Source organism: Gossypium hirsutum, chromosome A13 (genome assembly GCF_007990345.1).
Source record: "Gossypium hirsutum isolate 1008001.06 chromosome A13, Gossypium_hirsutum_v2.1, whole genome shotgun sequence".
Taxonomy (NCBI): domain Eukaryota; kingdom Viridiplantae; phylum Streptophyta; class Magnoliopsida; order Malvales; family Malvaceae; genus Gossypium; species Gossypium hirsutum.
This window is the reverse complement of record NC_053436.1, coordinates 104,614,527-104,686,615: the sequence shown is the minus strand read 5'-3', so window position 1 is coordinate 104,686,615 and position 72,089 is coordinate 104,614,527. Positions and strand designations below refer to the sequence as shown.

The 72,089-nt window shown below is 33.6% G+C and overlaps 2 protein-coding genes and 2 long non-coding RNA genes across 9 annotated transcripts; 2 read left to right on the top strand and 2 right to left on the bottom strand.

Annotated features, from left to right (window-relative positions):
* Nucleotides 1-2,891: 2,891 nt before the first annotated feature.
* LOC107893304 (uncharacterized) lies at nt 2,892-4,951 on the bottom strand. 2 transcript variants are annotated; one of them, XM_016818253.2, is made up of 3 exons: nt 4,582-4,948; nt 3,376-4,145; nt 2,892-3,207 (listed from the first exon to the last, which is right to left on the bottom strand). In XM_016818253.2, the coding sequence occupies exons 1-2, from the start codon at nt 4,649-4,651 to the stop codon at nt 3,385-3,387; spliced, it is 831 nt and encodes a 276-aa protein (XP_016673742.1). In that variant the 5' UTR covers nt 4,652-4,948; the 3' UTR covers nt 2,892-3,207; nt 3,376-3,384. The 2 variants fall into 2 exon arrangements, with proteins under 2 accessions (XP_016673742.1, XP_040941494.1); XM_041085560.1 differs by having other exon boundaries at nt 2,892-4,145; nt 4,582-4,951.
* Nucleotides 4,952-13,277: 8,326 nt separating this feature from the next.
* On the top strand, nt 13,278-22,969 carry LOC121212553 (uncharacterized). Of its 3 annotated transcripts, none has more exons than XR_005907851.1 (4): nt 13,278-13,867; nt 14,019-14,081; nt 14,164-14,511; nt 22,681-22,969. It is a non-coding gene; the product is annotated as an uncharacterized lncRNA (long non-coding RNA). The 3 variants fall into 3 exon arrangements; XR_005907852.1 differs by lacking the exon at nt 22,681-22,969 and adding an exon at nt 15,353-16,132; XR_005907850.1 differs by lacking the exon at nt 22,681-22,969 and having other exon boundaries at nt 14,164-14,535.
* Nucleotides 22,970-43,377: 20,408 nt separating this feature from the next.
* Nucleotides 43,378-70,384, top strand: LOC107893231 (calreticulin). Of its 3 annotated transcripts, none has more exons than XM_041085558.1 (14): nt 43,378-43,566; nt 44,381-44,488; nt 44,573-44,765; nt 45,051-45,309; nt 45,410-45,466; nt 45,586-45,633; nt 45,723-45,809; nt 45,892-45,949; nt 46,054-46,121; nt 46,206-46,301; nt 46,385-46,430; nt 69,852-69,883; nt 69,970-70,059; nt 70,143-70,384. In XM_041085558.1, exons 1-14 carry the CDS (start codon nt 43,455-43,457, stop codon nt 70,152-70,154), a joined length of 1,266 nt encoding a protein of 421 aa, XP_040941492.1. In that variant the 5' UTR covers nt 43,378-43,454; the 3' UTR covers nt 70,155-70,384. The 3 variants fall into 3 exon arrangements, with proteins under 3 accessions (XP_040941492.1, XP_016673657.1, XP_016673658.1); XM_016818168.2 differs by lacking the exons at nt 69,852-69,883; nt 69,970-70,059; nt 70,143-70,384 and adding exons at nt 46,520-46,549; nt 46,636-46,725; nt 46,809-47,039 and having other exon boundaries at nt 46,385-46,429; XM_016818169.2 differs by lacking the exons at nt 43,378-43,566; nt 44,381-44,488; nt 44,573-44,765; ... (6 more) ...; nt 46,206-46,301; nt 46,385-46,430 and adding exons at nt 66,639-66,990; nt 67,767-67,874; nt 67,957-68,149; ... (6 more) ...; nt 69,542-69,637; nt 69,716-69,763 and having other exon boundaries at nt 69,854-69,883.
* LOC107893233 (uncharacterized) lies at nt 49,521-50,535 on the bottom strand. The gene is made up of 2 exons (XR_001682770.2): nt 50,234-50,535; nt 49,521-49,952 (listed from the first exon to the last, which is right to left on the bottom strand). It is a non-coding gene; the product is annotated as an uncharacterized lncRNA (long non-coding RNA).
* Nucleotides 70,385-72,089: the final 1,705 nt, after the last annotated feature.

The window sequence follows — 72,089 nt, the reverse complement described above, 5'->3', positions numbered from 1 at the left end:
CCTTCCACGAAACTTTCTCATTCTACCTTTTAATTCTATAACAATAATGTACCCTATGATATATCCCTTCTACCCTTTAATTGCAAGAACTTTGCATAATTTCGCCCAATAAAATTGTGTTTAATTCTTTACAAGCAGGTCCTAAAGACCATTCCGAATAGATATACGGTTGTTTTTCCTAGAATCGTTGGCCCTGAAAAGGCAAGTTTTATTTCTAAAAGGAACACCACTAACAATATCATAATCGCCCAAGAAGTTATTCATCCATGAGAAGCAAACACAAAAGATGGATGGCCATCAAGATAGATTTGTAGAAGCTATTATACATGTTAATTTCATAACAATAAAGTACCCTTTGATATATCCCTTCTACCCTTTAATTGCACAAACTTTGCACAATTTCGCCTAATAAACTTGTGTTCAGTTGTTTACATGCAAGTTATAAAGACCATTTCGAACAGATATAAGGTTGTTTTTCCTAGAATTATTGACCTAGAATAGGCGGGCATTATTGCTGGAAAGATCACTAACAATATCATAGTCATCCAAGAAGTTATTCATTCTATGAGAAGCAAACACAAAAGATAGATGTCTATCAAGATAGATCTGGAGAAGGCCTATGATAAGGTGAGATGGAATTTATAGATGCCTCCCTTCAGGCGACAAGCATTCCAAATTTTCTTCGAAAAGTTATTATGTCGGCCATCACGAATTCAACTATACAGATTCTATGGAATGGAGTGCCTACTCAAAAGTTCAGTCTAGTTAAGAGCATCAGGCATGGGTGTCCTTTGTTACATTACCTGTTTGTGCTTTGCATGGAATGACAAGGTCAGAGCATTTTTTCATCCATTAATTCAGGTCAGTGATCTCAAATTTGGTAGCAATGTTATTAATTTTAGTGCCATCAAAAAAGCTCTCAAAATTATTATTTTTAAGTAAGATTTGAAAGTGAGGCATAATTAATATTATCAAACCAATGAAATTGAAAATAATATATAATTAATTTATCCAATGAAAAACAATATAAGCTTAAAAAATCTCAAATTACAATCAAATAAAACTATCACAAACCCCATATTAGGTCTTAGTTTCCATGCATTAGAGTTATTAACAAGAATCAAATAATATATTGTGGAAAGAATGATATTGAAGAAGCAAAGATGAAACATAACAGTTAGGGTGTCTTTGATACATTTGGAAAATGTATTCATAATTTCCTAGTGTTTGTTGTAGTAAAATGGGTTGAGTCAACAGGAAAACATGTGTTAGTTTGTAAGTCATTTTACTCTTCACTATCATGTTGATAGAAACACATTCATAAAGAAAAAGAAAAACAATCACAATCACCTTCCCACCTTTCTCTCATTTACATTCTCAAGCATTATGGAGATTCTTAGGCTTTTATTTGCCTGAATCTTTTTATTTCTGGTTGCTGAAATAAGAATGAAAACTAGTAAAATACTAATATTTACAGAAAATCACAAAAACCTTTTAAGAGAAATTACTAAAACTTTTAATGCATTTTTTAGAGGCAGATTTCTTTTTTGCTTTTCCTTCTTGTTTTTGTTCTTGTTCTCATTTTTTTTTCTATTTCTGTTTCTGTTTCTTTCTTCTTCTTCTTCTTCTTTTTTGCATTCCTTTAGCCAAGTTTCTATTCTTTTCATCATGTTTCCTTTGCTCCTTCTGAGCCTCCTCTTTCATTTTCAACTCAACAACTCGGTTCTTTTCCATTATACACATATCAAACTATGCACCACAACCACACCGTGTCTCATCTCATCCAAAGTACTAAAATATTGATTGCAATCATGGCATAAGAAGTCGCCATTACCATCTCCCTTGGGTTTCGACACCTGTTTAGTTTCCCAGGGTGGCGCCATTTGCAGTTGTTCGTTTCTTTCTCGAAAAATGTTAAATTTTCCCAAAGAAATGATAGAGAGAAATTGTTTGTTGTGCAAGTAAGGTCAGAGGGAAAAAAGAAAGAATGACAGAAAAAGAGAAGCAGAAAATAATTTAGAGAAAAGATATATTTTTCCTAATATTTCATCCATAATCCTTCAGTACATTCAAGTACTATATTACTGGTACATTTTATAACAAAATTGCATAACAGAATTTAGCCCTTCACTTGCTTGCTGAGTCATGCAAGTCATCGTCTCAAAAACGGCTAAGTGGGTTGAACAGCTACATCATTTCAACTTCAAGCTTCAACATCATTTCAACTTCTAGCTTCAATTTGTTTACCTTTTAGCTTTGACTCCTCAATCTTCAGCTCTCTGTCACTAATTTTTCTCATTCTACCTTTTAATTCCATGATAATAAAGTACCCTTTGAAGTGGTTAGACTTGAATTTAGGTTGATTCGACAAAGTGAATACTTTATTATTCAAGGAATTGAATTGACTATTTTTCAAATTTTGAGTCTTTGAATGATTCAAGCACGAATCTTTTATGAAATCTTATCCAATTACTTAATGCGTAAACATTGAGATTTGATTTTTTTTTTTTTTAGAATTAAAACTAAATTGACATAATATTAAGAGTTAAGAGTTAAAATTATTATTATATCAATTTTAAATGCAGCCATACCGTTTTTCCATTAGCTATTTAATAGTTGATAATAAAAGAAAATTAAACAATTAAGTCACGATTTTGTACTTTTATAGTTGGATAATAAAAAGAACTTACTGCCACTACAATTTACCCAAAATAAAAATGGTGGAGCTACACAAGGCAAGCCATGAAATATTTGTTGTTGAACCATCAAAGAGAAAATAAACAATGGTCACTTGGGCCTTGGCCATGGGTACAACTCACTCACATTTAAGGGGGCCTTTTTTCTCTTCTGTTCGTCCCTATTAAAACTCCTCTCCACACATCTCTCCATTATTTCTCGTAAAATTTGCTAAAGATGACTTCCACAATTAATGAGTGTATGATTACACGTACAAATTAATGATAACAATAAGCATAATGATCTTTACCAACTATGAAATGATATTTAACTTACACCATAGTATACTAATCCAATTTAAAATCTGACTTTAACCCGAAACAAGACTACAACTAACTTGATCCAAACTCATCTTAAATGGTCCAGTTTCTACCTCTAAGCTGCTGTAGTTGACTTTAGGCTCCTTTAGCAGTGAACATATCTGTTTGTATAAGTACAGCATGGATCTCTAACAAGAAATTTCTTCTTTGTCTGTCCAACATAAAAGAACAAGACATCTAATGATTCAAGCATTACTAATGTTAACTTCTATGTCAAAATAAAATCATTGTATCTAACCATCCATCTATGGGAATTGAGCAACTAAAATTCAGGTTATTTGTATATGTTCATCTGAATTAAAAGGTAACATAAACTTACAGATGTGTTTCACCAGAAACTAAAACTTTCTTGCGATTCAGAGTTCTCGTCCGGTGGAGATTCATATTCATCTGAACTTTCTTTAATGTAGGAATCCTTATGATTTTCACTTTCTTGTGATTCGGAGCTCTCATCATGTGGAGATTCATATGCATCTGAGTTTCCATAAACATAGGAATCCCCTGAAACTTCTGATTTTTCATAGACAGGGCTTTCTTCAGCTTGAACAAATTGAAGCAAGTAATGCACTCCATTAACCACATCATAAACCATCAGTCCAATCCTACCACCAACCCAACTCCCCAAATGACTTCCCACCAGATAACCAACTCTCCCGAGGCTTTGCTCACCGATAAAACCACCACCATAGGCACCAAATAATGTGCCTGTACCCCTTAGAAATCCTTCAGCAAGAGTACCGCCATAGTATAAAGCTTCAAAAAAGTCCCAACCAGAGGAAATGATTGGACCTATAATGCGCTTGGCTTGTCGTGTGGCCAACTTTGCCGCTTTTTTCCCTTCTATTTGTGCGCGTTTTGCAGCCTCTTTAGCAGCCATGCCTTGAGACACTGCATCCTCAATCGCTTTCTCAATTGCAAGATTCCTTGCTTTCTCAACATGAGCAGATCTAATGTTATAGAAATAAAGCTTCACACCCTCCTTCACTGCACAAGCTACGGAACCAGAGCCCATATCAAAGCAATTTAACAAAGTAAATTGCCCACTTTGGGATGATGCCTCCTCTCCAACCAGGTGCCTACATTTTTCAGCTACAAGAATAAATAAAATAAATTTTTAAGTCACAAACATATGCCACAAAATGAGCAAAAAAAAAATAAGCATTTAAAAGCATGGAAAGGCGGATAATGACATAATCTCAGTATAAACCTAAAAAGAATACATAAAACCCTAATCAGAAATAGGGTTATTACCCAGTTTATAGAACTACCAAATTAGTCCTAAGAGTTACCGAACAGAAGAAAGAATACCATAACTTGAACCCCACAAAGTCAAGAACGAATCATAAAATAAAGATCAATGTTTTAATATCAACAAACAAATACAATCAATTGAACCGATAAAAGTTCTAATTTTCTAGTACACTATATAAGGCAATAATTTCACGAATATAGGAAGGACTTAAAGCAAAAAAGAAAAAAAGAAACGTGAGTGCAAAACGAGGACCTTTTTGGGTTGTTTTCTTACCTGTGTAACTGAGAACGATGACTCCGACGATGAAGCCCAGAAGCTGAACTCTTTTCCTCTGGAAATCCATTGGAAAAAATAGGGAAAATATTTGGCCTAACCCTAAAAATTTTAAATCCTAGTTTGGGGTTTAAGCAGAGAGGGTGAAATGAGATCAGAGTTCAGAGTCAGAGATTATTCTTTGAAGTAAGGCTTAAGGAAGAGGGAGGGAATCTATCGTCGCACACCTGCATTGAAAACTGCGAATGTTTAGAAATAATTTGACTAAGAATTTTTAGAAAACCCGTCATTAATCATGTGCTAAATAACCCCCAAATTTTGGTCCATCTTTTGACCCACTAGAACAATCAATTTGAAGGTTCTTTTTTTCTTTTTGATTGAAAATATAATGCTTTTTTATATACAAAATTACGAATATCTTAAATATTTTTTATTTTACAGGTAGTCTTAAAAATTATTATGTGTTGCTTTATTTTAATATTTTATTATGAGTTAGTATTTTGTATATTGACCATATACGTTTTTTTATTAAATAAAAAAATTCTAAACATTTGATATGTCCTTTTTTTAATATTTATTTTTTAATATTTTATTATAACCTTATAATCCACTTGTTAACTTCTGAACTTACTTGTGGAGTTTCATTAATAATGTACCAAATATTTTTTCTTTTACTATATCATATATGACAATTGTCAACATTTTAACTTTACTTGTGGTACCCTATCAGTTTACCAAATATTTTCTCCTAATTTATTCCAAACAAATCAAAATTTTCAATAAAAGATTATTTATATCATTGACTTTTTTTATGAGATTTTATATTAAATATTTAATCAATAACCTACATCTATCAATAATATATTCTATAATCTATTTATATAGAAAAGTATGAATTTGAAAAAAATTTTAAATTAACAAAAATATCTTTTTTTTTCCATCATATTATTAAATTTATATTTAAAAATAACTATAATATTTAATTTAAAATTATTAATTAAAAATTTAAAATAAAATAGAAGTTTTGATAACTATTCGTTTAAAAACAATTATAATTTAATAGAAATTGCTACTTGAATAGAACCCTAAGTATAAAATAAAACTAATTCTTTTACCTGTGTAACACACAAGCTAGTTGTATGTATCAATTAAAATATATTATTTTTTAAATTTTTTTAAAATTAAGTAATATTTTGAAAAATATTTTTTATTTTTTTAAAAGATATTTTTTTAAAAGTATTTAATTTTTAAATTACATGCCGTAAATATATTGTAAAAACATTGTATTTTAATACTATATATTATAAAGTTTTTAAAATACTTTATGAATAGTGTATAAATTTTTAAAATAATATTCTAAGGAAATAATAATTGTTTTTAGAAATTATTTAAAAATAATTTAGCTCTATTTTTCAAAAATTATAAATTTTTTTATTATGTTACTAATCAAATTCTATTTTTAAAATCTTAAATTCTATTGTTAAAATTGAACTAAATTTAAAAAATTCAATTAATTAGAAGTACCCAAAATAATCCTATTTTTTTAGGGCTCCCATTTTTAATCTAATTTAATGGTTATTGAAAACAAAATTATTATTTTTAAATAATCTTATTATAGGTTCTGATCATATTTATTCTTTTTTACACAATACCTAAAATTACCCAAAACCTCTCTTAGACCCATAAATAAGAGGATAATGCTTCAGCGCACTCGAATCCATGTCCTTCTACATTGACAACAAAACCCATACCAATCGAGCTAAAACTCAATCGATAAAATAAAACTAATTTTAACTATACTATTTAATAACTTAATTACGTTTTTATCATATTATAAAAATATTACAATCAATTTAAAACAAAATTTATAAATTGTTTTAAATATGATATTTTTATCATATAAAATTAATTTTTTTACGCTTTTTAAAAGCTTGCGTTCTAGCTCTAAAGTTAAGCGGATTTTAAAATGAATTTTATTTCAATATTAATCTTTAATTACTATAAAATTTTAAATAAATTGTTTTATTTCTAATTAAAATAGTTTTAATGTTTAAACTATATTTTAGTTTTTCCTTTTAATGTAATAAATTATTATTTAACTTATGAGTTTAATTTTTTAATTAAAAATCAGATTATTTTTTAAAATAATTGCATAGTATTAAATTATGTTTTAAATTATGAGGCCTACACTAGTTTAATAAATAAAAATGTTGACATGTCAAGTAAATACACTATCCACTTGTTATCATTTTAAATATTTCATTTAGGATTATTTTTAAAAACCTTGTAATATAATATATATATATATATATATGATATAAGGAAATAGTTGTGATAATTATAAATTACCATTATTAGTTAAAAAATTTGAGGTAAATAAAAGTTGTGCTAAATTTAATTTTAAAATGTTGTGTTAATTTTATGTAAACTAGAGTTAGTATTTAATAGAATTTTAAGCATATTAATTATCGCTTAATTAATAATAGAGTTAATTATGTTAATTTTCACTTTTAAATATTTTAATTATTATTTCAAAATTTTTTGTTATAATATTTGAATCAATACGTTAATATATTTTAATTATATTTAATAATTTAAATAAAAATATTATTTTATACTAATTTCTATAATTTAAAGTACAATATTAAAAAATTAATTAAATATTAATTGCGTAAAATCACATAGGCTAGAGAAATTTTTTAATTGACTAATATAGTTTTTGTTGTTTATTATATTATTGATTTTTCCATTATAAATATTATTTATTGTTATACAATTATAAATAAGAGTTTTAATTTTACTAAAATAATTGGTCAAATTTTACTTGATGAGAAAAGTTATCGTTGTAACAATTCGATTTCTAGTGGTATCGGGAAAGGCTGTTATGAAACTCTATTTCCGTAAACCGGGTACATAAATATTAAATATAAATATTTACAAATTTGGTATAAAAATTTATTAGAGTTTGGTCCTTCAGTTTTTCCTATTAATTGCTTAATTAAGGTATAGAGACTAAATTGTAAAAGTCTTATTGTTATAGATTTTTAAATAGCTAAAGATTCCAAATGGTAAATAAACCATTTTATTTTATGAGATAGTGGAAAATGATGTTGTCATTAATTAAGGTTAATTATTTTTAATTAAAGTATATAAGACAAAATAAAGAAAAAAAATGGCATCTTTTCTTCATCTTTTTCATTCTTGCCGAAATTTTAAGTCTTTTTCTTGTATGTTTTATGTGTTTAAGGTCACGGGAACTTGATTTAGCTAGCCTGTAGACCAATTTGTAAAAAAAAAAACTAATTTTTTTGAAAGCCTTCATTGTTTATTTCTTGAAGGTTTTGGTGTTAAATTGATAGATTTTATGCTTAGATGTGAAAATTGGCTAGATTGTAATGCTTAATTGTTAGTTTTGTACAAAATGATCGAAGTGAATAAATTACAAAATTGATGTGAAATTTTAGTAATAATAGATAGTAGAGAGTCCCTAAGGGATGTGATTGAGATCGATTTTCAAACCGAAACTCAAATTTGAAAGCTATAGTTATTTCAATTTCTGGGGCTAAATTGAATAATATGTAAAATTTTAGGGGCATTTGAAAAATAAAATTATATAGGTTCATTCATCTTATGGCATAATATGAAAATGTTTAGTATTGATGAATTTTCTAAAATAATTGATTAGATTGAGAATTGGATAAAATCAGAGATAAACAAGGAAAAGCCAAAATTGTCGAATAACCTTTAAAGATTTAGTTTGCTTGTAGTTTTGACTAGGAAAGTTCATACGGTATTTGTTTATATAGGTTGTTGTGTATTTGATTTGTAATTATATATTTGTTTAATTGTGAATTGATGAAAAGATGATAATTAGACTAAATTGTAAAATGATGATTATAAGTGAAAAAAAGCCCGTGTGAACTTAGTAAAAGTTAGGATACGGTTAGGGTTTTATGGGCACTTGTATGAGATTGGTTAAAGATGCTATCGAGATCCAACATTTTTGTGGACTCGAAGATACATGTAACATAGGTTTAGCCTGGACCAGTAACCTGATGTCGTTTTAAAGGTTTAGCCCGGATGGGTGACCTGACATGTATATTTTCAACTTAGGCAAGCAATCTGATGTGTTGTTATAAAGTTTTAACCTAGATTGGTAAATTAACACAATTATATATTTACCTCGGATAAGCAACTGGTGCACCGGAGATAGTTGTGTATCCGAGCCCGTTTAATAGAGTTCATCGGGCAAAATAGTTTACAAGAATTGAAAATTTTAAATGAGATATAATGTTCTTGATATTCACTCGGAAAATGTTAAATTTGAGCTTGAACAAGGTATTGAAATTTTAACCTTGGTATGTATGCAATTGTATAATTTCATGATTGATTAAGCTTTGAACTTTATTAAGCAAAATGACATGAAGTGGTATGATATGTGATTGTGGTATCATATGTTTTAATTACAAGTTAATACTCACTTTATTGATGTGTGATCTGTCATGTCTAACCAATTTATGCCAAGCTTAAGAGCTTATTGTATCTAATTGAATGATAAGGTATGTTTTATTTTATGCCTATGAACTTCTAAGTATTTTATATGCTTACCTAGTTATTTCCTCTTTTCCCTGTAGACGTTACCTTGCGAAATACGTCAAACCAAATCATTTCAAAGCTCACACTATCCTATCATCGATTTGGTAGCTTTTTTATCACATTGAGTTTTGGGATTGTGACATGTATTGTAATAGCCTGAATTTCAACGATGTCGAAAATAGTGGTTCTAGAACATCAAATCTGAAAAATGAACTTGTAGATTATATTATTTAATATTTACGAGCCAAATGTAGTTTTTAAAAGATTTTTGGAATAGTAAATTGTATTTTATTAAGATTTATTTTGTCAAGAAATTGAGAAAAAGAGGTATCGAGATCTCGATGTTATAAACCGAGCCATAAATATTTTTATAAATATTTACGGAATGTCAATAAGGTATTATTAAAATTTCGTTAGAAAATTTTGACGTTTGGGTGGTCAATTAAATAAAAAGGATTAAATTGGAAAATGTGTAAAAGTTGCTAAAAGGATTAAATAGCTCAATTGTCAAATGAGGAAGGACCTAAAGTGAAAATAAGCCCAAAGGAGATATTTTGGGCGGCAATAGCTGAGAAAAATCAGGAAATGGGTGAAATACGGGCAAAATTGAAAAATTGCCAAAATTAGCTAAATAAAAATGGGACTAAATTGGAATATCTAGAATTCTCTTCATTTCTCTTCATATTCATCAGCTGAAAAATAGACATGGAAGGGGGTTCAAGCTGTTTTTCATACTCTAGCTTCATGTAAGTTTAATTCTTGCTTTCTCCTTGAAATTTCTATATTTTTGGAATTTTACAATTGGGTCCAACTTACTATTTCATTAGTTTTTGATTCCATGGCTAATTTTTAAAGTTTTAATGGATGAGTGCTAAAATAATATGATGAATAATCATAGAATTGAAGCTTTACTTTTGGTATATAATGATTTTATCAAGTAAAATTGATGGAAATTCATTTTAGGACCTAATTAAGAAAGAGTTTGGAATTAATGTCTAATGCTAAAGTTCTGATTTTTAGGGGTTATGAAGAATTTTAAAATGATAGAATAAGGTATTAATTGAGAAAAATTAGCTCAATTGAGGGGTTAATTGAGCAAGGACTGAATTGTATAAACTGTGAAATTTGGGGCAAAATGGAAATCAACATTTTTCACTAAAACTGTTTTGGACAGCAGCAGTAGTGTAACTTTGAGAAATCACCAAAAATTGTATAAATCGAATTAGAGGATGAATAAAATATTAAATTAAATCTTATTGAGTTTAGTTTCTTATAAAAGAAACGATGTAAGCAATGGAATTGTGAATAATGAGATATAATAAATTTTATGAGACAAGGTCAGAATGATTTTGGGTTCCCCTGTTTTGACTTTGGAAAATCATAAAAAAATTGGATAAAAATAATTAGGGGCTTATATTTATATGTTTAGAATCCTTAATGAGCCTATTTTTCATATAAACAAACGAAAACATCATTTGAATCTTGTACGAGGATATAATTAATTTTTAGTGAAGAAGAGTCGGAACTGTTACACAGCAGAACAGGGGTAACTTTAAAGAATAAACTGTACTTATTGGCTAAACCAAAAATTCTGAAAATTTTATGGTAAGAAGATATATGAGTCTAGTTTTAGGGAAAATTATCATATCTTAATTTGGAGTTATATATCTCCAGATATAAATAATTTAGTGACTATGATACAGATGGACAGCTTGAATATTCATAAAAGTAAATAATAAAAATTATAGATAATGTTACTTACAAGTGTGTTATATACATTAAGGATGTGGAATGGAGAGGAGGAGGAGGAAAATATATATGAATATCTAGCTAGCATGGCTAATTTGCATGTTTTAGGCTTAATGACTGAATTGAATAAAAGTAAAACTTCAGGGGGTAATTTTGTAAAAATGTCAAAAATGACCAAATTGAAAGGAATGAATTTTTTTATTATCTAAATTAATAAATTGAATGAAATTTTCAATTTAAGATCGGGTGAAAATTGGGGAAAATGGTAAATTACCAAAATGCCCCTTAATCTTGATATTTCTGCAATTTCGCCAAGTAAGTTCGTGTAACTTGAATTATATTCTTAAATGCTTGAAATGCATGTTTTTTATATGAATATGATTTGAATGTTCATTATATGGAAATTTATGAAACATTGATATATTTGAAAAAAAAAGGGAAAAAAATTTCGGTTGAATGGAAGGAAAATTCGATGGATCTCTGAAAATGAATTGACGGTAGAAAGGATCTAGCCCGGACGGGTGATCCTATCCTGATATAGCCTTCCCGAAGAATATGTGGAAAATGGATTTAGCCCGGACGGGTAATCCGAATTAGGGTCTGAATTTAGCCTGGACTGATAATTCAGATCCAAGCTCATTAGAGTAATTGTCGTTGCAGGGGATTTAGCCTGGACTGGTAATCCCGACAATACTCTATGAGTTTATATTACAGGGGATTTAGCCTGGACTGGTAATCCCACTATAAGGATGAGGTTCGCGGGAGTGTGCTATCTGATATGGAATGTGTAAGACCATGGTTGAAAGATACCATGGCAACCTGATATGAAATGAGTAAGACCATGGTTGAAAGATACCATGGCAACATGACGGGAAAATGAATAAGACCATGGTTGAAAGATACCATGGCAACGTGATATGAAATGAATAAAACCATGGTTGAAAGATACCATGGCAACCTGATATGAAATGAGTCAGACCATGGTTGAAAGATACCATGGCAACATGACGGGAAAATGAATAAGACCATGGTTGAAAGATACCATGGCAACGTGATATGAAATGTGTAAGACCATGGTTGAAAGATACCATGGCAACGTGATATGAAATGAATAAGACCATGGTTGAAAGATACCATGGCAACCTGACATGAAATGAGTAAGACCATGGTTGAAAGATACCATGGCAACATGACGGGAAAATGAATAAGACAATGGTTGAAAGATACCATGGCAACATGACAGAAAACGAGTAAAACCATAGTTGAAAGATACTATGACATCATGTCGAAGATAAATAAGATCGAGGAAGAGAAACGCCAAAATATCTATTGAACAATCGATATTCAGGTAATATGTATCAGATGGAATGGTTATATGAAATGGTTGTGTGAAATGTTTACAGGAATTGGTCATATAGAAATATATGTACAAAATAGTTGTATGAAATAATTAAGAAGATAGATAAATGAAATAGGTATAGGTACATGGAATTTAATTTATGTTAAGTTTAATACGAACTATTACAGAAATAAATATATACAAGATATAAGGAAATGATGGTGCATGAAATATTGATATAACGAAATGAATGATATATGCTTATGAAGAAACAGTAAGAGAATAATATATTTTGTGACATGTACATATATAATTATCTTTGATATGTTGATACAAGGAAATTATGTAAGTTGAGACTATTATTAAACTCAAGTGTGATATGTTGAGAAAATAGGTATATCAATGTTGAATTTATATGAAATATGTGCAAGTATACTAACAATGTTGTTGTTTGACGCTTAGACAAGTGCCAAGCTATTGATTGAATGGTAACATGTTTAATTATAAGAAGCATTGAAACGGTAAGTACTTAGATGAAAATATAATTTAAGATTTTGCAAAAATTTTTATGATCTCGATTTTATTCCAGTTGGTTTCTAATGTATGTTTTGGGCTTCGAGGGCCCAATAGAGAGACGTTATGATTATTTCAAAATATGAATAATAAATGACTCAAAATTATCTGAAAATGTTCAGTAAACTCCGGTAATGCCTCGTACCCTATTCCGAAATGAATACGGGTAGGGGGTGTTACATATATATAGAGATTAGAAGTTTAGAAAGTGGCCATTATCTTGATCATTTGGTATGCTTGATATTTATGTCAAAAAAATTTTCAAAAACTTCAGACTAGGCTTTGTATTGAAAAATAAATAAACATAAATAATATAAACCCAAATAGAAACAGAATACCCAATAAACAGCTAAAAAGGCCCAAATCTAAAGTGGCCCAAAAACTAAGTAGAAAAAAAATCTAGATATTTTTCGAATAGTCTAGAATTATTAATTAATGCGCATAATTAATGCCCAGTCAGAAAATACTGAAAACCGTCTTGTCATCTGAGTATCATTTTAAATTTTTTATTTTGATGGTTTAGTTTTTTAGGAAAGTTTGTTCTTTCAAAAAACTGATCCTTCTACTTTTCTTTACTTTCCTCTCATTTCTCTTCTTCCCCCTCCATTCTCAATCTGGTTCTCATCTCCAGTCAATCCTTTGTTTCCATTGCCAATATATGTGCAAGGGCATTTGCAGATCTTAGTACATGTTTGAATATGAAACTTCTAGGTCTGTTTAGTTTCTGTTGAATATCGTATATATATGCTCTAATATGTGAACGATCTTGACTTTTTATTGCACATTTATTGATTATTGTGAGGGAGTCTCCTTCTATTACAACCTTCGGCCATTCCTGTTCCACTCCTACTAGGACCGCTTTCCTACACGCGATTGCTTCAGCTGCAAATGCGGAAGTTACCCCGTGATGGATCTCTGAGCAGGAAAGTAAGACAACCCCTTCTTCGTTTCTGACAACAATCCCTGAGGCAGATTGGTGGTGATTTGAATCATACGCACCATCAAAATTAATTTTTACGAACTCTCTAGGTGGGTAACTCCATCTTCTTATCTCCTTCCCCTTTACTGGATTTCTCATTTCTAAACCATTTAGTTCAGCCATATAGTTGTTGTGAAATCTACTATTTCCTAACATGTAATGTTTTTCTGCTCATGTACTCTTCTGTTTCTCTCTCCCTAGATAGCCCAAAGTCCACAACAAAAGAGGCGGCTCTGGTATAAAGTAAGCTGATCAAAGATTCAGGTAATCCACTATAAAAAATCCATGTTAGGATCCAAAATAATATTCTGAATTTTTAATAGTGTCCAAACTTTCACTGTGACAGGATATTCGCGAAAATATGGTCGATTGTTTCAACTCTTTCTCCACATCGAAGGCAGCTTGTACTACTGACAAGCTTTCGGTGCTGCATATTAACCCTCGTCGGCAAATAGTTCCATGAAATTCTCTATACTGTAACCTTGATTTTATTTGGTAGATTTAGGAGCCAGAGTTTTTTTTGTAAAAATTCCTGTAGTCAGTTTGTAAAGCGTAAGCTCTAGGAATTTCATCAAAAGTTTGTAATAGTTTATAGGTACTGCGGACCGGAAACTAGCCTCTCCAGGTAAGGAAATCATCATGAGGTTTGCGTGCTAAAGGTATCCGGATTTTTCCAGCATCTTCCTCTGAAAAGGTATTGTTTATAAGTTCTCTTTTCCATGTTCTCTCATTACTGTCGATCAACTCACTAACCTTGACATCACACATAGAATTAACAACTGAAGATAATTTAAAATTAACAGCATCTGGAATCCAAGCATCAACATTGATAGAAATATTTGTACTTGTACCAACCCTCCAACATATTCCTTTTTTCCAAAATACCTGTTGCGCGGAAGCGTGTGAAAGAGTAAAATTATTGTACTAAAAAATCATACTAAGTTCAATTCCCAGGAAAGAGAGGTGAATCACGAGGATCACTTAAGTACCAAGTCTTTCCTAGCCAGAATATCCCTCTATCGTAATTTAATAGCACAATAAATCACTACAATCACACTCACAAAATATGAACATTAAATAGTAAAGAACACCAAAATTTTAACGAGGTTCGGCAAATCTTGCCTACGTCCTCGGGCACTACCAAATATATTTCACTCCAAAATACAAGTGAAACTTTACAAATAGGGAGAGAGAATAATACCTTAAGTAGAGAATGGCAAATGTGGGATGATGAGAATGAGCAATGGGTGGCCTATTTATAGTTGAGATTCAAGGGCCACCTTGCAAAGTCCCTATTCACTTAGGGACCAAAAATTGCTATTATCCCATGCCCAACACTAAATAAATATTTGGTGCTCATAACTTTGACCTTTCCAAGGTATGGGTAGGTATGGGAAAGGTATGGGCAAGGTATGGGATATATTCTAATAATCTCCACCTTGAAGTTTTGATTAGGATAATCTTATCTTCACACAATTCTTTTTGCCTTTGACAACAATACTTGATAGTGCCTTCTTCGACTGTTAAACTTGCAGGATATTGATCAAGTTCAAACAATGTTCGAACTTGGTTGCTGTTACCACCTTGGTCATCATATCTGCGGGATTATCTGCAGTCTTGATCTTCTGAAGACAAATTTTCCCCTCTTCAATAATTTCCCGCACAAAATGGAATCGTACGTCGATATGTTTTGTACGTGCATGATAGACTTGATTCTTTTCTAAATGAATAGCACTTTGACTATCACAATACACGTTAATATGCTCCTGAACCAACCCCAAGGTTTTAGCCATACCTTGTAACCAAATAGCCTCCTTTACAGCCTCTGTTACAGCCATGTACTCGGCTTCTATGGTTGACAACGCAACTGTAGACTGTAGTTGAGACTTCCAACTTATTGGTCCTCCAGCAAGTGTAAACACATAACCGGTGGTTGATCTTCGCTTGTCCAAATCACCGGCATAGTCAGAATCAACGTACCCAATAACACCTTTACCAAGTGTATTATCCTGCTTGAACAGTAATCCAACATCTACGGTCTTCTGAATATACCGTAGAATCCATTTCACAGCTTGCCAATGTCCTTTTCCAGGATTATGCATATACCTGCTCACTATACTAACTGCATGTGAAATGTCGGGTCTTGTACACACCATTGCATACATCAAGCTACCCACTGCATTAGAATACGGAACTTGCAACATGTATTCTCGTTCCGTATTCGTCGAAGGAGATAGTTGTGCAGAAAGCTTGAAATGAGAAGCCAACGGGGTACTTACAGGTTTTGTCTGCTCGTTCATGCCAAACTACTGTAGTACCTTTTTCAAATACTGCTTCTGAGACAAGCTAACTCTATCATGAGCTCTATCTCTCCATATTTCCATGCCGAGAATCTTTTTAGCTTCTCCTAGATCTTTCATCTCAAACTCGAGATTGAGTTGAGTCTTCAATCTTTCAATCTCAACTTTGCTCTTAGATGCTATTAGCATATCATCAACATATAAGAGCAAGTATATGAAAGTTCCTTCTTGTAGCTTCTGAAAATACACACAATGATCAAATTTACTTCTTGTGTACCTTTGCCCTTTCATGAACTGATCAAATCGCTTGTACCACTGCCTCGGAGATTGCTTCAATCCATAAAGCGACTTTGTCAGTTTGCAAACCCAATTTTCTTTTCCAGCAACCTTGAATCCATCTGGCTGAGTCATATAGATTTCCTCTTCCAAATCACCGTGTAAAAACGCGGTCTTCACATCAACCTGAACTAGTTCAAGATCATATTGCGCAACCAAGGCTAGCAAAATCCGAATAGACGAATGCTTCACAACTGGAGAAAACACTTCATTGTAGTCTATTCCTTCTTTCTGAGCGTAACCCTTTGCTACTAATCTAGCCTTGTATTGAATTTCAATTTTATCAGGAAATCCTTCCTTCTTTGCATATACCCATTTGCATCCAATTGCCTTCTTTCCCTTGGGTAGTGTCACCAACTCCCAGGTCTTATTTTTATGAAGAGACTGCATTTCTTCATTCATTGCTTGCTTCCACTTTACACCATCAGGGTTACTTATTGCTTCTGTGTAAGTAGAAGGAACATCATCATCTGCAATTGGAAGTGCATAGGCCACTATATCATCAAAGCGAGCAGGCTTACGAATCTCTCTTCTTGGCCTCCTATATGCAATTGAATCTTGTTGCTGTAGAGGTTCTTGGGTAGGAACCTCTTCATCATTTGTCCCTTCAATATTAGCTGGATCATCGTTAACCTTTTCAAACTCCACCTGCTGCAAAGTACTACTGGTTTTGCCATCCTTTTGTGAATCCTTGTACTTTAACATGGTTGATTCATCAAAAGTCACATCTCTACTGAAAACAATCTTCCTTGTATCAGGACACCAGAGACGATATCCTTTTACTCCATCAGTTATACCCAAGAATAATGCTTTCTTTGCTCTTGGGTCTAACTTAGATTCTTTTACATGATAATATGCAGTAGAACCAAATACATGCAAAGAATCATAATCAGTAGCAGATTTACCAGTCCACATCTCCATAGGAGTTTTTCCATTTATTGCAGCTGATGGCAAACGGTTAATTAGATGGCACGCATATGTAACTGCCTCAGCCCAAAATTCTTTGCCCAATCCAGCATTGGACAACATACATCGAACTTTCTCCAGTATAGTTCGATTCATTCGTTCTGCCACCCCATTTTGCTGTGGTGTATCCCGAACAGTGAAGTGTCGCACAATGCCCTCATCTTGGCATACTTGTAGAAATGGATCGTTTTTGTACTCAGTACCATTATCTGATCGAAGTCGTTTGACCTTTCGACCAGTCTGAGTCTCCACCATCTTCTTCCATTTCAGAAATGCATCCAAAACTTCACTTTTTCTTTTCATTAGATACACCCATACTTTTCTTGAATAATCATCAACAAAAGTAACAAAATAGTGCATACCTCCCAAAGAAGCTACTTTGGTAGGTCCCCACACATCACTGTGAACGTAGTCCAGAATTCCTTTCGTATTGTGAATTGCTGGACCAAATTTTACCCTCTTCTGCTTGCCCAGAACACAATGTTCACAGAATTCCATTTTGCAAGAATTTGCACCTTTCAATAAGCCTTGCTTCACCAATGTCTGCAAAGCTTTTTCACCAGCATGTCCCAATCGCATATGCCATAATCTGGTAGCCTCTGAATCTACATCTTTTGTAGAAACTGTTGATGTTGATCCAATAACTGTACTTCCATTTAAAAAATACAAGTTATTTCTTCTTGTGCCTTTCATCACTGTCAGTTGCCCAGCTACTACTTTTAGTAATCCATCTCTCAAAGTGATTGTGAGCCCTTTAGATTCTAGGGCACCTAATGAGATGAGATTTTTCTTCAGGCTAGGTACGTAGCGAACATCTGTCAAGACTTGGATTGAGCCGTCGTGATTCTTCAATTGGATTGTACCCACTCCCATTGTCTTACAAGCACTATCATTGCCCATAAGAACAAGCCCACCTTCTAGCTCTTTAAGACTAGAAAACCAGTCCTTATTAGGACACATATGGTAAGTACATCCTGAATCCAAAATCCACTCATCCGTTTGACATGCCATTGCCATGCCAACCAAGGTAAAGTCTGACTCCTCATCATGCTCCGCTACACATGCATTAGAAATAGCCTTGCCCTTTTGTAGCTTAGGACAATTCTTTTTCCAATGCCCTTTTTCACGGCAAAAGGCACATTCATCTTTGGAGGGTCTCCCTTTGGACTTTCCCCTTCTACCAGATTTGCTGCTATGTGAACGACCTCTTACTGTTAAGACTTCTGCGGTTGTATCTCTGTGATCTCTTTTATCTTTCTTTCGAGTCTCAGATCTATACAACGCACTACAGACTGCATCAAATGTGATCGTGTCCTTCCCATGAAGCAATGTGGTGGTAAGATGATCATATTCATCAGGAAGGGAATTCAACAACAATAATGCCTTGTCTTCATCTTCAAATTTCTCATCCAAATTTAGCAAGTCTGCTAAAATTTTATTGAATGAGTTCACATGGTCATTCATCGACATACCGGGTGCATACGTGAATCGATAAAGTTTCTTTTTCATATAAAGCCTATTTTCAAGACTTTTCGTTAGAAACTTTTCTTCCAGTGTATCCCATAACTTCTTCGCTGATGTCTCCCTCATGACAGAGTACTTCTGCTCTTTGGCCAAACATAGGCGGATTGTACCACACGCCTGTCTATTGATCTTGGCCCACTCCTTGTCATCCATTTTGTCAGGTTTTTCTTCAAGGGCTATATCTAGCTCTTGCTGACATAAGACATCCAGGATCTCACATTGCCACATACCAAAATTATTGGTACCGTCAAATTTATCTACTTCAAATTTTGCATTTGTCACAGTAGTCCTTGCTGATGACGATGCTGCTGCCATTTTTCTCCTCAATCCCAACTACTGTATACGTGAACAGTACCGTATACGTGAATAGTACCGTATACGTGAATAGTGTCGTATACGTGAATAGTACCGTAAACGGTCGTATTCCCCAAGTACGAACCTGGCTCTGATACCAATTGTTGCGCGGAAGCGTGTGAAAGAGTAAAATTATTGTACTAAAAAATCACACTAAGTTCAATTCCCAGGAAAGAGAGGTGAATCACGAGGATCACTTAAGTACCAAGTCTTTCCTAGCCAGAATATCCCTCTATCGTAATTTAATAGCACAATAAATCACTACAATCACACTCACAAAATATGAACATTAAATAGTAAAGAACTCCAAAATTTTAACGAGGTTTGGCAAATCTTGCCTACGTCCTCGGGCACTACCAAATATATTTCACTCCAAAATACAAGTGAATCTTTACAAATAGGGAGAGAGAACAATGCCTTAAGTAGAGAATGGCAAATGTGGGATGATGAGAATGAGCAATGGTTGGCCTATTTATAGTTGAGATTCAAGGGCCACCTTGCAAAGTCCCTATTCACTTAGGGACCAAAAATTGCTATTATCCCATGCCCAACACTAAATAAATATTTGGTGCCCATAACTTTGACCTTTCCAAGGTATGGGTAGGTATGGGAAAGGTATGGGCAAGGTATGGGATATATTCTAATAATACCCTTCCCTGCCCATATGCTTTTCCATATATAAGAACTGGTTTTCCCCTTAAGAATTTAAAAAAGTGTTCATTCGGGAAATATTTTGCTTTAAAGACTTGCGTAACCAAAGAATCCTGATTAGTAATCCTCCACCCTTGTTTAACTACTAATGAAATATTGAATTGCGCCAAATTTCTAAAGCCCATTCCCCCTCCTCTTTTGATCGACACATAAATTTCCATTGACACCAGTGTACCCATTTCCTTCTCTATCCTTTTTACCACCAGAATTTAGCGAAAATATTTTCTAACCCTACACATAACGATTTTGGTAGGAGGAAACATGACATAACATAAGTTGGAATTGCTTGAAGAACAGATTTTATAAAGACCTCTTTTCCCCCTTGTGACAGTAGCCTTGTACTCCAACTTTCAATTCTCGACTTAACTTTATGTTTAAGATTCTTAAAAGCTTCCTTCTTTTGCCTGCCTACAACATTAAGGAGTCCTAGATTATTTTCCAAATTTGTGGAGCATCTCACACCTAGTAAACTCGAGATTTCTTCTGTCTCTTTCTGTTGTATTTGAGCTATAGAAAATTGTCGATTTGCTAAAATTCATGCATTGACCTGAGCACTGTTCATATTCTTTCAAATTTTCTTTTAAAAATCTTGCCCCTCTATTTGTCGCTTCACCAAAAAGTATACAGTCATCTGTAAATAGCAAGTGTGATATTTCTGGTCCTCTTCTACTAGCCCTCACTCCCTTCACCAATCCCTCAGCTATTGCAATTCTTATTAAAGATGAGAGTCTCTCACTGCATATTAGAAAAAGAAAAGGGCTAAGCGGGTCACCTTGACGAAACCTTCTAGTGAGCTTAAAAACATTTCTTCTCCCATTGATATTCACTAAATAAGAGACTATAGAGATGCATTTCATGATTAATGTCACCCACTCCATTGCAAATTCCATTTGAAGTATAACTTAGAATGTTTTTAACACTAATTTCATCAGTGTTATTATTATTATCTTGATTATTAGTCATAGTTTTTCTTCTATGGCTTTTAATCTTTTCTTTATCTCTTCTAAGTCTTGTTTATAGAGATTGTTTTTATTAATCATTTCTTTAATTTCTTGGAGATCTTTTTGGTTTTGATCTACCAACTTATTAAATTCCTGATTAATATTTTTATTAAGTGTTTCCAACACTTTATCAATGTTTATCTCTAATTTTTGAAATAATTTGCTTATTTCATTATAAGAGATGTATTGATTTTTATTTGTTTTATCTGATATTTCTTTTAGATAAGTTAAAGCTTCTAAAAGTTGTTTATCAGTTTTATTAGTAGATCTTTTCAGATCTGCTATTTCATTAGCTAGTGAATTCAAATGTTTGAAATCACAAGTAATCTCAGGATTACTTTGATAGCCAAAGTTATAATTATAATTTAGATTTCCGCCTTGATGGTGGAACCTATAATTATATTCCAAGCAATTTTTTGCTGGTTCTTTACAAGGTTCTATTTTATTGTTTGTCCAACAATTAAATATACCTTGTAGGTATCTTAAAAGACACTTAGTGTAAATGTATTTTGGTTGAAATTGGATTATTAATCCTAATTTCTTTTTATTATCATGTAGATTATTATAGAAATTAATATAATTAATCCCCATATAATCCTGTTTTTGTTATCTCTTATCTTTTAAAATCTTTTAATGATTTTTAAAGATTCATTTGATAACATTATTAATTTTTCTTCAAAAGGTTTAATTATCAATTTAAGTTGCTCAAATTGATTATCAATCTTTTGATTTTGTTCTTCATTTAGCATTAGTGTTCCTGATGCTATTATATTTTGAGTTTGTTGAAGTTTTTCCAACAACTCTTGATTTTTATTATTTTGAATCATTATTAAAGATAATGTTTCTTTAATAAGTTTTAATTCATTTTTAATTCTTGATTCTCCATACTTGGCGTTGTTATACCTAGGGAGGATCCTAAATATCTTTCTGTGAGATATTTGGCAACCCGTTAGGTTTTCAGCCTATATACTTTGAATCTTAAATCTTTTATTAAGATTTTTAATTAAGTTTTCTTAATTATTAAGATTTTTAATCTTGTTATTAGGATTTTTAACCTTGCTCTGATACCAATTTCTAACGCTCGCGTTAGTTTTTTGAATAGGATGAGACCTATATGCTTATCTAGAATAAATCTAGTAAGTTGATGTTATTTTTGCTCAATTAATCTTAAATTAATGAGTTATTAAAAGTTTTCCCACCTATGAACAAGTTCAGCTTCAATTTCTGAATCTAAACTATGATGTTCATATTCATCATTATTATTTTCTGGAAAGTTTTCTAGATGTTCATAGAGATCTCTCTCTATTTTAGAGATTTTAACCTCTAATTCTGATAACTTTAGAAAAATCTGTTCAAAAGTTTTTTCTATAGTTTCATTTATTATTTCAAAAGCTAGCTTATGCTCTTGCTCTTGTGGTGTATTATTTCTCCTAAAATTCTGTTGTTCAAACCTATATCTTAGATTTTCTAATTCATTATTATTATTCATGATTTAACTTATATCAACCAATTCAAAAGAAGGTAGATAGAAGTTTGACAAGACATTTCGGTCTGTGTCTGAGATAGTTTATCTTGATTCATGCACTGCATGTTTATAATGATTATACCTTGGTTACCTCCTTGGTTTTGCTTCATCTTCTTAATGTTTTCTTCACTGGTTGCCCACCACAGCTTTCTTTTATTCACGCCGGATTGATCGCCTGGATTTATTGCCTCCGCCTGAGGGCTTAGTACCTGCTCATCGACAGCGTCCAGAATAACGGAACTATATGGTCTCAGGGAGACTCTTGAAGAATTGCTAAGTGTTTAGAAAAATATAGCTAAGCTATATTTCTTTTTATTAATATTTTGATACTAAAAAGTATCTTGTTACAATTTTTTCCCGTGAGGAGATTTTTGAAGTTTCTCCTAGATGACTCTAGACTGACTTTTTCGTAATTGAGCTTTGCTCCCTCACAAACTCCACTCTCCTTTGGACTCCTCTACCGGGACTCCCCTAACTTCATACATTCATATGGTTTTTATAGAGGTTACACCATCCCTCTATTATTACATTGTGACGACTATGTTGACCTAAGTCTTCACTTCTTATCCTTTCCTGAGCTGTCGGCACCACGAGCGTCTGCCACGTTGCTAGGAATCTTTACTTTTAGGCTGGCTGATGCGTCTGCCACTCCTTTATTGCTGGTGGATGTGTTGTCCCTTTTGTCGTTGTCGGCCACTTGCGTGTCGGCACCGCTTCTTGATGACACTTGTTTTCCACTCTTCTTTTTTCTGGTCCACTACTTTTGGGTTGTGGGGCCTTCATAATGTCTGTTAGCATCTGCTTCGTCCTCTGGCTAATAGGAATCTCCAGGTTGGTGATCTTATCTAACCATTTATCTAACATTTTTATTTCTTTTTCTACAGCTTCTTTGCTACAACCGCTGTAGATTATTATGTCGGAGCTCATATAATTAATCTTAAATTTCTTTAAGACTTTAATTCTATCAATTTCTTCCATAATGTTGATGATGTTTAAACACCTGGCTGCTACAACTGTGTTTTCGCTGTAGATGTCCACCTCTGGTGTGATTTGATCATCTTTTATATCAAAATTAGGATTGTAAGACCCAATTTTAATAATATGGATTGGTCGATAGTAATTTACTCCTCCCCAATCTGGGATGCTGCTTTGGAACTTGAGAAATAGTCCCTTGGTCAAGTCCATTTTAACAATTTTTATGAACTTAAGAACTGCCTTCTCTGCTCCTTCTGGGAGAAATCCCAGTTGTTCTTGATTGGTGATGTAGATGGTGCCTGCTAACCCGAAATACATCAACTGGATTTTCAGAGGTAGTTTCGCCTCTAGGCTTGCTATTCCTCTCTTGAGTCCATCTTTTCTTATGAAAGTAACTGGGCTGTTACTTCCTTCACCAAGTAAATAATAATTTTTCCAATCCTCATAGGAGAACTGGTCATAGCCTACTAGCAATGGGCCTCCTGAAATGGGCTTGATGTTAGGCATTTCAAACTTCATGGGCTTCTTCTGCTTCTCGGATTGAGCCCTGATAGTCTTCATAATTAATTCAGCCTCAAACTTGGTTTGGGCTTTTCTGATATTTTCCTTGGGCTGATCGTTGATAAGCCCTGCTTCTGCTTCGGAGAATACTCCTGCTTTCGGGCCACTCATGACCACGTACCAAGCCTGCTTGGGCTTTGGTTGTTCTGGTGCTAGGACTAGCTGTTTCGCAACCTCTTCGCCTTTGGCTGATTGCTGTTGTGCTATGATATCCCGCATTGTTGGTTTTTGGAACTCTGGTTGTTCCAATTCTTTAAGCTGCTGCTGTACTTGTTGAAGCTCCTCTTGTAGCTTTAACTCCTTCAGCTTTAGCTCGTAGTAATTCATCATTCTTTGTTGTTTGGTGATTTCCACTGCTACAGCTTTTCCTTTGTTGGATGCTTCAGCTCCTCCAACTGCTACTGGTTTGCCGAGTGAGACAAATCCTGTTCCTGCTGCTGCAACTCCTTGCTTGTTGCCACCTCCTTGGGTACCTAAACCTTTATTTGAGACATTTCTCTGGTTAAGGTGTCTGCTAGGTGATTATTTTCACCTTTAATATGTTCAATATTGAACTTATAATAGCCAAACCATTGCTGCCATCCAATAGTCGACCTTGTTTATAATCTCCCGTTATATTATTTCTAATAAACGGTCCAAATTGCTTATTATCTGTTCTCACAGTGAAGCATTTTGGTAAGAGATATATTCTAAATTTAGAAATAGCTCACTTGACAGCTAACCATTCCTTTTTATTGCTATGATAATTTAATTCAGCTCCTTTAAAGGATCCTAAAGTATATCGACATAGCTTTTCTTGTTTATTTTTAGTTTCTGCTTTTAAAACACCTGACCATGTTTCATTAGATGCATCAGTTTCGAGGATCATAGGATCATCGTCTTTAGGCTGATACAATGTTGGAAACTGTTTTAGTTTTAATTTTATTTTTCTTACATATTCGGTATCTTCATCATCCCAATACCAATTATTATCTTTTTTAAGCTTCTTTTGAAGAGGCTTTCTTATTTCAGCTAATTTCTTGATATAACCTTCAGCATAAGTAAGGCATCCAAGAAATCTTTGTAATTGTTTCTTGTTAAGAATTCTGTCAAGGAATTCATGCAAGTGTGTAAGAATGTGAGGTTGTAGTTTATGGCTACCCTCTGTTATTTCAAGACCTAAAAAGTTGATCTTAAAGTTGTGTTTTCTTAGTGCTAAGAACTATGCCATTTTTCTTGCATCTAAGAAGCACTTGGAGCAGATGATTATCATGCTGTTCCTTAGTTTTAGAATAAACAATTATATCAACGTAAACGCTAACAAATTGTTCTTCTCTATTCGTAATGTTTTTTAACTCCAAGGCATCGTCCATTTTTCTTTGAAAAATAGCTGGAGCTTGTTTTAATCCAAATGGAAGTACATTCCATTCGAAGTGTCCTGAAGGGCAACTAAAAGCTGTTAGCTTCTTTGTTTCCTCTTCAAGTGGTATTTGCCAAAAACCTGATTTGATAGAATCGAGTTTAACAAACAAATAAAGGAATTACTGGAAATGAATCTAATCAGGCCCAGTAAAAGCCCACATAGCAGCCCAGCATTTCTCGTAGAGAATCATGCTGAGAAAAAACGAAATAAAAAACGCATGGTAATAAATTACAAGGCGTTAAACAAAGAAACAATTGATGATGGTTATTACCTTCCTAAGAAGGATGAACTCATCAAATTAGTAAGCGGAAAACAATGGTTTAGTAGTTTCAATTGCAAATCAGGTTTTTGGCAAATACCACTTGAAGAGGAAACAAAGAAGCTAATAGCTTTTAGTTGCCCTTCAGGACACTTCGAATGGAATGTACTTCCATTTGGATTAAAACAAGCTCCAGCTATTTTTCAAAGAAAAATGGACGATGCCTTGGAGTTAAAAAACATTACGAATAGAGAAGAACAATTTGTTAGCGTTTACGTTGACGATATAATTGTTTACTCTAAAACTAAGGAACAACATGATAATCATCTGCTCCAAGTGCTTCTTAGATGCAAGAAAAATGGCATAGTTCTTAGCACTAAGAAAACACAACTTTATTTAAACAAGATCAATTTTTTAGGTCTTGAAATAACAGAGGGTAGCCATAAACTACAACCTCACATTCTTACACACTTGCATGAATTCCCTGACAGAATTCTTGACAAGAAACAATTACAAAGATTTCTTGGATGTCTCACTTATGCTGAAGGTTATATCAAGAAATTAGCTGAAATAAGAAAGCCTCTTCAAAAGAATCTTAAAAAAGATAATAATTGGTATTGGGATGATGAAGATACCAAATATGTAAGAAAAATAAAATTAAAACTAAAACAGTTTCCAACATTGTATCAGCCTAAAGACGATGATCCTATGATCCTCGAAACTGATGCATCTAATGAAACATGGTCAGGTGTTTTAAAAGCAGAAACTGAAAATAAATAAGAAAAGCTATGTCGATATACTTCAGGATCCTTTAAAGGAGCTGAATTAAATTATCATAGCAATGAAAAGGAATGGTTAGCTGTCAAGCGAGCTATTTCTAAATTTAGAATATATCTGTTACCAAAATGCTTCACTGTGAGAACAGATAATAAGCAATTTGGACCGTTTATTAGAAATAATATAACGGGAGATTATAAACAAGGTCGACTATTGCGATGGCAGCAATGGTTTGGCTATTATAAGTTCAATATTGAACATATTAAAGGTGAAAATAATCACCTAGCAGACACCTTAACCAGAGAAATGTCTCAAATAAAGGTTTAGGTACCCAAGGAGCTGGCAACAAGCAAGGAGTTGCAGCAGCAGGAATAGGATTTGTCTCACTCGGCAAACCAGTAGCAGTTGGAGGAGCTGAAGCATCCAACAAAGGAAAAGCTGTAGCAGTGGAAATCACCAAACATCAAAGAATGATGAATTACTACGAGCTAAAGCTGAAGGAGTTAAAGCTACAAGAGGAGCTTCAACAAGTACAGCAGCAGCTTAAAGAATTGGAACAACCAGAGTTCCAAAAACCAACAATGCGGGATATCATAGCACAACAGCAATCAGCCAAAGGCGAAGAGGTTGCGAAACAGCTAGTCCTAGCACCAGAACAACCAAAGCCCAAGCAGGCTTGGTACGTGGTCATGAGTGGCCCGAAAGCAGGAGTATTCTCCGAAGCAGAAGCAGGGCTTATCAACGATCAGCCCAAGGAAAATATCAGAAAAGCCCAAACCAAGTTTGAGGCTGAATTAATTATGAAGACTATCAGGGCTCAATCCAAGAAGCAGAAGAAGCCCATGAAGTTTGAAATGCATAGCATCAAGCCCATTTCAGGAGGCCATTGCTAGCAGGCTATAACCAGTTCTCCTATGAGGATTGGAAAAATTATTATTTACTTGGTGAAAGAAGTAACAGCCCAGTTACTTTCATAAGAAAAGATGGACTCAAGAGAGGAATAGCAAGCCCAGAGGCGAAACTACCTCAGAAAATCTGGTTGATGTATTCCGGGTTAACAGACACCATCTACATCACCAATCAAGAACAACTGGGATTTCTCCCAGAAGGAGCAGAGAAGGCAGTTCTCAAGTTCATAAAAATTGTTAAAATGGACTTGACCAAGGGACTATTTCTCAAGTTCCAAAGCAGCATTCCAGACTGGGAATGAGCAAATTACTATCGACCAATCCATATTATTAAAATTGGGTCTTACAATCCTAATTTTGATATAAAATATGATCAAATCACACCAGAGGTGGACATCTACAGCGAAAACACAGTTGTAGCAGCCAGGTGTTTAAACATCATCAACATTATGGAAGAAATTGATAGAATTAAAGTCTTAAAGAAATTTAAGATTAATTATATGAGCTCCGACATAATAATCTACAGCGGTTGTAGCAAAGAAGCTGTAGAAAAAAAAATAAAAATGTTAGATAAATGGTTAGATAAGATCACCAACCTGGAGATTCCTATTAGCCAGACGACGAAGCAGATGCTAACAGACATTATGAAGGCCCCACAACCCAAAAGTAGTGGACCAGAAAAAAAGAAGAGTGGAAAACAAGTGTCATCAAGAAGCGGTGCCGACACGCAAGTGGCCGACAACGATAAAAGGACAGCACATCCACCAGCAATAAAGGAGTGGCAGACGCATCAGCCAGCCTAAAAGCAAAGATTCCTAGCAACGTGGCAGACGCTCGTGGTGCCGACAGCTCGGGAAAGGATAAGAAGTGAAGACTTAGGTCAGCATAGTCGTCACAATGTAATAATAGAGGGATGGTGTAACCTCTATAAAAACCATATGAATGTATGAAGTTAGGAGAGTCCCGGTAGAGGAGTCCAAAGGAGAGCGGAGTTTGTGAGGGAGCAAAGCTCAATTACGAAAAAGTCAGTCTAGAGTCATCTAGGAGAAACTTCAAAAATCCCCTCACGGGAAAAAATTGTAACAAGATACTTTTTAGTATCAAAATATTAATAAAAAGAAATATAGCTTAGCTATATTTTTCTAAACACTTAGCAATTCTTCAAGAGTCTCCCTGAGACCATATAGTTCCGTTATTCTGGACGCTGTCGATGAGCAAGTACTAAGCCCTCAGGCGGAGGCAATAAATCCAGGCGATCAATCCGGCGTGAATAAAAGGAAGCTGTGGTGGGCAACCAGTGAAGAAAACATTAAGAAGATGAAGCAAAACCAAGGAGGCAACCAAGGTATAATCATTATGAACATGCAGTGCATTAATCAAGATAAACTATCTCAGACACAGACCGAAATGTCTTGTCAAACTTCTATCTACCTTCTTTTGAATTGGTTGATATAAGTTAAATCATGAATAATAATAATGAATTAGAAAATCTAAGATATAGGTTTGAACAACTGAATCTTAGGAGAAATAATACACCACAAGAGCAAGAGCGTAAGCTAGCTTTTGAAATAATAAATGAAACTATAGAAAAAACTTTTGAACAGATTTTTCTAAAGTTATCAGAATTAGAGGTTAAAATCTCTAAAATAGAGAGAGATCTCTATGAACATCTGGAAAACTTTCCAGAAAATAATAATGATGAATATGAACATCATAGTTTAGATTCAGAAATTGAAGCTGAACTTGTTCATAGGTGGGAAAACTTTTAATAACTCATTAATTTAAGATTAATTGAGAAAAAATAACATCAACTTACTAGATTTATTCTAGATAAGCATATAGGTCTCATCCTATTCAAAAAACTAACGCGAGCGTTAGAAATTGGTATCAGAGCAAGGTTAAAAATCCTAATAACAAGATTAAAAATCTTAATAATTAAGAAAACTTAATTAAAAATCTTAATAAAAGATTTAAGATTCAAAGTATATAGGCTGGAAACCTAACGGGTTGCCAAATATCTCACAGAAAGATATTTAGGATCCTCCCTAGGTATAACAACGCCAAGTATGGAGAATCAAGAATTAAAAAATGAATTAAAACTTATTAAAGAAACATTATCTTTAATAATGATTCAAAATAATAAAAATCAAGAGTTGTTGGAAAAACTTCAACAAACTCAAAATATAATAGCATCAGGAACACTAATGCTAAATGAAGAACAAAATCAAAAGATTGATAATCAATTTGAGCAACTTAAATTGATAATTAAACCTTTTGAAGAAAAATTAATAATGTTATCAAATGAATCTTTAAAAATCATTAAAAGATTTAAAAAGATAAGAGATAACAAAAACAGGATTATATGGGGATTAATTATATTAATTTCTATAATAATCTACATGATAATAAAAAGAAATTAGGATTAATAATCCAATTTCAACCAAAAGACATTTACACTAAGTGTCTTTTAAGATACCTACAAGGTATATTTAATTGTTGGACAAACAATAAAATAGAACCTTGTAAAGAACCAGCAAGAAATTGCTTGGAATATAATTATAGGTTTCACCATCAAGGCGGAAATCTAAATTATAATTATAACTTTAGCTATCAATGTAATCCTGAGATTACTTGTGATTTCAAACATTTGAATTCACTAGCTAATGAAATAGCAGATCTGAAAAGATCTACTAATAAAACTGATAAACAACTTTTAGAAGCTTTAAGTTATCTAAAAGAAATATCAGATAAAACAAATAAAAATCAATACATCTCTTATAATGAAATAAGCAAATTATTTCAAAAATTAGAGATAAACATTGATAAAGTGTTGGAAACACTTAATAAAAATATTAATCAGGAATTTAATAAGTTGGTAGATCAAAACCAAAAAGATCTCCAAGAAATTAAAGAAATGATTAATAAAAACAATCTCTATAAGCAAGACTTAGAAGAGATAAAGAAAAGATTAAAAGCCATAGAAGAAAAACTATGACTAATAATCAAGATAATAATAATAACACTGATGAAATTAGTGTTAAAAACATTCTAACTAAAATGTTAGAAATAATAGAAAAACAATCTAAACAACTCGAAGAACTTGAGTTAAGTTTAGAAGAATTAAAACAATAAATTAATTTGTTAAAAATCAAATTAAGAAAATGACAGAAAGATCTGAAATAGATCAAGAAAGAAACGATCTCGAACACGAGGTTGTAATTAGGAATATCGATGATAATGAAAGTTATCAACGAGAAATATTGGTTGACGCCAATAAACTAACAAAACTTAAGAAAAAGAGTAAAATTACTCTAGAGGACGGTCAAGACTTAGAAAATAGTCTAACCGATAAAATACAAAGGTTATTTCACAGAGAAAATATCCTCTATGTAGGTAAGTTCATGGAAGAACTTCCCATTCAAATAAGGCAAGCTACAGGTAACACTGTACTTCCATTTATCACTAAGCATAACTTAGAAGAAAAACTAGCGAAAATCCCTAAAAACGCTAGAACAAAAATAAAATATATACATTTTGGCAAAGTCCAAATAATAATAAAACCAACTGTAAAATCTGGAATAGATACACCAGTTGAGATAATAGTCTATTATAGGAGAATCATCTCTAATAGGCTAGAAGAAACCGTTATAGGACGGTTAGAAGAAAATTTAGGATATCCAATAGTAAAGTTCGATGTAGCTTTACAAATTGGAATTCCAATAATTTCCAAATATTTAGAAAGATCAATAAGTCTAAGTTTTAGATATCTAAGACAAGATCTAATGCATCAGGACGATTATCCGTTCAGTATATTATATGCTGTAGGATACGGATTATCGAATTCACATCATTCTATTACATTTAAAAACTCGAATGTAATAGAAATAGAAAAAATATTCTCAGAGACCAGCACTAAGCTGATAGAGATACCAAGAAATCAATTTAATCTCATAAGAGATAAAGTTGATAATAAAAATAAATTACAAGAATCTGAAAACATTTTCAGAAATTATAATGATAGCAGTGCACTTGTTCCTGCTAATACAAGACTAACTGAAAGAAGTTATTCTTTCAGAAACAGGCCATTAGAACACCCTTCTAATGAACCAATAATAATAAGAGAAACAGTAGCAACATCCAGTAACACTACTGATCTCACAGAAGTAAAAAACATGATTAAAAAATTAGATAAAAAGATCTAATTAAAAATCATGAGTAATTCACCTGAATTTAACTTCAGACAAGGTGAAAGTATCAGTAATTATCTTCAAAGGAGTTTACCTAAACTCTTACAAGATAATACAGAAATTGTAGCAAGTTTACAAGAACTAGTTACAGTAATAAATAAGTTAATTGAATCACAGCAAAATTGTTGTGAAGAAATTAAAAAGAAAATTGCTGAGATTCCAATTGGAGCCTCAAGCAGTAATACAAACACTAAGAAACCAATTAAATGGGAAAAAATTGCACCCCCACTTAATATGGTAGACCCTAATAAGAAATTAAAAAACATGATTAAAAGCCCACGTAACTCTATCATAAACCTTGCTCATATCTACTTTTACTGCCATAAGCCCTTTTTTTTCCCAATTTATTTTTTACGTAGCGTATGTAAGAGTTCATAAGCTACAAGTACATTGTCAGTAATTAACCTTCTGGGAATGAAAGCACTTTGAGCCTTGTCAATACATTTTCCAATGACTTCCTGAAGACGATTTGCAAATGTTTTTGCCACAATTTTGTATAAAACTGTGCATAAGCTGATAGGTTTGAAATTAACAAGACTTGTGGGGTTTGGTACTTTTGAGATAAGTACAATATCTGTAAGATTTAGAGAGTCAAAATCCCTTCCATCATTTAGAATTCCCAAGCAAAAATTTTCAACATCTTTACCTACAATGTGCCAGAATCTTTGAAAAAAATAAAGCCGAAAATCCATCACAACCTGGTGCTTTAGTGGGTCCTATTCCTTTCAAAACTGAAAATACCTCTTCTGTCGTAAATGGTACTAGTAAATTTGTATTGATATCAGATGAAATATTAGTATTAATGCCCTTTAGAAAGTAGGATAAATTCCCAATTCCCTTTGACGAAAATAAATTCTGGAAGTAATTTGAAGCGGCCTCATTAATCGCTGATTCATCAAAAATTTCCCTCCCTTCATCAGATTCTAGCTTAGTAATAGTGTTAATTCGTCTACGAACTAAGGCATATTTGTGAAAAAATACAGAATTTTTATCTCCTAATTGAAGCCAATTGGCTCGTGCCCTCTGTTCCCAGTACATTTCATCTTTATCAATCTCCATATTAAGTTGAATTCTAGTATCAATTAGCTTTGCCATTGTGTCATCATCCCTATCGCTTGCCAGTAGATCTTCAAGTTCCTTTGTGAGTTTATTCTTTAACCTATCTTGACCCTTCTTTATTGAGCTTGTCCACCTTATCAAGCTTATCTGCAACCTTTCAAGCTTTTCAATAATAGATCCATTTGATGACTCCCATGATTTTATAATCTCTCATTCAATAGATTCCTCCATGGTCCACCATGCCTCGAATTTGAATCTTGGAATACCCTTATAACTCTTCTCATTATTAGTACTAATAAATAGGGGACAGTGATATGAAATCGAGTGTGTTAAATGATGAATAATTCCTTTTGGGAAAAGATGCATCCACTTTTCATTCGCCACTCCCTTATCCAGTCGTTCTTTAATATTTGTTTCCGGTAGATTCCCTCTCTTCCATGTAAACCAAGCCCCCAAATACTCCACGTCCATTAATTGACATTCTTTTAAAACCTCGCGAAAAGCTTCCATTCTTTTTTCCTCCCTTGGTTGACCTCCTCTTTTTTCAAAAGAATACATTATTTCATTAAAATCACCACATACCAGCCATGGGTGGTTTTGATCTTGACCCAACTTCCTTAACAAATTTCACGAGACACTTTTATTATTAACATAAGGTGAACTGTAAAACCCTGTAAATCTCCACTATTATTGTCTTCTTTTATCATCATATCAATATGGCTTTTTGAGAAATTGTTTAGACAAACTGTAATACCTGCTTTCATGCCATACAAATTCCACCTCTAGAACCTTTTGCTCCTACATCAATCCCATTTTCAAAACCACATCTCCTTCTAATTTTTTTCATGTGCTTTTCATCTATTTTGGTCTCTATAAGAAAGAGCATTTGAGGTTTATGTTGCTTCAACAAATACTAAAGCCTTCTCATTGTACATGGACTCCCTAATACACGGACGTTCCAACAAATAGTTTTCATTGTACCCGGTCGGCTTGCCATTTGGCAGCCGCCGATCTATTTTGGTTGGTAAAACAACCTTGCTTGAGAATTTCTGCTGACAAAATTATGCCTCCTTCGATATGAGAGTCCTGGCCGTCTTACTTCATTTTTTCTTCTTCCTTTTTACAGGATTTTCCTTTACCGTCGTCTTTAATTTCTATATCCTCCGACTTTTTTTTTCTCAATATAATCTCTCCGTTACAAATATCCACCTCTTTTACTACCTCAATTCTCTTTCAACTCGATTTCTTGGCTGGTTTCAAAAGTCCTGCGTAATTATTATTTTCCCCATTCATTTTTTTTCCACAACTATCTCTTCCTCCTGTATCATCATTGTTTTCTCTTTTTCTGTAAATTGTGAACTATCTTGGATTCTTTGGGCCATGTCACTTTTATTCTTCTCTTGAAAATTTAACTCAGGGATCTTTTCTATATCACCTGTATATGAACATTGAGGCTGCATCTTCTTTGAAAGGGTATTAAACTTTAACTCTCCCTTCCAATAAAATTTACTTCTGCTTTTAATACTAGAGAATAAGGAGGATCATCTTTGATTTTATTTTTTTCTATAGGTGTAAAACTGAGGCATTCGATGAGCCCATGCCCCATCATACCACGGCCAAAACAGGATGTTGGTAATTTTTCATATTTAAAAGGGATCCAGGACTTACTTTGATTTTTAGTTGAGATTAAAATACTCTTGTGCAAGGGTTTTTGCACATCTAACTGAACTCTAAGCCGACAGTGTAATACCTAAAATTTTTTATAGTTATCGAAAAAGTGCATTTTCGGGTCTCCGTTTTTGAAAAATAGATTCGTAAATATTTATTAAAAATACTTACGAAGTTAAGAGAGTGATTAATTAAAGTTTAATGAGGCAAATTAGCTTAAATAAAGGATAATTAGATAAAAGGATTAAATTAAATAAAGTGTAGTTTAATTATAGGATAAAGAAATTGAAAGGACTAAATAAATAAATAAGCCAAAGGAGTGCCAATTGTATGGCAAAAATAAAATACATGTGTATACATACATTTGTAATACATGTATGTATTTACTTATTATTTAAGTAAATAATTAATGTATTTATTATTATTAAATTGACATTATATGATGAATAGATTAAATAAAGACAAGTGTATGGTAATGATTTGGTACAAATGTACTAATAAAAAAATTCATACATTTGTAATATATGTATTTGATATTAAATGGATATTTATTATTTAGTGAAAGATATTTATTAAATAAATAATTATATTACAATATATTTATATGATAAATAAATGTAAAATGACAAGTGTATGGTGAGGATGAAATACAAATGTAATAATATATGTATGCCCAAGTGTAAAATAAATATTTGATATTAAGTAGATATTTAATAAAGTCATTATTATTATTGTTATTATATATTATATATATAAAGTAAAACAAAAAGAAAAAGAAAGAAAAAGAAACAGAGAATGAGACGAAACAGGGAAAGAAAGGAAGGAAAGAAAAATAAAAGGAAAATTAGGGTTTTTGAAGCCTTAAGCTTTATTAGGTAAGTCAATTTGATCCCTTTTCTTGAAATTTTGATGTTTATGGAATTCTAGAGAAAAGTACTACATGAATTATATCAAAAGTTAGGAAGTTAATGAATTTTTATGTGTTGATTAAGTTGATCAAAAAGATGAATTAAGGGCTAAATTGATAGAAATTCAAGTTAGAAAAGAAATAAGGATTGAATTGTAAAGTGATTCATAAGTTTTATGCTTTAAGGACTGAATAGAAAGAATTACAAAATTATGGATTTATGATGAAAAATAGATAATTATGTCTAATTTTGATTAAAAATTGAGTAGAAATAAAGTATGAATTAAGATAGAAAAGTAAGTGAATTTAGTTAGGATTAAATTGAAATTAAAAGTAGAAAATCAACATTTTGCACTAAGACTATTTTGGACAGCAGTAGTAGTATAAGTTTTAAAAATCACCAAAAATTGTATAAATTGAATTAGAGGATGAATAAAATATGTAATTAAATATTATTGAGTCTAGTTTCTTATAGAAGAAACGGTGTAAACAATTGAATTGTAAATTATGAGATATAATAAATTTTGTGAGACAAGGTCAGAATGAATTCGGGTTCCCCTGTTCTGACTTTGGAAAATCACAAAAAAACGGAGAAAAATAATTAGAGGCTTAAATTTATATGTTTAGAATCCATAATGAGTCTATTTTAAGGAGAAATCAACAAGAATATTATCCGAGTTCTGTAATGTGAGATAATTAATTTTTAGTGAAGAAGGGTCGGAACTATCAGACAGCAGAATAGGGGTGAATTTAAAGAATAAACTGTACTTATTGGCTAAACAAAAAATTCTGAAAATTTTATGGTAAGAATATATATGAGTCTAGTTTCAGGGAAAATTAGCAGATCTTAATTTGGAGTTCTATAGCTCCAGATATAAATAATTAAGTGACTATGATGCAGATAGACAGCTTGAATATTCATAAAAGTAAATAATAAAAATTATGGATAATGTTACTTACAAGTGTGTTATCTACATTAAGGATGTGGAATGGAGAGGAGGAGGAGGAAAAATATGTATGAATATTCATCTAGCATGGCTAATTTGTATATTTTAGGCTCAGGGGCTAAATTGAATAAAAGTAAAACTTTATGGGCAATTTTGTAAAAATGTCAGAAATGACCAAATTGCATTTTATTATTTAAATTACAAAATTTAAATGAAATTATTAATTTAGCTCAAGATCGGGGGGAAAACATGTTTTAAGGATTAAATTAAAAAGTGTTGAAATTATAGAAAATTCTGATATTTTATAGAATTCATGGACTGTTATCAATATATATGAGAATAATAGCTGGAAATAAGGATTAAATTGCAAGAATTTTATTTTCCTGACCCTAAGGATGAAATCGTCATTAATTAAAAGTTTAGGGGCAAAATGGTAATTTTTCCTAGAGCATTAATTAAATGCATTAGAATATGAAATGAATGAAAATGATGATCAAATTTATTTATAAAGATCTAGACGACTCAAATATGAGACTTGATCGTGGAAAATAAAAGATATTGGATTAATGGAATTATAAACACAAACAAGCAATGAGGTAAGTTCGTGTAACTTGAATTATATTCTTAAATGCTTGAGATTGCATGTTATTGATGTGAATATGATTTGAATGTTCATTGTATGAAAATTAATGAAACATTGATATATTTGATAAAAAGGGGAAGAAATTCCGGTTGAATGAAAGGAAATTTCGATGGATCTCTAAAAAGGAATTGACGGTAAAAAAAAAAGAATCTAGCCTGGACGGGTGATCCTATTCTGATATAGCCTTCTCGAAGAATACGCGTAAAATGGATTTAGCCCGAACGGGTAATCTGAATTAGGGTCTGAATTTAGCCTGGACTGGTAATCCCGACAATACTCTATGAGTTTATATTACCGGGGATTTAGCCTGGACTGGTAATCCCACTGTAAGGATGAGGTTCGCGGGAGTGTGCTCTCTGATATGAAATGTGTAAGACCATGGTTGAAAGATACCATGGCAACCTTATATGAAATGTGTAAGACCATGGTTGAAAGATACCATGGCAACGTGATATGAAATGAACAAAACCATGGTTGAAAGCTACCATGGCAACATGACAGAAAATGAGTAAGACCATAGTTGAAAGACACTATGGCATCATGTCAAAGATAAATAAGGCCGTGGATGGGAGACGCTATGACATCTGTTGAACAATTGATATTTAGGTAATATGTATCAGATGACGAATGATTATATGAAATGGTTGTGTGAAATGTTTACAAGAACTGGTCATATGGAAATATATGTACAAAATAGTTTTATGAAATAATTATGAAGATAGATAAACGAAATAAGTATAAGTACATGAAATATAATTTATGTTAAGATATAAGCTATTACTGGAATAAATATACATAAAATATATGGAAATGATGGAGCATGAAATATTGATATAATGAAATGAATGATATATGCTTATGAAGAAACGATAAGAGCATGATATGTTTCATGACATGTACATATATGATTATCTTTGATATGCTGATACAAGGAAATTATGTAAGTTGAGACTATTATTAAACTCAAGTGCGATATGTCGAGAAAATTGATATATCAATATTGAATTTATATGAGATATGTGCAAGTATACTAACAATGTTGCTGTTTGATGCTTATACAAGTGCCAAACTGTTGATTGAATGGTAATATATTTATTTATATGATGCATTGAATAGGTAAGTATTTAAATTTTTTTTAAGTGATCTGCAAATGGTAGTAATGCTCTGAAACCCTGTTCTGGCAGCGAATACGGGTTAGGGGTGTTACAGACAAAATTCACCATTAATTGCAGATCTCAGAACGCCTCCAAAAGTAACCCCAATAGCATGCATTAAATCCTTTTTTATCAAATTCTGGTAAACATGGTCCAATTTTAATTCAAAACAGGGATGAATTAAGCCTAATATGAAATCTTTCCATTGGTTTATTCAACCGATCAAAGAGCACTAATTTTTTCCGAAACAACCATGGCTGCCCCTCCATAACTGTCTCCAAATCTTCTTCACTTTCAAACACTATCAAGAATAGATTCTGCCCTGCCAATTGGATCTCGAATTTTTTCCTTGTTTTCCATATACTTTTCATTTGTACCCTAAAACTATCTGAATTGTAAGATTTCTTTGTCTATATAGTACAAAGTAGGGTTGGCTTTTCGCTTGGTACCACCATCGAGCTTTTAACTGATAACTGAATGAGTTCCTCTGCCAGAAGGAAGATCTCCTCTCCTGAAAAACCGTCGTCGCCACCACTTTCTTTCATCCCAAGCCGCAGAAAAAACTGTTTTCGCTAGGATGCTATGCAAAGCACTCTTGGCTAGGGTTTTTAAATTGATACAGATTTTTTTTACGTTTTTAAATTTTTAAAATTACAACAATAGATGAACATTGTGTCAAATATTGAGTTGTTGAAAAGATGGTATGTACTAAATAGTGTATGAACTAACTATTGTTTGATGTGAGTTGATGATTTTAAAATTGAATATGTCACTAGATATGCTAGAAGTTGAGTATTGAAGAAATCTAAGTTGAATGAATAGATGTGCATATATGCTTAAGTGATTGGAATGGAAATGAAATGGCATGATTCTATATGACTTGGTTTAGGTAAATATTGATAATTGACTGGTTTGGTTGGTTTATTTGGAATGGAATTTTTATGAAAAGTATGGAAATGAATAATTGGTAATAGATTGAACTTATGTTGAAATGGTTGAATGAAAATAGTTGAATGATTTGTTTTGGCATGTTTTCATTGAATTGATTTTGGTAATTGTTGAACATGTTGATTGGTATGTTTAGAAGATTTGAAGTAGTTACCAAATTATTTAATTTTTACCAAAAACAGAGTCCACGTCTCGACGAGCAACCTACCTCGTCGCAACGTTGACCAACAGTGAGTCACATCGCGATGCAGAATAGTCTGAGGTCACGACGTGACATACTATTTTGGCGACGTCACGACGTGGAGGAAATGGCGTCATGACATCGGCCTTGAACTTTTAAAACATTGCAATTTGACAACCTCGAGTGGCCTTATTTTTTGTCCAAGCCCATTTTTTGTACCTATATTTTTTTCCAAACTTTCCACTTTTCGAATGAACCTTCAGACCTAGGCAGGTAACTCGACCATCATCAGTTCTAGTTTTAATACACTAGACAGAAATTTGGCTAAAAAAAGTTATTTTGTGGAACAAAAAATTTCAATTTTACGTCTACAAAGAAAATATTACAAAGATTTATATGGTCCACAAGCCACAATTTTGAGACGGTTATCAAAGAGGATGAGATTAAAAGAAAATTGAAGTCCTTCAAAGATGATTATGAGATGGGCAGATGAAGTGAAGAAGAGATCAGATGATTATGTTACGATAATGTTAAATAAATATTTATCTTTGTATAAAATTAAAATATTATAAAAAAACTTATTTAGTCCAAATATTTTAAAAATCATTTTTAAAATTAATCTTAAGATACTTGAATTGTTTAAAAAAAGTTAATTTTAACTTGCTTACATGTAAATATATTTTGTTATAAGTTCAACATTTCAAAGTATAATAAATCTAATTACATTTTTACAAAATCATAATCTAATATGACTGCAAATCTACTTCAATAGTGATTTTTTTTTACTTTAATCGATTTTTATGGAAGTTTTATATTTATCATAACTATTTTATTTATTTAACATAATAAACAACAACATAAATCAATTTAATTGATTATATGTTTCAATCATTTTATTGTATATAAAAATTAACTGAAATTCTCTCGTATTTATATATACACATACTACTAGGTTTTTTAACTATTTAAGTGAAAGTCTACTAATTTTTTGCACGTTTTCAATTTGCTAATTTGGCACGTCTTTTCTCTTAAGTTTCTAGGGTTTTGTTTTTTTTGCAAGGTTTTGCTTTTCAAAGGGGTTTTGTCGCACGGGGATATGGAGAAAGATCTGGCAAATTTGATTATCTCTAAAGAGGAAGAAGATCTGTTTTGAAGGCAAGGCAACGTGGATATGGTGGAGGAGGACTTTCAATTTTTCTTGGTGGGGAAAGTGCTTATAGAAAGTGCGGTGAGTTTTCTATCATTATGCAATACTCTTGCAGATTTATGGCATCCGTTGAAAGGGGTGATTATCTTGGATATTTATGATAGGAGGTTTTTGTTTAGGTTTTATTGTAAGGTGGATCTAAAGAGGGTTTGTGATGGTATGTCGTGGAATTTCAATAGACATTTGTTTATTTTTCATAAGATGGAACAAGGGGAGGATCCATTACAAGTACTTTTGGTTTATTTGGTATTTTGGGTTCAGCTCCATTAGGGTTCATGTCAGAAGGTATGGCGCGTCAGTTTGGTAACTTTATTGGCTCTTTTAAAGGAGTATGATGCCTTTTTTATTGTGAGGGGAGTTAGTAGGTTTATAATAATTCGGGTGAAGATAGATGTTCGGCTACCGTTTAAGCAAAAGAAAAGAATCATTTTTCCTCAGGATTGTTTGACTTACGCCTTTTTTCAGTATGAAAAACTCATGTTGATTTGTTTTTTGTATGCTAAACTGGGGCATGGGGAGGGTTTCTGCTTGATTTGGATCACGTTAGGTACACAAGTAGTGGAATTCAGATAGTATCTCTCTCTAAGGGCAGTGCTAAGGAGAGAGGCGATAGTAGTCAGCAGGTAGTTGAGGGAGGAGAATTCTGGGGGGAATTTTAAAGGGGATTTCGAGGGGAAGGGCAATATGGCTGAGGCAAAAGAAGATAATCCTAATGTTGGCAACACTATTCAGGAAGAGCACAATGGTAGGGGTTTAGGTACAGAGGGGTTCAGAGCACAATGGTAGTTTTAGCCAATTTAGTCATATGATCGACCATTCTATTTTGTGCTCTCGATATATACTTGATACACACTTTCCATCTCCTACATAGAAGGCCATAAATTAGTTGTAGTTCCACCATTTTTCTATTTGTTGCTCCGCTAGCCAAGAGTGTTTTAACCAACGGTGCATTATCACACTCAAGTTCCATTTGTCTGAAACATTTCTCTTATACTAAGTGTAGACCTTTCAATACAAACCTAGCCTCGTCAATAATTCGATTTTTGACATTTTACTTTAACTTTATTTACATTTTAATCATTTTATTTAATATATAATTAACATAATAACCGACAATTCAAATTAACAACTAAAACTCCCTTTACATAATTCTTAAATTTATACAAAACTATTCCTATAAATTTTTTCATAGATGTCATTGACATTACTTTCCATGCATAAAGTTATTTTTCAATATTTTTCTTATTAAAATTTACTTAATTTCTATATTTACTTATTACCTAATCATCATGCAAAGCACAAAAATAAAGAAATCCAACAAAAACAAAATAACTAAATTTGGAAATACAAATGCTTTATAAAATAAAAATAAAAAGCCGAAGATTGAAATTTTTTTGGAAGAAAAATATAATAAGAACAAGAAAAAAAATCAATCACGAGTTAAAAATAGAAAAGAAAAAATGAATTTAAAAATTTGTTCTTTTCCAACCAGTTGCTGGAAACTGGAATTAAGTTCTTGCGAACCACAGTTGAGACAAATAGAAGAGAAGAAAAACTGACACATTTTAAAAAAAATGATTAATAAATTTTATTACCATTTTTTGTATTGCTGAAAAATAATAATTAATTGATAAACATATACATAAATTTGTATTAATTTTTATATTCTAAATAAATATTATTTTATATTAAACATATTGGTTTTATAATTAATATAGTATTTTTTATTCTAATATAATATAACACATTTCTAATTTTATTTTACATTCGATTTTATATGCCTCAATATGTTGGGAATTTGAATGGTTGATTACAATTTTTAATTTTAATTATATTAAGTATTTGCCATTTAAATATATTTTTATTGAAAAATTGTAATAAATTAGCAAAAGATATGGTAATTTGAGATAAAATACAATATAACATGACTAATACATCACACATCCCTTTAAATAATATCATTTCAAAATAAAATAAAAACAATGTAAAATTTTTTTATCTTTAAGTAATTACTATTACAAATTATATAAATAATTTAAAATTAAATTGTCATCGATTAAAAACATAAATACAAAAAAAAAATTCTAAATTGAGTTGTAATAACAAACTATGCACCGCATTAAATAAATCGAAATAAATTATATGAAAAAAATAAAATAAACTTACTATAAATAATTATGTTAATATATACAAATATTAACAAAAAAAAAGTTCCAATAAATTTATCAAAACATCTATAACATAATAAACATATTAAAAACACTAAACAAACATAATAAACATTAAAATTTATGTTTGTTTATTTAACATTATTTATAATTGAAAATCATTTTTAACCCAAAACACTTTTAATGGACACGAAATAATGGTATGAAACAGTGACGCCACTTTATCTGTATCATTTTTTTAATAGTTTAATGCTATATTAAAATTTTCATTTTGAATTTCAATATTTTCATTTTGAAAAAAAAATCAAAATCAAATAAAAATCTTGAAATTTAAGATGAAATTGCTTATGTGGTATTAAGCTATTGAAAATAAATAATATCCATCTTTCATACTATTCTTTCTTTGGACGAGAAATGATTGTATGAAAGAGTGACGTCACATCATTTATTTATTTTTTTCAATAGTTTAATATCATATCAATATTTTTATCTTAAATTTCAACATTTTTAACTTAAAAAAATAAAATAAAATAAAAATCTTAAAATTTAAAATAAAATTACTGATATGATATTAAAATAATATATCTCTTCCGTATAATACTTTCTGTTAAAGGATCTCATAAAATAGTTGCAACTTGCAACTAATTTGAAATTCTAAAACGTAACTCCTTAAACTCCTAGCCAAACAAGCAGAAACTTTTCTACGTGTCATGCAAAACTTCTTTCCAATAATTTTACGCCACGTCAATCCAATGACACTGACGAATGACATGTCTACAAATCATTGGCCCACGTCATATTTAGCCAATACCTGCACCTCAAAAACCAGTGAGTTCAACCAATATATAGAGGAACCCACAATCGGTCTCGCCCTCGGTCTGCAGCTCTACTTATTCTTTTTTCTCTTAGATGAGTACAACCATGGCGAATCACAAACCGTTCCCTAATTTCTTATCTCTTATTCTCCTCTCTCTCGTCGCCATCGCCTCTGCTGAAGTTTTCTTCGAAGAACGCTTCGAAGGTAAACTATTTTCTTTACTCATTTCTCTCGGTTTTCGAGTACTAAATTTTTTCTGTCGTATCTCAACCTTTAGATCGGCTTGTTTTTTTGTCATTTGGATCTGTTTTTTTTAGATGTTTTAGCTTTCTGTTTGATCTAATTTGTACGAATCGGGGATTTATATGTTTTCTTTTGGCAGTCGGATTTTTTTCATTTGTTTCTTTACTCAAATACTTAATTACGTTTAGAAGTGCAATTAATTCGAGTAGATCAACTGATGATCTGCTTTCCTAATTCAGTTCTAGATAAAATTAGTGTTAGAAATGTAGTTTAATTGCGATAAAAAAATGACAGTGAATGTTACGGTCACTGACTTTTCAGTTTTGATCTGTAACTGTAGAGGATGGTAGAAATAATGGTAATTAATATATTATTATTTGTCGTTTTGTTATTCATTTTATTCCTTCATTTTATAGTAATTGGCTAATTACGAGTCAAGTATGTCTTTTAAATAAGGGGATGAAAACGTTAACTTGACAAAAATAAGTGATGAAAACGTTAATTTTAGAAATGTGAGAGGGAAATAACTAAAAGTTATCCTTTTTAGCTGCAAGGATAGAAACCATAGCAGAGCAGAAATTGCATCTATTTACAAATTGTGTACTCTTTCTAACATTCCTTAGATTCTGTACTCTTTCGAACAAATGAGTGAGAACTTATGAAAAGGAAGCTACTTTTGCTTTAATTGAACTTTTTTTTAGTTTTCATTGTCTCCGAAAAGCTTAATTGTACTTCTCTTCGCTGATTTTGCTTTTCTATTGTCCTGAAACTTTAGATGGATGGGAAAGTCGTTGGGTAAAATCTGACTGGAAGAAAGATGAGAACATGGCTGGGGAATGGAATTACACTTCTGGAAAATGGAATGGAGATCCTAATGACAAAGGTAACCTTCTGGAATTACTCATAACTTGGTATAGATAAAGGCTATGTTTCAAGTTAGTTACCTATGGCTCTGCGTTTTGCACAGGTATTCAAACTAGTGAAGACTACAGGTTTTATGCTATTTCAGCTGAGTTCCCAGAAGTTAACAACAAGGGCAAGACTCTAGTCTTCCAATTTTCTGTGAAGCACGAGCAGAAGCTTGACTGTGGTGGTGGCTACATGAAGTTGCTCAGTGATAACATTGACCAGAAGAAATTTGGTGGCGACACCCCGTACAGGTTGGTGCATGCCCTTTGATCCAACCTATTAATGTTTCTAATTGATATTTACGGAGGGTTGAACCTCCACCACAACAAGTATTGGGTGCTCCCACTCTGTGAATGTGCTGCCTGTTCAAGCACTTGTATTCTCAGCAGAGTTACTCTTTGAACTCACTTGAGCTTTCTATAGAGTCGGGAGACAACCTCTACTTGCAACAAAACTAGATGCGTTGGTGTTTGACCCTCAACAATATTATTGTTCAATTTACTTATTTTTTTTTTTGTTATGTTGATTGATTCCAGCATCATGTTTGGACCTGATATTTGCGGCTACAGCACCAAGAAAGTACATGCCATTCTTACATACAATGGGACAAATCACTTAATCAAAAAGGAAGTTCCTTGCGAGACTGACCAACTCACTCATGTTTATACATTCATTCTCCGTCCAGATGCTACCTACAGCATCCTTATTGATAATGTTGAGAAACAAACTGGTAGCTTATACACTGATTGGGATCTCCTCCCACCAAAGAAGATCAAGGATCCTGAGGCCAAGAAGGTAATTGGTCGCACCCTATCCCAATTGATATATTTTTTGGTTTACTTTTTTCTCATATGCATTATGAATACGCAACTTAAGTACTTTGCACGATGGGCAGCCTGAAGATTGGGATGACAAGGAATACATCCCTGATCCTGAAGACAAAAAGCCAGAGGTAATAACATTCTCTTATCCTACATTGTATATACTGCGCCTAAAGATGCATGAGCAAGCTATATACTGCGCCTAAAGATGCATGAGCAAGCTAACTTCTAGTTTTTTTACATACGATAGGGTTATGATGACATTCCAAAAGAGATTCCTGATCCTGATGCTAAGAAGGTAGTCATTTATTACTTTTTGGATTATTTTATCATGAAATAGTATGCCTCGTTTGAACTAAAGAGTATTGATTAAAATCATTTACCCAGCCTGAAGATTGGGATGATGAAGAAGACGGTGAATGGACACCCTCAACAATTCCCAACCCCGAGTACAAGGGCCCATGGAAGCCAAAGGTTTGTGATATCCTTACCTAATTGCTGCATTTATCATGATTTTTTAGTTAGTAACTTGGAACTATTTTTCCTCATTTTGCAGAAAATCAAGAACCCCAACTACAAGGGCAAGTGGAAGGCACCAATGATTGACAACCCAGGTTTTTTGCTAGCTCATTTCTGTTGTGCCTTTTTTTCCTTTTATATGAACAACAAGAAGTTTTATCTTAATTCATGTAATTCTGTGCTTTTCTATGACCCTCAGATTTCAAGGATGATCCAGATCTCTATGTTTTCCCCAACTTGAAGTATGTCGGTATTGAATTGTGGCAGGTACTCTTTAGTCTAAATCGTAGCTTGTTATCTTTCTGGACTATTTTAGAGCTCTATAACGAGACAGATGTCTGTGTTTTGCAGGTAAAATCTGGAACAATGTTTGATAACATCTTAGTTGCCGATGATGTAGAGTATGCCAAGAAACTAGCTGAAGAAACATGGGGCAAGCAGAAGGATGTATGTGCATCTTTGTTTTTTTTTCTTTGTTCTTATAGTTCTGTTTGTCATATTTGACTGACGTTATTGGCTATTTTTTGCAGGCTGAAAAGGCAGCGTTTGAGGAGGCAGAGAAAAAGAGAGAGGAGGTATTTTCATGACTAGAAGCCATCTTATTTCTGTCTTATTTCTAGTTCAATTGCATTTCCTTTCTAACTAATGAAAACATTGATGTTTAGGAATCAAAGGATGACCCAGTTGATTCCGATGTAAGCATGGAACATGCCTTCTTAAAACCATGATCCCTTTGTTCATCAATGTTCTGGTTTTGATTATGTTTCTTGTGTTTTTTCAGGCTGAGGATGAAGATGATGCCGATGATACTGAAGGGCACGAGTCTGATTCCGATACCAAATCAGACGATGATGACAAGGAAGATGCTCATGTAAGTAGTTATTTTGATGACATGACTTCACTAATTAGTTTTATTATGTTTACTTGATCTATAATTGTGCTCTGTGTATGCAGGATGAGCTCTAAGCACTGCAATATCTCGCAGACAATTCGGTTTGGTATAAATTTTTCCCTACCCTTTATTTTAAAAAAAAAGTTCTAGTTTTAGGAGTTTCCTGTTAGAGGAAAAAGGAATTGAATGCTTCAGGCAAAAGAACTTTCACTGATGCTTTCTTAATATGATTTTAACTGTCTGAACAAAGGCATGCTCTTTTTCTTTTTTATGATCACTAGATATTTTTACTATTCAAGTTCCCCGCTTTATCAATTGCAAGTTCTGAAAGATTGTTTGACGGTCATACCATTGCTTAATTGGTGAACTTGCACAATAAACGTGTAAACTAAAATGTGATCACAACACACTCACCAATCCTATAACAAGTAATTTTAGATAATTAATAAATTTGAATTTTAAAATAGATTTTATATTGGATTTCAAATTTGAATTTTACAAATTGCAGATATTCAATCTTTGCCTTTGATCAGTTGTAAGTTCTGATTATTAATATTATTTTTTTGGATCGAAAGAAATACAACTTCACTGAAAAAAATTCTAAAATGAAATGGTGATACAAAAGCGTCTTACAGAACTTGAAAATATAATTCAAGATAACGATAGTCATGCCCAGCTTAAAAAAGGTGGCAAAACTTTGAGCAACGGTAATGGTCACAAACTACCAAGCATGAACCGCCACAAATGTATTAACAAAAAATGAACGAGGGTAAATGTATTCGGACTAAAATGTACAAGAAACCAACCATTACCCAACCAACAAAAAGCAACATTGGTCCTAAATCTAATGTCTTCATCATCACCACCAAGGATCCGTCGGGAGAGGTTAGCGACTGTATGGTGACATCAGAGACCAAAGACCACCCAGCCGCAAAAGCCTTTAGGTGGAGTCATACACTCTAGAAATGTTGTACGCACTTGAAACACTGGTGGAAATCACCAGGTACAAATGTAACCCTTTATCCAACTCGATTGTTGGGTTAGAGTAATAGAGTGCCACATTCGTTGTCGGAGTAACTTATGACAAATACACAGTAAAACTAATGACAAATACACAGTAAAAATATCATTTCACTTAATCAATTATGCAATCAATCAATAATACAACATTGAACAACATGGGCATTCTTTCCCAGGTCTTATACGAGCATACGAATGTTTTAGAGTCAACCTAAGATCAAGTAGGGACCTTTTTGTAATATTTTTAAAATTTTTGATCAAGTATACCATAAATAAATCACTAAAATATTCAATCATATCATAAATACCTAGAAATTAAAATACATAATTAAATTTGAATATTAATCGAGCTTACAAAAGCTCTTTTAATGACCCGAACATGAATTAGAATCAAATTGTAAAGTTTTAAAAATTTGGGCTTGACGTTGTGATGTCACTATCTCCACATCATGATGTCATCAAATAGTTTTCCACATTATAATGTCGAACCACACTACTTTGCGACATCACAAATTGTCGGCCGACATTGCGACAAGGGATATACCACGTCGTGACGAGGATTTTATTTTTGGTAAATTTTGGTTATTTGATACCTATTTTGTGTCAAACCAAACCAATAACCTATTTGGTGCATACTTAAGCCTGTACAAAAACAATTCAAAACATATACCAAGCCATCCATTTAAGCATTCTCAAAATCAACCAACCCAATATACCATAATTTGACACCATTTCTTAACAAAAGATACCAATTTCATCCATCGAAACTCAAATTATGCCAACATGCCTATAAGCCATTCAATATCATCTAATTCTATACCATAACATATTCAACTTATACAATCATGCCATTTAGACAATCAACCAACATTACCATACCAATTCACCAAGTTATAAGTCATTTAAGTGTCACATATAAATTCTTACCGTACCTAACTTACTCAAATACATATAAACATTAACTTTCTCAAATTCAACGATTAACCATTCTTCATATATGTTTAAACCATGTCAAACAAACATACTAATCAAGATATCCATTCAACTAAGCATCACAATTGGCAATTCATGCATCTTTAAATCATATGCAAAATCAGCAAATAGCTCACGTATAGATTTATATCAAATTCATTACTACAAACACATCACAAGCCTTGTACACATCAAGATAACTATATACATGTCACAATTTCGAACTTAAAACTATCGAAAACTACCGATTCAATAGGTGGGATAATGTGAACTCCGTACGATCCGCTTGCCACGTTCTGCAAGTTGACCATCTATAGAGAAAGGGAAACAACGGGGTAAGCATTACAACTGCTTAGTAAGTTTACATGTATTTAAACAACAAATTACATCTGAATTTTAGCTTAGTTTGTTATGTAAGGCTATATGTAAAACAATTATTATTTCAATTTTAATGTATTAGATTTTCTCTATCAATTCTCTATCTATCATAAATTCTCCTCTAGTTTATAACATTGACATGTCATGTATTAATGGAAATAATTAACATTATCACTTGATAAAGGAAAAAAAAACTTAATTACACACTTTTTTAAAATGGACTAATCTGTCAAATTTTAAAATTGACGAATACTTAAGGGTATTTATAAATGTTTTATTTTGAATAATTATTTTGCTTTATTTTAAAATAGATCTGTTTAAGGACCGAGTAACCTACCCAGGTTCGAAAATTTGCTCGAAATCTGAGAAGGTTTGGGCAAAAACATTATGTCCGAAAAATGGGCTTGGGCAAACAATTTAGGCCTGTTTAAAATATAGATAGAGCTTGGGTTTGAAAATTCAAGGCCCAAGTCGACCATTTTTGGGTTTACAATATTTTATGTTATGTTATTGTAGGGCCCAATTTCAGCCCGGCCTAAATCACCAGGAACCAAAACCAAATACAAGCCAATTAAAGCCCAAATACCTACCTTTAAGTCCAAATCACAGCCCAAATCAAACACCTAAAACAAAATTACAGACCAAGCCCAATTACCTAAACCCCAAGCAAACCACAACAGCCCAAAAAAATAATAAAAACAAAAATAAAAAGCCTAGCAGCCAACACCATCAGCCGCCACAACCCAAGACAGTCTCCAGGCACCTCACGTCTCGCGCTTCCTTCGCGTCGTGCGCTGCTCCGCCATGCCACATCAGTGATGCACTCACGCACGTACCTGAAAACGTGTAAAATGGGTTGTAAATATTTGTTACAAAAGCCAATATACGATTTGGTATAGGGAGAGTTTTTTTTTTTTGGGAGAAAGGGGAGATCTAAAAAACAACAGTTGTACAATATACAATAGAGAGCACTTCAGGAAATACGAACAGATCAAGGGAGTTATTCTAAGGTTTTTACTTTCTTTTATTTACTCTATTTATTTTACTTTTGAATCTTCTATATATATATATATATATATACACATATTTCGGGAAATATATAAAACGAATGAGATACCTTTCTTCACCTGGAAAAGGAGCTCTGGCCGCCATGCATGTTGGTCACGGATGACGAAGCCAACGGTGGTGATCTGCTGGAGTTTGAGTGTGAATCACAGGATGAGAGGGGGGTTGAGAGCCTTCTCTCTGTTTTAAAAAAATGAATGAAGAGTGATGTTTTAAATTTTTTTAATGATAAAAAAGGGAAACAAAATATGGTTTCAATTAATAATAAAACAAAACAGCATTGGGGGGTGGGATCAGTAAGCGTTTTGCCTGGATCCACGCACATTTTACCTTTAATTGGGTAATTTGCGCAATAGGTCCCCTCCTTCACGCTAGCATTCAATCGTGCCACGTTTAAGTTTTTTAAATTATTTTAATTTGTCCCTATAATCTGCGCACTATTTCAATTTGGCCCTCCCCTTAGCACAGTATTTTGAGATTTGGGGCAGCTCCAGTTTTAGTCCTCGAACATTTGTGCACACTTAATTTCGGCCCAAAATTCTGTTTTAATGATTTATTATGTTTATAAATTATCCCTTGGATTTTGTTTTTTCTCTTAATTCGGTTTTAACAATTCATTTCTTTTAACATGTTGTTTTAATATATTATTTAGAACTACTTTAATTTTACACTTTTTTATTTATTTTATTTTCATGTGCATACTTGTCTATCTGGAACACTTTCATGTATTATTATTACTACTATATATATTATTCATATTAGGTTTTTTCCAAGTATATATGTATTGCTTTGTATATTTTAATTAACATTATTTATTTCGAAATCTCATTTACGCGTTACACATATTATCTGTTCTTATTTTTTTTATTTTTGATACAGTTCAAGCTTTTATTCAGATTATTTACTTTATAATATTTGTTTCGAAATTCATTCGTACCTTACAATTTAATATACTATTTATTTTATTTATTTTATTCATTTTTAAATTCTTATATCTATTACCTGTTTTAAAATTTTCGTATAGTTTGTAGAGTAATAATTCCAAATTTTCTTCTTCCTATTATTCATTTTATTTTTATTTTAAAATTTGTTATATTTTATTTGTGTGATTTATTTGAAACTTCTTTTAAAATTGGTTTCTTATTCATTAGCCCTTGGTTATAAATGGTGGTATTTGTATAATATATGATGTGCTGCTATTGCATGTATTCTAAGTTGTTCCCTTGCATTTCCTTATTATTTTAGATTATTCATGAAATGTTATTGCCACGTGTTTTATTCCTTATGTTATCGAATTATCCCTTTTTAATAAAAATACATTTCATTTATTTATTACATTTTATTCAAAATTTTAAACAATGCAATACTTGGTACTTGGGAGCTTTGAAAAATTGTGCCCTAACTTACTGGGTTCCAATTTTCCTCGTTGAACCTAAGTAACCGAGTACCCTTTTCAATCAAAACGTATAAGTTTCAAATAAAAGCTTATTCTCAGAAATTCGATGTGTTGTGTCCTAACTCACTGGATATGACATTCTGTATCTCGAGATAATGATTTCTAAAAACATAAAGGCAATATTCTATGTCTGGAATTGTGAGAAATCGGGCCCTAACTTACTGGGTTCCGATTTTTCATTTGACCCAAATGATTGAATATCTTTTTTTAAACTTCACTGCATGAGTTTTAAAAAAAATCAAAAGACAAGCTCAGTTTCGAAAATATGAAATGTCGTATCCTAACTCACTGGGTATGACATTTTATTTCTTCGAAATAAGAGGGTCTTAGCATCCCATTTAATTTGTTCAAGTGTTTTTTTAAAAAAAATAAAAGGATCGTATTCTAAACTCTTTTCAAACATTCAACATTAGGACGTTAATTGATCAATACGGTACCAATTTTGGGCGTTATGAGGGTGCTAATCCTTCCTCGCGCGTAACTGACTCCCGAATCATTTTTCTAGCTTTCCATAGACCAAAAATGTTGTTTTAATAAACCGAAATGCTTTATTAAAATGATCGATCACAAGGTGACCCGATCACACCTAAACAAAAAGGATTGGTGGTGACTCTATACCTTGTTTAAAAGTCGATCCCCGTTTTTCAAAACAAAAATGGTTTCGACAGCTTGGCGACTCCACTGGGGAAGTCAATAAGCGAGTCAAGCCGTAAAATTGATTATTTTCTGTCTTTTTTGTCGAAAATTTAAAGTTTGGTTTTTAACATGCGATCCTTTCATTTCATTTTATTGGTTTTATGGTTCATCATCTTGTTCATGTTTTGTAATTTGAGTTTTTATGTCCCCTTGCATCATTTTGCATGACCATTGTTGTCGCACCTTTTAAGTGGAAGCGAGAAACTATTTCCTTCGTCAAGTTTTCATCTCCGTGCAGGATAGTGGATCGCTTTCAGGATATATCCGTACCTATGTCTTCGTGAGGTTTTCACCTCCGTGCAGCCATAGGGAAATGTATCCCCCTGAACTGAACTTGATCCATATGAGCCTATAATGGGTGAGGATTGAGGAATCTGTTGGTTCAAGTACCCTTTTCTTTAGAACCGAACCACATATAGAAAGACTTAGGAGCCTACACTAGGTAGAGCCATGCCAAATACTAGCAATCGCCCGAATTGATGCTTTATTATTTTTTTCATTTGCTTTGACTTTTATTTTTGGTATATGATACTAACTTGTTGTGTTTTATTTTGGCCATGATTGCATGTCATTCCATTTTAAAGAGGTGGCGATTCACGTTCGATTACTAATTTAGGAAGCTTATCATAGGGAACAAATTTTTTGATAAAGTGGAAGATAATGCGGCTGTCCATGTATGGTCAGAGAAAACGCAATTAGAAAAAGGGGACAGTCTAGCCGAGGGGTATGCATCAGAATTGTGTGATTACACCCGTATCAGTGTAACACAAAATAACCTTTAGGAATTAAAGGAGATATGAGACCAGTGGGATGAAGAGACCAAGCAGTTGCTCTATGGTAGTTGTGGGGATTTGCCTTACTTATTTGACATCAAGGTAGACGAGTATTTATTTCGAGCCCTCGTTCAGTATTGGAATCCCGCTACAGTTGTTTCACCTTTGGGAAGGTAGATTTAGTACCTACTGTAGAAGAATATACAACTTTACTTCATTGTTCGAAGATCCAGGTCGGTAAGGCCTATTCGAAAGTCGCTTATGTCCTAACCTTTTTGAAGAAATTGATGAATATTACAGGAATGAGTGAGCAGTGGGTTGCTGCAAGGGTCAAGCAAAAAGGGGAATGTAAGTGCATCCCATGGAGGAGTTTAAGGGAGTTGATTCTAGTACATCCTGATATGAAGAAGAGAGTTGACGTTTTTGCTTTGAGCATCTATGGTTTAATGATTTTTCCTAGGGCATTAGGGTATATAGATGATGCGGTCTCGGATCTCTTTGACCGACTTGACAAAGGAGTCACACTTGTTCCTACAGTCTTGGCTGAGACATTTAGATCTTTGTATGCATACAGGAGAGCCGGCGAGGGCAGATTTATAGGATGTGTGCAGTTATTATTAGCTTGGTTCCATAGCAATTTTTGGAAAGTGGATAAAGTTTCTTATCGGGTTCTTTCTAATAATTATTCCCCACTAAAGGAGATAGCGGCCACGCCCAGGAAAGACAACATATCAGAAGAACATTGGATCTTGCTTCTTCAAAATCTCCAAGAGGAGGATATTGAGTGGAGAGCTCCTTGGTTAATTCCTGATGAAATTTTTTTCTGATGTGAAAATTTTGACTGGGTTCCTCTGCTCGAAATTTGGGGAGCCGTTGGGTATGCTCCTTTACTCGTACTAAGGCAATACAGATCGAGACAGTTTATACCAGTAACACATGGGCTAGCTCAATTTGGATTCACGTATGGGGGAGTTAACTGTAAGAAAAGGATTAAGGAGATTTCTACTGCTTGGAACCAGACTCACCAAATGAAGAGAGTTGTTGTAAGTCTAATGACGACCCCCGAATATGATAATTGGTGGGGTAGAAGAATTAATGATAGCATCCTTAGACCAAGGCAAGAAGGCACTCGACCGATGGAAGAATACTTGTAAGTAGTCCCTTTCGAGTTGGAGATCATAAAGTAGGACTTCGAAAAAAGAAATGCAGAGTTAGGGAAGAAGATAGAGCAATTGGAAGAAGAAAATGTGCATCTGAGGTTGGATGCTAATGTTCAGAAACTCGAGGCCGAGAAGCTAAGAAAGGGAAAGCAGAAAACCAAAAAAGAATTGGATAGTTTAAAGACCGATTATAAGAAATTGCGCATGTTGATGAGAACAGCGGGATTAGGGAAGACGTTGGAGCAATGGCGACAAGAAGTTCAAGAAGGAAAGGTTAGAGCTAATCAATGGGAGAAGAGGTACCATGATGCTCGAGTACGTGAAAATACCTTGAAGAAGAGTCTGGTTGAAGGCCAAGATGAGAAGTAGAGATTAGCAGCTCTGGTAACAGAGTTAGAAAGGGCGTTGCATCAGAGTCGTAGTTCCAATGAATTTCTCGACGGGCTCGTGTTCTAAACCTGAGGACGATTAGGTAAATCCTTCTGTCCCCGAATTTGATGAGATTACAGAGGTAGAGAAGGTAAAAGGAGAACTCTCAGAACAACTGGAAGTCCAATACGAATGGCTGGAAGAGAAATTCAAGGCGCTGGAAAGTACTGATTATCAATGTGGTATGGATGCTAAAGAGTTAAGTTTGGTTCCAGATCTAGTGCTCCTTCCAAAGTTCAAAATGCCGGAGTTTGAGAAATACAATGGAACCAACTGCCCTGAGGCCCACATCACGATGTTTTATCGGAGGATGACTGGTCATGTCAATAATGATCAGTTGCTAGTTCACTGTTTATAGGATAGTCTGAGTGGGGTTGCGGTCAAATGGTACAATCAGTTAGTCGCACCCAAATTAAATCGTGGAGAGACATAGCACAGGCCTTCATGAAGTAGTATGGCTATGTGACGGACATAGCGCCAGATTGGATCACACTACAGAATATGGAGAAAAAGCCAAATGAGAGTTTCAGGCAGTATGCTCAGAGGTGGAGGAAAGTCGCTACGCAAGTTCAACCGCCTCTCTTAGAAAAAGAAACGATCATGATTTTCATTAATACTTTGAAGGCACCTTTTATCAATCACATGCTGGGAGGCGCGACAAAGAGTTTCACGGACATAGTGATGTCCGGTGAAATGATAGAAAATGCGATAAGGAGTGGAAAGATAGAGACTGGGGAAAGCGTTAGGAGGTCAGCCCCAAAGAAGAGAGAAAATAAGGTCGGCAATGTGAGCATGGGTCATGTAAAACCAATCACAGTTAATCAACCAAGATCGACGGTCACAAGCCAGCAAGCTTCGACAGGACATGAACCCAATACAAGGTAGAAAACGGAGAAGCCCCAGTTTACTCCTATTCCTATAACGTATCGAGAGCTGTACAAGAATTTATTCGACGCACACGTTGTATCCCCGTTCTACTTAAAACCGTTGCAACCCCTGTAATGTAAGTGCCCAATGTGAATATCATACGGGCATTGCGGGATATTTGATAGAGAACTACACTTCTTTTAAAAGAGTAGTCGAAAAGCTTATCAACGTGGGTGTTGTGAAGTTCGATGATGCACTAGGTACGGGAAACCCGTTACCTAATCATATTGTTAATGCGGTGAATGCGATAGTCGAGAATATGAGAAGGAGAGTTAAGTTGGATGTAGCGGAAGTGAAAACCCCCATGAGGGAGGTTTTGAAAAAGATGGTAGAGAGAGGTCAATCATACAAGACTTTGAGAGTAAATCCCGAGAAGCATGAAACTATTGTGAATTCCACGGAGAGAAGGACCATGAGATTGAAACATGCGATGAATTCAGAGTCTTGGTACAGGGTCTAATGGACAACAAGGAGTTGGAGTTCCTTGAGTTTGTTGATGAGAAAGATGTGTTTGCCTTTGAGGATGGGCTAATAAATAGGGTCGGTGAGGTCAATCACCCAGTGGTGATCATTTCACGATCGAAAATCACTAGAGCTGGAACAAGAACGACACCAAAAGTGGTGATTCAGAAACTGACCGCTTTTCATTACAAGGACGACAAAAGGGCGTCTTAGAGTTATAATTGTAATGTGAAGTCATCAGAAGAGGGGAGGTTGGTCAGCACGCCAGATATGAAAGTTGAGCCTGTAAAAGAGAGGACAAAATCGCTGGTTAATGAACCGGTAACAGCAGATGAAGCTAAAGAATTTCTGAAGTTTCTGATACACAGTAAGTATAGTGTTGTAGAGCAGTTGCACAAGCAGCCAGCTTGTACCTCGGTACTAACTTTGCTCCAAAATTCGGAGGCGCATCGTAATGCGTTGATGAAGGTGTTGAATGAAACCTATGTCGCTAAAGACATCTCAGTGAACAAACTAGACTGTCTCGTCAGCAATATTAGTGCTGAAAACTTCATTTCTTTCAGCGATGATGAAATACTGCCAGGTGGCATGGGGTCTACCAAGGCTCTACACATCACTACCCGGTACAAAGGGTATACACTACCGGGGGTATTGATTGACAATGGGTCGACGCTAAATGTCTTGCCCCTATCCACATTGAACAGGTTACCCATAGATAGCTCTCATATGAAGACATGTCAGAACATAGTGAGAGCATTCGATGGCACCAAGAGGAAGGTAATGGGTAGGATTGAGGTCCCTCTTCAGATCAGACCCAACACGTATGAGGTAGACTTTCTCATGATAGACATCAGGCCCTTTTATAATTGTTTACTAGGGACGCCTTGGATTCATTCAGTAGGAGCAGTACCGTCATCGTTGTACCAGAAGCTGAAGTTAGTGGCAGAAGGCCGATTGATAACAGTAAACGCAGAGAAAGACATTATCGCATCCGTTGCTAGTAATGCACCATACATCGAGAACAAGGATGAAGCGATTGAGTGTTCCTTCTGGTTATTGGAGTTCGTAAACACAACTTTCATCATTGAAGGAGACAATATTCCAACGCAAGAGTTATCTGAAGCTACAATGATGAGCTTACAACTGATGGTAGGAAAAGGATCATCGCTTGGAAGGGGGCTCAGAAAATACCTCCACAGACGAGTCGAAGTACCAGTTTTTTTTGAAAAATGGGATCGTTTTGGCTTGGGACATAAGCCAGATGCCAAACAAAAAAAGGAAGAGCTAGTGAGAAAATAGGAGAAATGAAGGGCACCATTGAGTGGGGTAGAGGTCAAGTGGGAGTCAATGACTTTCCCCCATATATCCAATACATTCGTGTTAGGAGGAATTATTCATCTTGAGTAAAAGATGACAAGAGGGGGGACAGCTGAAGATTTGATGGGCAATTTGAGCATCAACGCCCTATCCGAGGAAGGAGTGATGGAAAGAGACTTATCAGGCATTCGTCCTTATGAGCCTGGCAGTGTTCTAAACAATTGGACTATGGAAGAAATTCTTGTAGTTCTTAGAGCTAATACAGAGTAATTTTCAGAACACATTTATTGTTTTAAGCCTAGGAACAATAAGTATCTTTTGTGAAATAGGCTCATGTTCAAACACCTTTATTTTCAATAAAAATGTATTTTTATATCTCATTCGGGGAAAATATTCTTTCATTACATTCATAATCATGCCATACAAATAAGTCACCCTTCAATTCATTCTTTAGATATTTCTTTTGTGTTATAATAGGTCCCCAGATATTAACATCACGAGCGAAACTGTTACGGACCCAGGATCTCCTTTTGAGCGAGGTATGTGTTTAGAGGGATCTCAAGATTTTGAAGATGACGAAAATTGTGGGTTATCTCTAGATTTGTTAAGGATGGTAGAACAGGAAGAGAAACATATTCAACCTCATAGGGAGACAACCGATAGTGTGACTTTGGAAGAAGGGAAGGAAGTGAAAATTGGAACTTGTATAACCAAGGAAACAAGGCAAGACCTCGTTAAACTGCTGCAGGAGTTCAAAGATATTTTCACGTGGTCGTATCAAGACATGCCTGGTTTAAGCGCTGATATTGCAGTACATCGAGTCCCCATAAAAGAAGAGTGCAAGCCTGTTCAGCAGAAGCTTCGAAGGATGAGACCTTATGTTGTAGTAAAAATAAGAGAAGAGGTCAAGAAACAATTTCATGCTGGGTTCTTACAGGTGGTGAATTCCTCGGAATGGGTAGCCAATGTTGTCCCCGTCCCTAAGAAAGATGAAAAAGTACGGATGTGTGTGGATTACAGAGACCTCAACAAGGCTAGCACAAAGGACAATTTCCCCCTGCCCCATATTGACACTCTAGTGGATAGTACAGCGGGTTACTCATTGTTCTCTTTCATGGATAGTTTCTCGGGATACAATCAAATAAAGATGCATCCTGCAAATATGGAAAAGACCACGTTCATAACCTTGTGGGGAACATTTTGCTATAAGATGATGCCATTTAGGTTAAAAAATGCGGGAGCAACGTATCAAAGAGCTATGGTAACCTTATTTCACGACATGATGCACAAGGAGATTGAGGTTTACGTCGATGATATGATCGCAAAATCCCAAATAGAAAAAGAGCACATACAGGTTTTGAAAAAATTGTTCTTGAGGCTGAGAAAGTTCCAGCTAAAACTCAATCCAACAAAATGTACTTTCGAAGCTAGATCAGGAAATTTGTCGTTAGTGAAAAATGAATCGAGGTTGACCCCGAAAAAGTCAAGGCTATACAACAATTGCCCCCGCCACGCACTCAGAAGGAAGTTCGAGGTTTTTTGGGAAGACTAAATTACATTGCCCGATTTATTTCACAACTAACTGAGAAATGCGATCCCATATTTCGTCTTCTCAAGAAACACAACCCGAGTGTATGGGATAAAGAGTGTCAGAAGACCTTTGATAGGGTTAAATAATATCTGTCCAATCCCCTAGTGTTAATACCACCCAACCCGAGTAGACCATTGATATTGTCTTTGACAGTATTTGACCATTCAATGGGATATGTATTTGGTCAACAAGATGAGACAGGAAAGAAAGAAAAGGCAATATACTACCTCAGTAAGAAATTCACTGAGTGTGAGATGAGATATTTGCCAATCGAGAAGCTATGTTGCGTTTGGTATGGACAACTTGGAGATTGAGGCATTACATGTTGTACCATACGACTTGGTTAATCTCGAAATTAGATCCTCTTAAGTACATGATAAAGTCAGCCGCTCTAAATGGAAGGATAACCCAATGGCAAATCCTGCTCTCTGAATTCGACATAGTTTATGTGAACAAGAAGGCTGTAAAAGGGAGTGCAATAGCAGATTTTCTAGCCAGCAGAGCTTTAGAAAATTACGAGCTGTTGAATTTTGATTTTCCCAATGAAGATCCAATGTACATGGTAGCCACTCAAGAAGACACTCCAGAAGATCATCCCTAGAAGCTGAATTTCGACGGAGCATCAAACGCCATTGGTAATAGAATTGGGGCAGTCCTGATATCCCCAAATGGAGATCGCTATCCATTCACTTGCAAATTAGATTTTGATTGCACAAATAATATGGCCGAATATGAAGCATGTATCATGGGTATTCGTGCGGTCGTAGAGCGCAGAATAAATGTGTTAGAGGTGTATGAGGATTCTGCACTAATGATCTATCAGTTCAGAAGTGAGTGGGAAACAAGAGACTCAAAGTTGATCAATTACCGAGAGTTGGTTCTGGACTTAATCAAGGTGTTTGATGATATCACTTTCCATTATCTCCCGTGTGATGAGAACCAGATGGCTGATGCCCTGGCTACATTAGCTTCTATTATTAGAGCAAATAAATGAGAGGATATGAAGCCAATCCAGATGAGTATTTGTGATGCTTCAGCTCATTGTTGCAATATTGACGAAGAGGAAGAAAGGGATGATTATCTTTAGTATCAGGATATTCTACGATATGTGAAAAATCATGTATATCATGATCAGGCAACAGAAAATGATAAAAGAACGTTGAGGAGGCTGGCTGTTGACTATGTCTTAGATGGTGAAATCTTGTATAAAAGAAAAAAAGACTAAGTACTGCTAAGATGTATTAACGCTATTGAAGCAAAGAAAATCTTAGAAGAAGTCCATGAAGGTATCTATGGGATGCATGCCAATGGGTTCACAATGGCCAGAAAAATCATGAGATTCGGGTATTACTGGTCTACAATGGAGGGAGATTGCATCAACTATGCCAATAAATGCCATAAGTGCCAAATTTATGGTGACAAGATCCATGTGCCTCATTCACCTCTTCATGTTATGACTTTCCCATGGTCTTTCTCAATGTGGGGCATGGACGTCATTGGGCCGATCTCACCGAAGGCTTCTAACGGTCATCGTTTCATCTTTGTGGTCATCGATTATTTTACCAAGTAGGTGAAGGCCACTTCATACGCTAACGTTACGAAGTCTGTAGTCAACAAGTTCTTGAAATAGGAAATCATATGTCGATATGGCATGCTAGAGAGGATCATATCTGACAACGCGTTAAATTTGAACAACAGCGTGATAGCAGAGGTTTGCAGTCACTTTAAAATTAAGCACCACAACTCATCACCATATCGCCCGAAGATGAATGGGGCAGTTGAGGCGGCTAATAAAAATATAAAGAAGATTGTGGGGAAAATGGTTGAGACCTACAAGGATTGGCATGAAAATTTACCATTTGCTCTCCATGCCTATCGAACATGATCAAAACTTCCACCAGGACAACACATTTCTCGTTGGTTTATGGGATGGAAGCAGTTTTACCTATTATAGTCGAGATTCATTCTCTCCAGGTTTTATCTGAATTGAAGTTAGATGAAGCAGAATGGGTCCAATTTCGGTACGACCAGCTGAACTTGATTGAAGAAAAGAGGTTGAGAGCTATCCGTCATGGTCAAATGTACCAAAAGCGAATGATGCAAGCTTACAACAAGAAAGTTGGCCCAAGAGTATTCCAGGAAGGGGACTTAGTACTGAAAAAGATTCTCCCTATGCAAAAGGATTCCAGAGGGAAATGGATGCCAAACTGGGAAGGACCTTATGTAGTGAAGAATGCTTTCTCTGGAAGGGCACTAATATTAGCAGAAATAGATGGTAAAAGTCTTCCCAACCTGGTAAATTCAGATTCGGTCAAGAATTACTTCATCTAAAAAAGGAAAAGCCAAGGCGAAAACCCAAAAAGGGGCACTTTGAAAAAAAAACTGGAGAGGCCAAGGCGAAAACCCGCAAAGGGCGCTTTGAGATCAAATGGGCTTTGAGTTAAAAATTCGAAAAAGGGTAGCTCAAATGGTGATCAAAGATGGGGCATGTTATGTCCTTGTTCTACCAGAATTAGCAAAAAGGAAGAACACTACATCTTGGAGGCATCAACGAAATACTTCAGACCTCCTACACACACATTTGGCTCCCAAGGGTTTTCGAACAGTCCGAATAAAGAGGCTCATGCTGCAATATCTGGGGCACCGATGTTCCATATATATATCTTTTGTACCTTAGCAAAATCTGTTATCTTGATTAATTTTCTACCTCGAGTTTCGCTTTCAATAAAGTTTCATCTTATCCATTCTGATAGCCTTCTTCAAACATTTCCTATTGAAATATTGGTTAATGAACCAATAACACTTTCATAAAAGGAGTGCTGCATATTACTCTAAAAGCTTCTAAGTAGTGCAAGAACCCGAAATAGGTCAATTATTCAGAACTCACCAAGCTTAAAGGTTAGGGTTACTTGAGGAGTTAAAAGATTTAAGTTAAGACTACTGCTTCAGATGTCTGTTAAAGATATCAGTTGAATGAGAAAAAAATACGTCAATATTGAATGGCGAGCAATAACAGCTGAAATGAAAAAAAAAAAGAATACATTTCTCATGACATTCTACATTCATACCAATGTCATTCATAGTACATCTAGTTAGGAGCATCTGATTCATTTTGATCATAGCATCCTAATTTTTGGCATAAGCATCACATCTAGCTAGGAGCGTTTGATTCATGTCGATCATAGCATCCTAACTATTTGGCATAAGCATATATACATGAAACCGATTTTACATATTATGTTCCTTAGAGGACAGTGCAGTGTATCGGTAAGGATACGAGCCTTAACCCCTTAAGCAGTAGGGTAACAGGCCGAAAGTTACGGATCTTATCTCCATGTATCGGCTATGGAGCAGATTAGAAATGACAAGTCTTATCTCCATGTATCGGCTATGGAGCATATTTTATCCTCTAATCTTATCTTCCTGAAGTTGCAGGGAGCAGACTGCAAATTATAGATCTTATCTCCATGTATCAGCTATGGAGCAGATAAAAAATGGCGAGTCTTATCTCCATGTATCGGCTATGGAGCAGATTTTAGCCACTAGTCTTATTTTCTTGAAGTTGCAAAGAGCAGACTGCAAATTATAGATCTTATCTCCATGTATCGGCTATGAAGCAGATCAGAAATGGCAAGTCTTATCTCCATGTATCGGCTATGAAGCAGATTTTAGCCATTAATCTTACTTTCCTGAAGTTGCAGGGAGCAGACTGCAAATTACAGATCTTATCTCCATGTATCGGCTATGGAGTAGATCAAAGATGGAGAGTCTTATCTTCATGTATCGGCTATGGAGCAAATTTAAGCCACCGGCTTTATCTCTCTGAGGTAGCAAGAGAACAGGTTGAAGATACAAGCCTTAACCTCCTAAGCAGTAAGGTAACAGGCTAAAAAATTTCAGATCTTATCTCCATGTATCTACTATGGAGTAGATCAAAGATGGCGAGTCTTATCTCTATGTATCGACTATGGAGCAGATTTTAGCCACCAGCCTTATCTCTCTAAGATAGCAAGAGAGCAGGTTGAAAATACAAGTCTCATCTGCCTGAAGTTGTAGGAAGCAGACTGGAAATTACAGATCTTATCTCCATGTACCGGCTATGAAGTAGATCAGAAATGGCGAGTCTTATCTCCATGTATTGGCTATGGGGCAGATTTTAGCCACCAGTCTTATCTCTCTGAGGTAGCAAGAGAGCAGGTTGAAGATACAAGTCTTATCTTCCTGAAGTCGCAAGAAGTAGGCTGCAAATTACAGATCTTATCCGGCTATGGAGCAGATCAGAAATGGTGAGTCTTATCTCCATGTATCGGCTAAAGAGCAGATTTTAGCAACTGACCTTATCTCTCTGAGGTAGCAGTGGAGCAGATTGAAAATGAGTTCCTATACCTCTGAAAACGCAGTGGGTTAAAGTAAGGATACCAGAAAAAAGGAAGCACCAAGAAGTCAAGACTTAGCAAGACCGGGCAAAATTGGCCCTTTTAAAGTCTTTGCTCCTTTCTCGTTATACGACAAGGAGCAAAGAGGGACAGCTGTAGGGCCCAATTTCAGCCCGGCCTAAACCACTAGGAACCAAAACCAAATACAAGCCAATTAAAGCCCAAATAACTACCATTAAGTCCAAATCACAGCCCAAATCAAACACCTAAAACAAAATTACAGACCAAGCCCAATTGCCTAAACCCCAAGCAAACCCCAACAGCCCAAAAAAAATAAAAACAAAAACAAAAAGCCTAGCAGCTAACACCATCAGCCGCCACAACCCAGAGCAGTCTCCAGGTACCTCACTTCTTGCGCTTCCTCCGCGTCATGCGCTACTCCACCATGCCACATCTGTGATGCACTCACGCACGTACCTGAAAACGTGTAAAATGGGTTGTAAATATTTGCTATAAAAGCCAATATACGATTTGGTATAGGGAGAGTTTTTTTTTGGGAGAAAGGGGAGATCTAAAAAAACAACAGTTGTACAATATACAATAGAGAGCACTTCAGGAAATACGAATAGATCAAGGGAGTTATTCTAAGGTTTTTACTTTCTTTTATTTACTCTATTTATTTTACTTTTGAATCTTCTATATATATATATATATATCTACAGATATTTCAGGAAATATATAAAACGAAGGAGATACCTTTCTTCGCCTGGAAAAGGAGCTCTGGCCGCCATGCATGTTGGTCATGGATGACGAAGCTGGCGGTGGTGATCTGCTGGAGTTTGGGTGTGAATCACAGGATGAGAGGGGGGGTTGAGAGCCTTCTCTCTGTTTTAAAAAAAATGAATGAAGAGTGATGTTTTACATTTGTTTTTAGTTTTCTAAGAAGTTTTTTTTAATGATAAAAAAGGAAAACAAAATATGGTTTCAATTAATAATAAAACAAAACAGCATTGGGGGTGGGATCAGTATGCGTTTTACTTGGATCCACGCGCATTTTACCTTTAATTGGGTAATTTGCGCAATTGGTCCCCTCTTTCGCGCTAGCATTCAATCGTGCCACGTTTAAGTTTTTTAAATTATTTTAATTTGTCCCTGTAATCTGCGCGCTATTTTAATTTGGCCCTCCCCTTAGCACAGTATTTTGAGATTTAGGGCAGCTCAGTTTTAGTCCTCGAACATTTGTGCACATTTAATTTCGGCCCAAAATTCTGTTTTAATGATTTATTATGTTTATAAATTATCCCTTGGGTTTTGTTTTTTCTCTTAATTCGGTTTTAGCTATTCATTTTTTTTAAACATGTTGTTTTAATATATTATTTAGAACTATTTTAATTTCACACTCTTTTACTTATTTTATTTTCATGTGCATACTTGTCTATCTGAAACACTTTCATGTATTATTATTACTACTATATATATTATTCATATTATGTTTTTTCCAAGTATATATGTATTGCTTTGTATATTTTAATTAACATTATTTATTTCGGAATCTTATTTACGCGTTACACATATTATCTGTTCTTATTTTTTTGTTTTTGATACAGTTCAAGCTTTTATTCAAATTATTTAGTTTGTAATATTTGTTTTGAAATTCATTCGTACATTACTATTTAATATTTTATTTATTTTATTCATTTTTAAATTCTTATATCTATTACCTGTTTTAAAATTTTTGTATAGTTTGTAGAGTAATAATTCCAAATTTTCTTCTTCCTATTATTCATTTTATTTTATTTTAAAATTTTTTATATTTTATTTGTGTGATTTATTTGAAACTTCTTTTAAAATTGGTTTCTTATTCATTAGCCCTTGGTTATAAATGGTGGTATTTGTATAATATATGATGTGCTGCTATTGCATGTATTCTAAGTTGTTCCCTTGCATTTCCTTATTATTTTAGATTATTCATGAAATGTTATTGCCACGTGTTTTATTCCTTATGTTATCAAATTATCCCTTTTTAATAAAAATACATTTCATTTATTTATTACATTTTATTCAAAATTTTAAACAAGGCAATACTTGGTACTTGGGAGCTTTGAAAACTTGTGCCCTAACTTACTGGGTTCTAATTTTCCTCGTTGAACCTAAGTAACCAAGTACCCTTTTCAATTAAAACGTATAAGTTTCAAATAAAAGCTTATTCTCAGAAATTCGAGGTGTTGTGTCCTAACTCACTGGATATGTCATTTTGTATCTCGAGATAATGATTTCTAAAAACATAAAGGCAATATTCTATGTTTGGAATTGTGAGAAATCGGGCCCTAACTTATTGGGTTCCGATTTTTCATTTGACCCAAATGATTGAATATCCTTTTTTAAACTTCACTGCATAAGTTTTAAAAAAAATCAAAAGACAAGCTCAGTTTCGAAAATATGAAATGTCGTATCCTAACTCACTGGGTATGACATTTTATTTCTTCGAAATAAGACGGTCTTAGCATCCCATTTAATTTATTTAAGTGTTTTTTTTAAAAATAAAAATAAAAGGATCGTATTCTAAACTCTTTTCAAACATTCAACATTAGGATGTTAATTGATCAATACGTTACCAATTTTGGGCGTTGCGAGGGTGCTAATATTTCCTCGCGCTTAACTAACTCCCGAATCTGTTTTCTAGTTTTCCGTAGACCAAAAATGTTGTTTTAATAAACCGAAATGCTTTATTAAAATGATCGATCACAAGGTAACCCGATCACACCTAAACAAAAAGGATTGGTGGCGACTCTATACCTTGTTTAAAAGTCGATCCCCGTTTTTCAAAATAAAAATGGTTTCGACAGTTATAATATTACTTTAATGTAAATATTAAAAAAATATTAAGACGGCTATATAAAAAAATTTAATAAATAAAAAATATATTAAATTATTAAATATTAAATTAAAATAATATAAATAATTCTAAAAAAATTAAAAAATAAAATAGGTGGGGTCTAAAGCGAGTTTGGATTAACCTTTTATAAATATGATCGAGTTTGGACAAAAATTTAGAACCATGTTTTAAATCGAGCAAAACTTAAACAAATATAAAATATATTAATATAATGTTTAAACTACTAATGAATAAGTCTATTTTTTTTTTTAATCTTGAATAAGTATGACATTGAAATTGTTGACTGTTTAATATTTGCGTTTGTAAACGGATACTACCACACGAGCAAAATAACTGCAAATAAATTGAAATTCTACAACATTACTCCTTAAGCTTCTAGCCAAACAAGCAGAAACTTCCCTACATGTCATGCCGAGCTTTTTTCCAATAGTTGTATGCCACGTCAATCCAATTTGATGAATGACATGTCTGCCAATCATTGGCCCACGTCAGATTTAACCAATACCTCATTTTTAACGGAACCGCAAAAAGCAGTGAATTCAACGAACATGTAGAGGAACCCAGAATCGGCCTCGCCCTCGGTCCGCAGCTCTACTTATTCTTTTTTCTCTGTGATTAGTACAACCATGGCGAGTCGCAAACGGTTCCCTAATTTCGTCTCTCTTATTCTCCTCTCTCTCGTCGCCATTGCCTCTGCTGAAGTTTTCTTCGAAGAACGCTTCGAAGGTAATCTTTTTCCTTTGTTCGTTTCTCGGTTTTCGATTACCTTTAGATCGACTTGCTTTTTGTCATTTGAATATGTTTTTTCGATGTTTTAGCTTCCAATTTGATCTAATTTGTACGGATAAAAGATTTATATGTTTTATGTTGCTAATCTGGTTGTTTTTATTTGTTTCCTTACTCAATACTTAGTTACGTTTAGAAATGCAATTAATTCGAGTAGATCAGCAGATGATCTGACTTCCTAATACAGTTCTACATTTTTTTTTTCAGAATAAAATTAGCTTTAGAAATGTAGTTTAATTGCGATAAGAAATGACAGTGAATGTTACGGTCACTAATGTTTCAGTTTGATCTGTACGACTGTAACTGTAGAGGATGGTAGAAAGAAATGGTGATTAATATATTATTCTGCGTTTATTTATTATTTATTTTATTCCTTCATTTTATTAGTAATTGTGAGTCAAGTATTTGTTTATGTAAGACAGCAACAAGGGATGAAAACTTTTAACTTTGAGAAATGTGAGAGGGAAAAAATTCAAAGTTATCCCTTTTAGCTGCATGGATAGATATCAGAGAAGAGCAGAAATTGTACATATTTAGCGTACTGTTTCTTGTTGCATTCCTTAGATTCTGTACTCTTTTTAACAAATGAGTGAGAACTTATTAAAAGGAAGCTACTTTTGCTTTAACTGTACTTTTTTTTAGGTTTCATTTATTCCAAAAAGCTTAATTGTACTTCTTTTGGCTGATTTTGCTTTTTTATTCTCGTGAAACTTTAGATGGGTGGGAAAGTCATTGGGTAAAATCTGACTGGAAGAAAGATGAGAACATGGCTGGGGAATGGAATTACACTTCTGGAAAATGGAATGGAGATCCTAATGACAAAGGTAACCTTATGGAATTACTCAACCTGGTATAGATAAAGGCTAAGTTTCAAGTTAGTTACTTATGGCTTTGCGTTTTGCACAGGTATTCAAACTAGTGAAGACTACAGGTTTTATGCTATTTCAGCTGAGTTCCCAGAAGTTAACAACAAGGGCAAGACTCTAGTCTTCCAATTTTCTGTGAAGCACGAGCAGAAGCTTGACTGTGGTGGTGGCTACATGAAGTTGCTCAGTGGTGATGTTGACCAGAAGAAATTTGGTGGTGACACCCCGTACAGGTTGGTGCATGCCCTTTGATCCAACCTATTCACATTTCGAATAGATATTTATCGTGGGTCGGACCTCCAACACATCAAATATTGGGGGCTCCCACTCTGTGAACCTGTTGCCTCTTTAGGCACTTGGATTTTCAGCAAAGTCACTCTTTGAACTCCCTTGAGCTTTCGGTATAGTCGGGGACAATACTGGATGTGTTGGGGTCTGACCCTCAACAATATTATTGTTCAATTTACTTATGTTTTTTGTTATGTTGATTGGTTGCAGCATCATGTTTGGACCTGATATCTGTGGCTACAGCACCAAGAAAGTACATGCCATTCTTACGTACAATGGGACAAATCACTTGATCAAAAAGGAAGTTCCTTGTGAGACTGATCAACTCACTCATGTTTATACATTCATTCTCCGTCCAGATGCTACCTACAGCATCCTTATCGATAATGTTGAGAAACAAACTGGTAGCTTATACACTGATTGGGATATTCTCCCACCACAGAAGATCAAGGATCCTGAGGCCAAGAAGGTAATTGATCGCACCCTATTCCAATTGTTATATTTTTTGGTTTACTTTTTTCTCATATGCATTATTATGAGTACACAACTTAAGTATTTTGCACGATGGGCAGCCTGAAGATTGGGATGACAAGGAATACATCCCTGCTCCTGAAGACAAAAAGCCAGAGGTAATAATATTCTCTTATCCTACATTGTATATACTGCGCCTAAAGATGCATGAGCAAGCTAACTTCTAGTTATTTTTCATACGGTAGGGTTATGATGACATTCCAAAAGAGATTCCTGATCCTGATGCTAAGAAGGTAGTCTTTTGTTACTTTTTGGATTATTTTATCATGAAATAGTATGCCTTGTTTGAACTAAAGAGTATTGATTAAAATCATTTACTCAGCCTGAAGATTGGGATGATGAAGAAGATGGTGAATGGACACCCTCAACAATTCCCAACCCCGAGTACAAGGGCCCATGGAAGCCAAAGGTTTGTGATATCCTTACCTAATTGCTGCATTTATCATGATTTTTTAGTTAGTAACTTGGAACTATTGTCCTCATTTTGCAGAAAATCAAGAACCCCAACTACAAAGGCAAGTGGAAGGCACCAATGATTGACAACCCAGGTTTTTTGCTAGCTCATTTCTGTTGTGCCTTTTTTTCCTTTTATATGAACAACAAGAAGTTTTTATCTTAATTCATGTAATTCTGTGCTTTTCTATGACCCTCAGACTTCAAGGATGATCCAGATCTCTATGTTTTCCCCAACTTGAAGTATGTCGGTATTGAATTGTGGCAGGTACTCTTTAGTCTAAATCCTAGCCCGTTATCTTTCTGGACCATTTTAGAGCTATATAACGAGACAAATGTCTGTGTTTTGTCAGGTGAAATCTGGAACATTGTTTGATAACATCTTAGTTGCCGATGATGTAGAGTATGCCAAGAAACTAGCCGAAGAAACATGGGGCAAGCAGAAGGATGTATGTGCATCTTTGTTTTTTCTGTTCTTATTGCTCTGTTTGTCATATTTGACTGACGTTATTGGCTATTTTTTGCAGGCTGAAAAGGCAGCATTTGAGGAGGAAGAGAAAAAGAGAGAGGAGGAGGTATTTTCATGACTAGAAGCCATCTTATTTCTGTCTTATTTCTAGTTCAATTGCATTTCCTTTCTAACTAATGAAAACATTGATGTTCAGGAATCAAAGGATGACCCAGTTGATTCCGATGTAAGCATGGAACATGCCTTCTTAAAAACGTGATCCCTCTGTTCATCATTGTTCTGGTTTTGATTATGTTTTTTGTGTTTTTCCAGGCTGAGGATGAAGATGACGCCGATGATACTGAAGGGCACGAGTCTGATTCCGATACCAAATCAGACGATGAGGACAAGGAAGATGCACATGTAAGTAGTTATTTTAATGACATGACTTCACTAATCAGTTTTATTATGTTTAATTGATCTCTGATTGTGCTCTGTGTATGCAGGATGAGCTCTAAGCACTGCAATATTTCGCTGACAATTCGGTTTGGAGATAAAAAGGCCAAAATCTTCCCTACCCTTAATAAAAAAAGTTTCTAGTTTTAGGAGTTTCCTGTCAGAGGAAAAAGGAATTGAATGCTACAGGAAAAAGAACTTTCACTGATGCTTTCTTAGTATGAGTTTAACTGTGTGAACAAAGGCACACTCTTTTTCTTTTTTTATGATCACTAGATTTTTTGTTCTTTTACTATTAAGGATTAGTTTAGATGGGTGGTGTGTTTACTTTCGGTGCAGTTAAAAACAGTGGTGGCAGTGAAATTAGTTGCTGTAGCGGTGAGATTGGATATTATAGTAATGAGATTAAAAACAGCGGTGGAATGTATGTTTGGATTCAAACGTAGGTGTAACGGTGAGGTGAGAATAGAAAATAACTTTACATTAGAGTAAAAATTATATATAATAGAAGTTTTTTAAATTATTCAACAAAATATTAATTTCAAAAAATTAAAATCATATTTTTGTTAAAGTTAAATATTTATATATCTTTTGAATAATTAAAAATATATTTATCATAATAAAAAGTTTATATATTATTATATAATAACATAATTACTAAATATAATTACGAAATATAAAAATCCAGTGAAATTAGAATTCTCCAATCGTGCAGATGCTATGTAATCCAAAAGTAGAAAAATGGTACGTTTAGGCCGAAATCCCACCGCACTAGCGGCCACTGGTGATCCAAAGGGGGCCTAAGTTCCCAGCGCTATCAATTGCAAATTCCGAAAGGTAATCAAATCAAATATGAAAAAGGCAAACTACACGGGCTATTAAGAAGTTTACTTTTTGGTGAGTTAGCTTTGAAAAGATATAACATACTCTCTAAATTATTTGATTGTTGTTTATTTAATTTATTAGTTTAATAATTTTTTTTTAAAATTATTAGTGAATTTTAAGGGATTATTTGAGTTATTTGTAAGGTAGGTCGGTATTCATCAAAGAGTATAGAAACATATCTTAGATTTACATTAATTTGATGGTCAGTTTTGAATATTAGAGAAAAAAGTTTTTTGGATTTTGGCTAGTATCTTAAAAAATTGGACTATAAAATAGAAAAACTTTTAATTGGTGCAAGTGGTGTGAGTGTATAAAGTCATACAGTAAAGGTTTTATTGGTCTAGTTATGTCAAATCGTTTAGTATTTTTTTAACTTTTTAAAATTGAGTGACCAAATCGTAATATTACTAATAATTTTATGACTTTGGATGTAATTTACTTATATAAAAAAATTAAGAAAGTTTTTACTTAAAACATAATTAAGTAATTTTATTATGGAACTTAATCTTACATTTAAGTAATCTTACCTATAAAAAGATATCATGATAAATTAGTAAAGTGTGTTTAAATACTATCTTACATTTCGTTAACTAAACACTTAAATTTTACATTTCAATCAAATGAATCAAACAAAATAATATAACAAACTGCTTATAATCTTACTTTCCTATGATTCTATAATAAAAGAGAATCAAGCCCCTTGCTAATAGTTTGTTCAGCAGGTGAGCGTTCGATCGAATCGAGTAAAATTTTTTTAATTTAATCAAGTTCGCGAGTTCTATTTTATCATCCTAACTCAATTTGAAAAATTTTCAAATAGAATCAAGTGAAATGAAATTCGAGTTGTCGAATCGAGTGAAATTGTTCGAGTTAAATTAAAAAATTAAACATGTCAAATAAAAATATTCTTACAGTATAACTAATTCCATGTTAGAGCACATAAATTTGAAACCATATATATTTGAAAAAGTTTTCAAAGCAAAAAAAAAAAAAAAAACTTGACATGATAATTTGGAATCATTAATTAGGTCCCAAAATTATTATTTTAGAAAATTTTTAAAATATTAATTTTTTATATATATTTTTAAAATTTTTAAATTTTTTTATAAATA

Coding starts and splice junctions, on each gene's coding strand:
- LOC107893304 (XM_041085560.1), bottom strand. CDS start 4,651: ATGGATTTCCAGAGGAAAAGAGTTCAGCTTCTGGGCTTCATCGTCGGA. Junction 4,146..4,581: donor CATCGTTCTCAGTTACACAG/GTAAGAAAACAA, acceptor TTATTCTTGTAG/CTGAAAAATGTAGGCACCTG.
- LOC107893231 (XM_041085558.1), top strand. CDS start 43,455: ATGAGTACAACCATGGCGAATCACAAACCGTTCCCTAATTTCTTATCT. Junction 45,310..45,409: donor AGGATCCTGAGGCCAAGAAG/GTAATTGGTCGC, acceptor CACGATGGGCAG/CCTGAAGATTGGGATGACAA. Junction 46,122..46,205: donor TCGGTATTGAATTGTGGCAG/GTACTCTTTAGT, acceptor TGTGTTTTGCAG/GTAAAATCTGGAACAATGTT.